The following is a 69,793-nucleotide window of genomic DNA, read 5'->3' on the forward strand; positions in this document are numbered from 1 at the left end:
GCCGGGAATTCTCACCAGCAGCAACCACGGAGGGAAACCGGGATCAGAAACCTCCTTCTCACCCCAGAGCCAGAGCTGATCCAACCCATCTTCCAAAGGACCTTAAACACTCACTGAACTGAACACTAGAGGTGGTCCAACCCCGAGGTCCCCATTTGTGCCACCTGCCACACGTCACTAATTAACTGACACCTGGAATTGTTAATTAATGCTGCAGAATTCCAGGGCCGGAACGTGCCGCTCCCCCAGGCACGGGGGTTTGGGGGTTGGGGGTTGGATCTTGCCCTGCAGAGGCAAAACCACGACTTCAAACTTCTCCCCGAGCTGCCCTCAGATTTCCCAGGAATGGCACAGTGTGCTCAGAGAGCCCGACTCCGGAGCCTGGGATCCGGCACCGCCTCTGGAGCCGGGAACACCCCACTGGGAAACGGGAGCTCGTGGTCATCGGCTCCTCTGAGGTGGGATGAGCTGCACCTGGGCTGGGATGGGCTTCAGTTTGGGCTGTTTTCAAGTTTGGGAGGATCCTGAGCTTGGGATGGTCTCGAATTCGGGATGGTCTCAAGTTTGGGATGGTCCTGAGTTTGGGTTATTCCAGAGTTTGGGTTGTTCTAAAGTTTAGGATGATCTCAAGTTTGGGATGTTCTCGGGTCTGGGATGTTCTCAAGTTTGGGACATTTTCAAGTTTGGGATGGTCTTGAGTGTGGGATGTTGCTGGATTTGGGTGTTTCTCAGGTTTGTTTTTTTCTTGAGTTTGGGATGTTTTTGAGTTTGGGTTATTCCCGTGTTTGGGATGGTCTCAAGTTTGGGATGGTCTCAAGTTCGGGATGTTCTCGAGTTTGGGACCCTTTTTTGCTCAAAACCTGTTTCTTGCCTGGATGGAGAACCCCCCCTGTTGGTACCTTCTGTCCACAACCCCAGACCTGCCGAGACAACACTTACTAACACAGAGCACTAAAAATCCCCGGCACAAAGTCCCTCCCAGCCCATGGACACAGGCTGGAGTCCCCGTTCCCAGCACATGGAGCTCTCACAAGCTGCCCTGGGACAGCAGACACAGGACCCTCCTCGAGCTCCCGTTCTGGAATGCTCTGATCCCAAAGGGAAGAGTTGTGAGGGGTCCATCACACCTGCAAAGCACCACCAACCCAAATCCAGGCTCAGCAAAGGGAATGGATCCACCCGACACCGCCCCGAGGGCAGAGCAGTCCCAAACAAACCCTAAATCCAGGCTTTCCAGGGATACACACCACTGCTCCCAACACCAACACACCCCACAGCCTCCAGGGCCAAAGGCTTCTGAGGAGCCTCCAGCTCTTCCCTGCCCAGGCTGCTCTGGAAAACCAGCCTCAATCCTAAAGCCCAGCACAGGCTGGGGTCCAGGGTGGCACAGGCCTTTTGCCCTGAGGAGGGAAACAACCAAGTCAGGAGGAGAAGAGCGAGGGGGGCAGGACATGTCCTGGAGCCAGGAGCCAGCAGGGATGGGAAGTGCCCTCTGGAAGTGCAGGAGCAGCTCCAGCCCCGGCGTGTGCGGCGGCGACGAGGCCACGGGAATTCTCTGGGGGCACCAACCCAAGGAGCCCCAGCCTAAAGCAGTTCACAGCAAGTCCCCAAGAGACAACATCAGCAAGACGGGTACACCCCCAATACACCCCTGATACACCCCCAATACACCCCTGATACACCCCGGATACACCCTGGATACACCCTGGATACACCCTGGATACACCCTGGCACAGCTCCCCAGCCCCTCAGCTCTTTCCTGTGCATCAGATTTGGGGGTTTTCCTTCCATGGAGCCCCTCACCCTATGAACAGACACTACAAGGTCTCCTCAGAACCAGGGGCATCCCCCCCTTGGCTGGTTGGGTTTGGGGGCCTGTGGTGTCCAAAGCACACAGAGACTCTCCTGTTTGGGTGGGTTTTCCTGGTCTGTGGTGTCCAAAGCACAGAATTCCCAACAGCCACGCTCCCAAATCATGGAGCCACAGCCCCCACATGCCCCCTCAGAGCCTCCCCTTGCCCAGGGCTCTCCCTGGGCACCCAGGGCTGGGAGGGGAGGCAGGAACTGAACTTCCCCTCCGGGAGCAGCAGCTGAGAAGGTTTTATTTTAAAGCTGGGCTTGGCAAAGAGCGTGTGAGGGCTGAGGCTGCCTTGGGAGCACCCAAGGGACTGGGCACCTCTTCCACAGCCCTCTGGGCAGGAACTGGGGCTCTGCCACTCCCCAGAGTTCACCGGGCCAGGGGAACTGAACCACTGAGGAAAGGGGGCTCTTGGATCGGCACAAATCCCACCGGATGAGCACACGGTGGTGAAGTCCCCCAGGAGATGGTTCAGTGCAGAGGTGTCACCTCAGGCAGCCCTGGCAGAGCTCCCACCCCAGGCTGGGCAGGAGGGACAGGAAGGCACCTGGTGGCTGCAGGGACCAAGCCCAGGCTGGAGCACGCCGGAGCCACAGCGCGGTGTAACCGCGGAGTGACCGGCACGGGGCCGTGCTCCGAGGGATGCCACTGAGGAACCAGGGTTGTAACTACAGCTCACTGGCTGATCAGGGGAAAAATGGTTCTGGGATGCCACTGGAGAACAAAAAAGCCACTGGAATTGTATTTCCTTCAGATATGTTCTTTGGGAATGTCCCTTCACCTTCCCCCAGCCGGTGCCCCAAGCCTTGCCCTGGCAATGGGATGTCTGACCCTTCTGGAACAGATGCTGAGGGCAACACTCGCCTTTTTGGGGGATTTTTTGTCATTTTTTTAATCTGTGCACTAGGGGTTTCCATTCTGCTGCCCACCTGCAGCTCTCCAAGGAGATGTCCTTGATGAAACCTTGGGTTTCATCCCAGGGGCAGCAAAGCCTTGGGACAGTCACAAAAGTTCTGTCAGGCTTCGCTGAGGACACAGTATCCAAACAAACACCTGGGATTTTGCCTGCCATGACTGTTACAGCTCAAGAGAAGCAGGAATTCTATTTTCGGGGGGGGAAATGTTGTCAGAAGATGGGTGAAACTCCAGCTTTATCTGCTGTGGGATCACGTCTCCACAGCTCCACTCTCCCCACCCCTCTGCCCACAGGGGTTCCAGCCGTGCTCCCCTTCCCCACCCAACCCCCAGGGGCTGCCCACGGGAGCTGGGACCCCTGGAGAGGCCCCTGCTGTGCCGATGGATGGCAGCTCCCAAGGCTGTTATCCATGGATCCCATCTCCCGTCACCCCAGGAGCCCCTCTGATCCAGGAATGGGCCCAACTGGGGGGCTTTAGGAGCCACTCGTGCCCTCCCCCAGTGAGGTGGCCGTGCTGGTTCCCCGGGGATGGTTTGTGGTGCTCCTGGAGCTGCCCAGGATCCCAGTCTGGCTCGCTGGGCTCCCAGGGGCTCCTTGCCCAGGTTTCTCCCAACACCCCCCTGCGTGTGCACAAATATCCATGGGATAACACAAACACGGACCTACAGACAGGTCAGTCCTGCCAGGACAGACACCCTGTGGACATGGACAGATTCCAAGCTCTGCACAGAGGGAGGAGGGACAGCGCTGAGCAGAACCTGGGCCGAGTCCTCATCGCTTTGGACACGGAGCTGAGCAAGCCCAGGGGCTTAAATGGACAGGTGGAGTCAGGAAATCCATTTTCACAGCCAACAGATCCTGCTCCAGCCCCGGGAGATGGGAAGTTCAGACTCAGAAGGACATTTATTCCTGGTTTACCTATAAAATCAGCGGAGCCAGGTAAGGAACCCCCCGACTCTGGATCTATTCCGAACTGCAAACCCCGACACACCAAGCAGGAGGAATGTTTTGTGGGTCAGGATCACCTCGTGGCTGGTGGGAAGGACATTCCCAGGGAGTGATGAGGTAATTCTGAGCTCCAGTCCCAAAGGAGGAGGGATCATCAGCGGCACCAAAGCCACAGAGCTCGTGCATCTCTACAGCTCTGACCAACCACCGGTGACACCTGAGCACAGACTGGGCACAGGCAATCAAACTAATCCACCAGGAGAACGAGTTCCCAGTACCCAACCTGTGCCTGGAGCTGCTCCCAGGACATGCCCAAGGATATTGTTATTAAAGCTCTCCCTGGTGTTCAGAGACTCGAAGCAAAGCTGAGGAATGCCAAGTTCAGAACCTGCAGCGAAAGGCACAGACAGACACGTCCTCTCGGAGCCATCCCAGGGGTTATTGCTGCCAGCAGCCCTGTGTCCCTGTCAGGGGGAATTGCTGCTCCCAAACCACAGCATCCCGAGCACACCAGGCTGATGGGGACCCCGACTGGTCACTCGGGTGACCCCGACCGGGGCACGACCCAACGCAAAGATCATTTCTCTGACTGAGGAGGGGCATGAAAACAGATCGAGGCCAGAAGGATGAGCAAACTGTGCCTGCTATGGACATTTCCCCCTCAGCTCCTGATCCCAAATGGATCTGCTCATAATCGGTCACGGTGGAACCAACCAGAAGAGGCTGGAGGAGCCCCGTGGCCTCCCCGGGCCCGGAGCCCAGCCGTGGTGTCCCACAGACAAATGATCCCTCAGCTCTCACAGATCAGTTCTGGGGGCTGGAAGAATGCCCGGAGAGACCCTGATTTTCAGCAGAACTCTAGCACCAATCCTTGGAAAATTAAGACTTGAATGTGTCTCTAGCCAGGGACTCAGACCCGCTCAGCACCTGTGCCAGCCCTGGCTCAAAGTGGATCGATCCCCGCACACCAAGCAGCGGAACCAAAGCACAGCGTGAGATTTTCCCCTCCCCAGTGCAACGTAACTCGAAATTATTTCTTTTAAATTACAAGGAGTGAGCGAAGACTTCCAGAAAGACCACGGCAGCACCTGCTTCCCGAGGAACTGCAGCTGGAGAACCCCCTGCCAGCAGCACACGAGTGGCCCACAGCCCCAGCACAGCCCCCGGGAACCTCCAGCACCCCCCATTTCCTGGGATTCCAGCAAGGCAAACCCCCCATTTCCCCCAGAGCAGAGCTGAGCAGCGTTGGGGCACACAGGGATGAGCCAGAGCTGCAGGAACGGCGCCGCCGGACACCGACCAGCCGGACACCCCGACCGGACCTGTGGGAACACCTCGTGCTCCTCACTCCCCTCCACACACGTTACCACAGGGAAGGACGTCCCACGAGCACCACAGACATCACAGCGAAAACAAAGGGGTTCTGAGGAAGCCCCAGGGCTGGAGCCGTGCTCGGAGCCGTGGGAGGAACTTTCATACCCCAGGGCAAAGCCCCTCCCTGTGCTCGGGTGAGAATCTCCTGACAGCAGCTACTCAGCTCCCTCTGTGTCAGGCTCCATGAGCTCACTCCCAAGGGAATGATTTTCCAGGCCCTGGATCGCTAAGGAGGCGGCTCTGGACACTGCCAGGTGGGTTCCACACAGCGGCGGGTCCAGCTCGGGGGCAGAGGAGCCCCCAGGCCCAGGTGACCCCACACCCTCACCTGTGTCACCTGTGTCACCTGTGTCACCCGTGTCCCAGCAGCCCAGCGGTGCCACCAGCACAGCCCTCCCGGGAGCGGGTGCTCCAGGCCGGACAGATCCCGTGTCCCAGCTCCAGGGGCTGCCCCTCACCTGGCCCTGCTCTGCCCCCACGGTGTGACCCCCAAAGCCCTCTCTGGGCAGGGGCACCAGGGGTGCCCACCCGGAGCTGGGAGGGGCCGTGTCCCTCTCCAATGTTGTCACAAGGTACAAAGTGCAAAAGTGTTGCTGTTCCTGCATCCATTAAAAAACTTTAAAAACAGAACAAAACAAACAGAAAAAGGATTTCCATAATCATTTGAAAATACATTAAGTCTCCAAAAAGCCACCAAAGCCCTGGTCACCTCTGTGTGCTCTGGGTCCTGCTGGGCAGCAGAGCCACGGGCAGTGTCCTCTCCCCGGACACACCTGGACCACACCCAGCAGGGACATTGGCCGGGCTCGGACAGGAGAGGCCAGGTGCTGCCCCACCCAAACGCTGCTCTGAACCACCAGTCTCCATGGGAGAGCAGGGAGCCACCCCTGGAATGCAGAGACACCTCACAGCACATCACCCCCTGGCCTCTGGCTCGGGACACCACGGCCTTCCCTCCCACCCCAAACCTGCACCTCCAAGCCCTCCCTGCTCCGTCCCGTGGAAGTGTTTGCATTTCTCCTCCTATGAAATGTTTCTGATAAGGCTTTATTGCTATACAAAAGCGGTGCAAAGGCTGCCCGAGGACAGCTCCATCAGGAACTTTGGTCACACGACTGCGGGACTCTTGTGCACTGTCCCCGTCCCGGCGTTAGACCTGCTACCTTTCCCAAGAGAAGCTGAATACTGTGTGCAATAACACTCGAAAATAGGACTTGAACCCCAAATACAAAACAAAAACGAGGGGGACGGGGAAAGGGGACAACTCAAATCAGGCAGAAGGCTTTGCTTGGGAAGAGCCCGTCATTCCTGTGAGGACTAAACTGCTCAATGCTACATTTGGACAATGCAAAGTGTCTCTCCGGACAGACTGTTGGTGTTGGAACTGCGTGTCTGGTCCTCAATGCCAGCTCGCTCTCATCAATGCAGCATTTATTAAAAAATAAAATTAAAATGGAAAAAAAAAATAATAAGAATTGACAAATTGCATCACCAGGAGCAGCCTGGCCTGGGTCACACACGTCCCGTGGCAGCGGCGGCATCAAGCGGGGCCGTTCAACGTGGCTTCGGCGCAGGGCAAGGCCTCTTCTTTCCTGGGGAGAGACCCAGAGCAGCATTAGGGACAGGGAACTGCTGGGACACGCTGGCTCCTAAGGCTTCCTCCATCCTGGCTGCAAGTTCACCTCTCTGGTGGGGTCCGAGCCACCCTTCCTCTAGTTTTGTTTCTCCTGCCTCCTAAAGTTCACCAGCTTCCAACAGGAACCTTCTCAGAGTCCTTCACAAATGAGGACATTGACAAATCACAGTGGAGCCATGGAATGGTTTGGGTGGGAAGGCACCTTAAACCCACCCAGTTCCACCCCCTGCCAAAGGGATTAGGGGGATAGAGCAGCTCTCCTATGAGGAAAAGGATGGGAGAATTGGGATTGTTCCCCTGGAGAAGAGAAGGCTCCAGGGAGAGCTGAGAGCCCCTGGCAGGGCCTAAAGGGGCTCCAGGAGAGCTGGAGAGGGACTGGGGACAAGGGATGGAGGGACAGGACACAGGGAATGGCTTCCCAGTGCCAGAGGGCAGGGTTAGATGGGATATTGGGAAGGAATTGCTGGCTGGGAGGGTGGGGAGGCCCTGGCCCAGGTTGCCCAGAGAAGCTGTGGCTGCCCCTGGATCCCTGGAAGTGTCCAAGGCCAGTTTGGAGCAACATGGAAGGTGTCCCTGCCCATGGCAGGGGTGGCACTGGATGGGCAGTAAAGGTTTGTCCCCAGCCCTCAGCAGACCCAGCCTGTCCCCCCCGGGCAGGTCTGTCCCCACCCTCACCTGTCTTTCGTGGCCGTTTCCGTGACGGCTGTGACGACAGTGGCCACTTTCTGGTGCCCCTCCGAGTGTGGGGCCACGTTGTTGAGGGCTTTGGGGGCCTTGGGTGACCCCAGGTCGGCGATGGCCATTTTCTCCACCCCCACGGAGTCGGTGTCGCTGTGGGAACAGGGCAGGGCCACGTTAGAATGAGCTCGTGGCAAAGCCAAGGTCACACCAACAGGGGAACGAACGGGGCTTAAACTCCAACGGAGGAAAAAATCCTCCTCCTCCTCCTCCTCCTCTCCTTGCACAGGCCACAAAAACCCCGCAGAGAAATGAGAACTGGGACTGAAACGCAGTGTCCTGGAGGCTCCTCTGGGTCCTAAAATCAACCAGATACCCAAGAAGGTCAGTTCCCCCAGGCAGGCATTCCCATTTCCCGCTGCACAGTCGGCTCTGAGGGTTCCCAGAACTGCCCTTCTGCCTGCCAAGCTCAGCTCTCCCTGAACTGCTGCTTGGGCAAAGCCTGTTCTGCTCTGACACGGGCACTGACACTGCCCTGCTCCACACACTCTTCCCAGGTGGCCCCTGAGGCCTCCATGAGCACCTGAAAAATAGCAAATTTAAGGACAGCACCTAAGATCCTGTGGAAGAAAAGCCCATGGACTGGACATCCATGAGCAGAACGTTCAGAAGCCAAACCCGTGAAATGAACTCGCTCTGGTACCACGGAGATGCCACAAAGCAGGGGCCTACACCAAAACAGGGCCTCAGATCCTGGAAAAGGAGAAACTGTGGGCACAGACCCTCCAAATCTCCTCTGCTGGGACTGAAACCACCCACGTTTCTAACAGGGGAAGGGATTTCTGTGAAATTTTGGCCTCCCAGGCAGAGGAGGAGCTTCCCCATGAACCATCTCCTCCCCAGGTTTCATCACTTCCCTCTCTCTCTTTCAGAGAGCAAACCTTCCCAACAGCAGGAAAGCTCAGGGATGGCTGAGCTGGAATCCTGTTACCAGCTGCCAGGGGAGCTTTAATGGAATAAAAGAATCACAGCCTGGTAACGAGACATGTGATGGAGATTTGAGATCAAGGTTCTATTTCTGCAGCTACTTTTCTTGAAAAAAAACCAACCATAAAAATGAGGAATAAGGAGATCAAAACACTTCCCTTCCTCAAGGGCTCACATGCTCTTCAAAAGGAACGACTGCAAGTACAAAAATACACCTTGGAGAGAGGACAGGGACGGAGACGGCACAGAACTGAGCTGAATTCCCAGGAATGTCATTAGGAAACCACTTCCCACACAAGAAACTGGAGCTCGTGAGATTCCAGTGGCTCAAAGATAAACTTAAAATCAACCACTGAAGTTTCCATGACACGAGGATTCCAGTGTTACCTGACCACTGAGGGGGACAAGGAAATTCCTCCCCCTTCACCAGGCTCCTGGAAAATCACAGCTGGGCACAGAAACCTCCACCAGGGACATGAACAGACAAACCAAGGGGTGGCAAACCCAGAGGGGGAGTTTGTGTGGGGCTGTGGCCCAGGCAGGAGGTTGATCACAAGATTTAATGCCAGTCTAGAACAAACTCTGGTACCTATAAATATCTGGCATCAGTGTCCCAGTCTCAGCTGGTTTTAGCAGCTCCCTGAGTCCATAAAGGCCTGTCTGGGGTGAGCTGACAGAGAGGGGAAACCAACAGTGACAGAAGGGACAGAAGGTGTCACCTGCCCCCTCACCTGAATCCCAGGATCCCTGAGGTTGGAAAAGCCCTCCCAGCCCATGGATCCCCCCTGGGCCCCATCCCCACCTTGGCCCCCAGCCCAGAGCACTGAGTGCCACGGCCAGGCCTTCCTGGGACACCTCCAGGGCTGGGCACTCCAAACCTCCCTGGGCAGCCCCTGCCAAAATGAGATGCTGAGACTAATTAACAATCTGCATCTCCCAGACTAAGGGTCTGTAAGGGATCCTGGCTGTGGTCCCAAATGATCCAAGAGCTGTAGGTACAGGATACAATTCCAACAAACTGCTGCCCAGCTGCTCACAAACCCCAGGATGTGCTCCAGCTTTTCCTGGTATTTTGTGGTTTTTGTCATTTATTGGCTTTGACAGTGAGGGGACAGTGTTAACCCTTCCCCTGCCCAGCTGGACACTGACCCCAGCTCAGCCCTCCTGGGGGGGCTTTGCTCCCCTTTTCCGTGTGACCCCGCCCTGAGCCTGGATCCTCCTGTCTGACACCGGAACCCCCAGAGATCCCCTCCCACCTGGAGATCCCTTCCCACCTGGAGATCCCCTCCCACCTGGAGATCCCTTCCCACCTGGAGATCCCCTCCCACCTGGAGATCCCTTCCCACCTGGAGATCCCCTCCCACCTGGAGATCCCTTCCCACCTGGAGATCCCCTCCCACCTGGAGATCCCCTCCCACCTGGAGATCCCTTCCCACCTGGAGATCCCCTCCCACCTGGAGATCCCCTCCCACCTGGAGATCCCCTCCCACCTGGAGATCGCCGTGTCCTTCCTGGCCTCCCCGGGGCCCTGGCTGCCCTCCTGCCCCGGGGCCGTGCCCGGGGGGGCCGTGCCGGGCTCAGTCTCGTCGTCGCTGTCGGAGCCGCCCGAGGAGCTGCTGTCCGAGGCCACCAGCGGCGCCTTCCGTGTCACACACACGTTCCACACGCAGGGGGAGCCGGGGCTGGCTGCGAGGGGAGGGCCCACGTCAGCCCCGGGCAAGGACGGGGGTGCCAAACACAGCGTTCCCATGGAATCGTGGAATGGTTTGGGTGGGAAGGGACTCTAAAGATCATCCAGTTCCATTGCTGCCTAAAGGGAAGCCCAAAAACTGGAGGGGGGCTTTGGACAAGGGATGGAGGGACAGGACACAGGGAATGGCTTCCCAGTGCCAGGGAGAGATGGGATATTGGGAAGGAATTGCTGGCTGGGAGGGTGGGAGGCCCTGGCCCAGGTTGCCCAGAGAAGCTGTGGCTGCCCCTGGATCCCTGGAAGTGTCCAAGGCCAGGTTGGACGGGGCTTGGAGCAACCTGGGCTGGTGGGAGGTGTCCCTGCCCATGGCAGGGGTGGCACTGGATGGGCTTTGAGGTCCCTTCCCACCCAAACCTTCCTGGGATTCTGCAAGCCAGGCAGGGCTTTATTGAATGGCTCTCCAGCTCCACAGGGAGGGCATCCCAACAACCCCCCGTGGCAGAAGACAGTCCCGTGCCTTCCCCCCCCCCCAGTGTCCCCCACCTTCCCATGGCTGCTACACACACAGGTCTAAGTTACTTCCACCCAAGTCCTTTGTTAAATGGAGTTTTCCTTGCTCAGGAGGGAGGAGGGAAGGGTGTCACATGGACTCCCAATGTCTCAGCACAACCATCAATGGAGGGACTTACCCTGACCCTGGAATTCTGGGCAAGTGACTTTATAATCAAGCATAGTTAAAACAGGACTTTTGACCAGTTTACAGAATCATGGAATGGTTTGGGTGGGAAGGGACCTTAAAGCCCACCCTGTCCCACCCCCTGCCACAGGCAGGGACAGCTTCCACTATCCCAGGTTGCTCCAAGCCCCGTCCAACCTGGCCCTGGACACTTCCAGGATAAATGAAATGTCTCTGTGATGGCAACTCCAACTCACTTCATTCCTTGCTGACAATGTGGTCCCAACAAACCCCCAGGATTTCTGAGTTTACCTGACAGCCTGACCCTGGTGCAAAGGAGCCCTCGGGGTGGGTGACACTGCAGGGACATTCTCCCTACCCCCGTGCAGGATTCCCAAGAGCTCAGTGCCACCCTGTGTCCAGCCATGCTCTCACTCACAGTTCTTGTCCTGGCCCTGCTTCGGGGTCCCGTCGGAGTCGCCGCTTTCCGTGTCCACGGGGGAGCTGCAGCGGGGGCCTGACTCTGAGCTGAGGGGGGAAGAGCCTTGAGAAGGGGAACAGATCCCACTGCTCCCACACAGCCCCAGCAGAGGGAATCATCAGGCCTCGACCTTTCCTCCCATCAATATTTTCAACTTGTATAAACCTTATTAATTTACTGATTTTACTCCCCGGGTGCAGCAGCAGCAATGGCACAGGAGGTACAGTAAGACAGGAATGCCAGCACCAGTCAGGAGCACTGGGAAGCAGTGGGAAGCATGATCCAGGACAGTCAGACAATATTAAACAATAGAAAGGGAAGCAGTGGGAAGGGGAAGGGAAGAAGAAAGGTTTACAGCCAAGGCACCCCATTGAAATGCATTCCAAACACTCCTCCACCCCAAAGCTCCAAGGAAGCTGGGGTGCCGTGGCTCTTACCAGCAGAAGGGCTGGAAGTCTGTGAACTTGGCCCAGCCCTTCTCCTCGGGCGCGGAGCTCTGCGGGGCGGCCGAGTCCCACACGCTGGAGCCCACGTCCATGGCCACGCAGGGCGCGGGGGGCTTGGAGCTCACGGGCTCGAACACCGCCGTCCAGCCGGCCCCTGGGGACAACAACACTCTGCAGCCCGGGGGGCAGGCAGCCAGGCAGCCAGGCAGCCAGGCAGCCAGGGACCCAGGCAGCCAGGCAGCCAGGCAGCCAGGGGTCCAGGCAGCCAGGGACCCAGGCAGCCAGGCATCCAGGGACCCTGGGGCAGGACACGCCAGCCAAGGGCGCTCCTTCCCCACCCGCCTGTCTCACAGAGCCCGGGAATCCTCTGCGGATGAACATCCCTGTGACCACCGGGGAGGCATCGACACGGAGACACGACACTGTGGATGCCTCCAGCCCTGAGCCCTGAGGGATTCCCAGCTGAACTCAGGTCCCTCAGCTCCTTTCAGCCATTCCAGCCCTAACTGAATTCTGGCACACACAGGTAAGGAGTTGATAAATGGATTAAAATGTTCAAGATCCCAGAAGTCACTTGACAGTTTGTTTTTTACAGTCCTGGCCTATTCCTTCTTCTCCAGAACCCACTGCCACCTCTAGTCCTACCCCATGCTTCCAGTCCCACCAATCCCACCTTTTGACATACCGTTTTTCCTTACCTTTTCTGGGGAAAGGGGAAGGATTGCAGAGCTCTGCAAACTGCTCTGCAGCCACAGAATGAGCAGGGGAGACCCCCCCAGGGCTGCACCCCCCAGAAACTGAGCCCAAATTCCAGCTGAGGGCTCTGGAAGGGTGACAGGGCTGTCACACACAACCCACTGGGAGTGCCTGGTTTAATCTGGTTCTTCCCAATAAACTGGAAACAGCTGACACTTCCAGAGGGGTGCAGAGAGCAGGGAACTGGGATGGCTCTGCCCGATGCTCCCAGCTACAACACAAAGGCACCACCCCGAAAAAGAAATGTTTTAAAATTGAAAATGCTTGGAGAAATGAGAAATGGAAGTCTGGGAAAATGTTTTTGACCCCTGGATTTGTTCTGCTGCCAACACCGTGTGTCTTCTGCACTTCCACAGTGTTGTTTACATGGTGAGGTGGGAAAACCTCTGAAGGAGCCAACAAGGAGGATGGAGAGGACTTTGGACAAGGGATGGAGAGACAGGACACCAGGAATGGCTCCCCAGTGCCAGAGGGCAGGGAGAGATGGGATATTGGGAAGGAATTGCTGGCTGTGAGGGTGGGGAGGCCCTGGCCCAGGTTGCCCAGAGAAGCTGTGGCTGCCCCTGGATCCCTGGGAGTGTCCAAGGCCAGGTTGGATGGAGTTTTCAACCTGGGCTGGTGGAAGGTGCCCCTGCCTGTGGCACTGGATGGGCTTTAAGGTCCTTTCCCACCCAAACCACCCCATGATTGCACGAAAATCCTGTCCCTCTGCAGCCTTCCTGCAGGCACTGTAAGGATGGGTTTGCAGGAGGCAAAATAGAGCTGGAAAAGCAGAACAGATCTGGAGTGTGGAGACACTTGGCAAAGATCTGCACAGAACCCTTAGCATGTGATGTGAGGGGTTCATGCCCTAATCCTCCAGTGATGCTTTGATCAGGATTTGCACTAAAACAGTTGGGATTCACAGAGTCACAGAATCATGGAATGCTTTGGTTGGAAAGGACCTTCAAAACCATCTCATTCCAACACCCTGCCACAGGCAGGGACACCTTCCCCTGGGATTATCCTTGTGCCCGTGGCTGCCTGAGCACTGCTGCTGTTCTGAAGGAGCTGGGCAGGACTCCAGATAGCTCAGAGGCAGAAATGGACCCTGAAATTCCCATTTCTCTGTGCACAGGTGGAATGGTGGACTCTCCACAGGAGCCTGGCACTGTGCAAAGTGCTGCTGTGCTGCAGATCTCCCCCCAGCACACATCCTGCTGTGCACCCTTTACCTTCAGAGCTGTCAGAGGAGTCCTTCTGCTCAGAAATGCTGCTCTTGGGGCTGTTTGCTGAGGGGGGAGGTGGCTGCTGCTCGGGCTCCTCCTCCTCCTCCGAGTCCACGCTCCCGTCGTGGTCTCCGTTCTCCAGGTCGCTCTTGGACGAGCCCTCCGAGGTCTGGGACGCTCCAAACCTGCCCCACAGAGCCCAGGTGAGCAGGACTCCAGCCCCCCCAGCCCTCAGCTGCCCTCTCCCTGCTCCAGGGACACAGCCAGGGGCTGCCCAGTGCCTTTGCCAGGGTTATTTCCCCCGGAATGCACAGCCAGGCAGGAATCTGGGAGATCCCTCCAGGGACAGCCCCGAGGGCTCTGCCAGTCCAAACTCATCTGCAGAGGCAGGAATGTGCTGCAGTGACAGCCCCAGGGCTGGAGCCTGGTGGGACCACACAAACCAGTGGCAAAGAGGAGGATACTGGTGTGGAATGGACCCTGGGTGTGAGCAGGACCATCGGGGTGCTGGTGCTTGGCAAGGAAACATTGAGCTCTTGGTGGTTTTTCCCGTCCCCCTTGATCATATTTCCAGATACAGAACTAGAGAAGTGACTTTATTCAATAACTGGCTCCATCAAAGGGATGAAGAAGGATTTGCAGAGCTGGAGATGCCCCTGGGAGGTCCCTTGTTCCCATGAAAAACATCACCTTTTTTTCCTAATATTCTGAAAAAGTTCTGTCTGCTCCCCTCAGTTTTAACTCCTCCTCCTCCCCAAAGATGAAGGAGTAAGTTCTAAGTATTTCACACTAAGGGTGGGGATTTCTTAATATCTTTGATTTTACACCACGACAGACTCACTCCCTGGTTTTTTCCATTGTTATTGAATTCCCTTACACTGATCTCTGTTGCACATCCAAGACAAGCCCCCAGCACACGTGGCACGGGGAGTCCTCAGGGCTGCCAGACCAAAACCTCAGGGCCCCTCAGTAACACAAACACCAACCACCTAAGCACGGCCTGGGCTGAAATGTGCAGCTTCCCAGCATTGAGGGGGAGAAACGAGTGCTTTGTGTTCACCTTACCGTGTTCTTGATTTGACCTGGGTTGCATAGGTGATCTCCTTCTCCTCCCAGATGTCCTCCTCCTCCTCGTTGTCGTCGAACTGCTGGATCCGCTCGTTGCAACAGGCTTCAAACAGGGAGGCATTGGGCTGAGGGACAGGGGGGAGAGACCAAATCCCAGTCATTCCTTGGCAAAGACTGAGGAAACCAAAGTCTGAGAGTTGGCCCAACCAAGCTTTGCTCAGGAGCTGAGTGTGGGATCCCCTGGGGGGAATCACCACTGTCCAGCTGCTGCTTTGCTTTGGGGCAATTCAACAGGAAAGACAGAGAGAGTCTGGCAATATTTAGATCCATAAGAAATCCAGCCCTCTCCATGCTTCCCTAATCTGTGTCTGGAAAGATTATCAAAGGCTGGGAGAACTGGGATTGTTCCCCTGGAGAAGAGAAGGCTCCAGGGAGAGCTGAGAGCCCCTGGCAGGGCCTAAAGGGGCTCCAGGAGAGCTGGAGAGGGACTGGGGACAAGGCAGGGAGGGACAGGACACAGGGAATGGCTTCCCAGTGCCAGAGGGCAGGGTTAGATGGGATATTGGGAAGGAATTGCTGGCTGGGAGGGTGGGCAGGCCCTGGCACAGGTTGCCCAGAGAAGCTGTGGCTGCCCCTGGATCCCTGGAAGTGTCCAAGGCCAGGTTGGACGGGGCTTGGAGCAACCTGGGCTGGTGGAAGGTGTCCCTGCCCATGGCAGGGGTGGCACTGGATGGGCTTTAAGGTCCCTTCCAACCCAAACCATTCCATGATTCTGTGCTTCTAAGGACAACAGACTGACACTGCAGAGAGGGAGAAAAATTCCTTAAATGCCAGGAGTGGAATTTCTGAGGAAATATTTCTGGGGTAGATGCTCCGGGGTATTTGCAGTGCCCCCAGTTCCTTAACTGGACTCAGTGACCAGGTGGACACCTCTGCACTGGCCAAAAACCCCACCAAGTGTCTGTTCTTTCCAAATGAAAGCAGGCCCTTGGCAGGTTAAACCAACCCCAGCCCCACTCACGCTGTCGTCATCGGCGTCGATGTTGAAGTTGATCTCCGCGATCCTGTCGAAGGGAGCGCTGCCCAGGGGAGGGAAAGAGCCTTCAGGGATGGCACAGAGGAACCTGGGCATCCCCAGCACCACCCAGAGCCCCCCAGGTGTCTGCTCCCCGAGCAGCCACTCCTGTACCCGTGCCGTGGTCTCCTCTCCTTGAGATGAAGGGTCAGCTCAGCCCGGAACATTCCCTGTCCATGGCAGGGGGTGGAACTGGAGGGGCTGATCCCTCCCAACCCAACCCACTTCAGGATTCCACGGGTCAGATTTCCCCTCCTGGGGCTGATTCAATCCCCGAGGGAGCAGCCTTTGCCATGAGCTCCCTGCTGGGGGGTTTTGGGCTCTTGGCAGCCCCAGCAGGGCCGGGCTGTTCTGAACTCCTGTGGTGCCTGGGGAACACCACAGCCAGCTCTGCTCTCCCCAGATCCCTCCAGCTGATCCCAATCCCACTGGGAAAATTTAAATAAACTCATCATTAATGAAAAAGAGAAGGAGCTGCAGCCAGCTGCTCTGGAATTCCAGTCCTATGCTCACCCAGGAATTCCATGGGGCTGCATGGGACAGGGCTCAGAGATGGGCACTGGGGAGGCCCCCCTGGAATCCTGGGGCAGTTCTGGCCCCTCAGACAGGAGAGACCTGGAGGGGCTGGAGCGTGTGCAGGGAAGGGAAGGGAGCTGGGAAGGGGCTGGAGCAGCAGGAGGGGCTGAGGGAGCTGGGGGGGCTCATCCTGGAGCAAAGGAGGCTCAGGGGGGACCTTCTGATCTGGGAGGGCTTTTCCAGCCCCAGTGATTCTGGCATTCTGTGACTCTCAGTGTGGGAGTGGCTCACAGCCCTGGTGTGTCACTGCTGCACAAACCCTCAACTGCCCCAGTTTCCTGTGTGGCCCCAGAGGAGCCCGTTGGGAGAACAGCAGAGGGAGCTGCAGCCCAAAAACTCCACGTTCCCAGACAGCTGGGGCCAGGCAGAGTTTATCCACCCTGTTCATGCAGCTCTACCTTTGGACAGTGGCATTTTCTTTAAAGACTGTTCAGTTTAAAATACAATCCTGCAAATCCCCAGGACACTGAAACATTATTAATATTTGTTAACTACTCCAATTCACATCTCCCACAGTGTCCAACTGCTGCCAGGGAGCACCACTCTCACATATTCCGTGTTTTGTAGTACATTCTCCTTTTCCAGCCACAAATAAAGTGATAAAATCCCAGTCACAGACTTTTTTCAGCCTGGTGTTCATTTTACAATGGTCACGAGGCATTTCTGGCAGCTCCTCACGGAGTTTAACTCCTCCCCTCACCTACACACACACACAGGGTCACATTTGCTGCTGACACAAGTGAAAAATCTGTTTATTTTTTTCAGTGTGTAGAACGAAGTAATCTCTGTTCAATTAAACTCTGATTCAGTCTGGAACTTTCTGGTCTTATTAAAGTTCTGACACCTACAAGGCTCAGGAAGAACCTTGGAGGAAGGACAGAGGTGTTGCCACACTTCCTGTCACCTTGGATCCCACAGAATTCCTGTGATGGAGACAAACCCTCCAGCAGCTGAAGCAAAGAGACAAAGCTGAGGAGCAGAACACTGGGATCCCCTGGAGCACTTCTGTGCCCAGAACTAAATGGTTCCAATTTCAGAACCATTATGGTCAAGTGGGATAATCACAGTCCCAGGTACATCTTTAAGGAGAGAAGATGAGCTGCAGTTTTAATGGGATTAAAGTAATTCTATAAAAGCAGCAAATTCTGAGCTCTGAACTCAGCAAGTTGTGTAACATTAAATCCCCCTCTCCTGCCTCCTCTGAGCTGTCCTTGCTCCTCCTTATCTCTGTTCCCTTTCTCAGAAGGGAGAAAATGGCTCATTTTTCCATGGACTCCATCGAACCACGATCCTTCCATTCCTAATTTCAATAAGGATTTAATTCCTTGGACAATATGTGTTTAATTGCCCAGAACTCGCTCTAATGCTTTGCTTTCTCTGCAATTAAACTTCTCCTAGAGCAGGGCTAGTTAATAATTGCCTGTTTTATTTAAAACATTCCTCTCTAAAATGAAGAAATACTTTTCCTCGGTTCTACAATTGCCTTTGGAGATCAGGGCTGATCCGTGTTTTCCCAGCCACTGATCCCTCCCCTGCTCCTTTCCAACCCCAGGAGGGAGGAGGAGGTCCACTTTAAACCCTGAACCAGGAGGAAGGTGAGATGCAAAGAGGCTGAAAGGCTCAGAAGCACAGACTCACTTGATGTTGTCGTCCTGGTCTGCGAACTCCTCGTCGTTGAAGCCGAACTGATCCACGAAGTTGGCCGTCATCTGCTGGATCTGGTACTCGGAGAAGGCCTGGACAGGGACCCACACCAGCATCACCAGGGTGTCCTGAGACACCCCAGGACACTGCCCCGAGCTGGGAAAAACCTGCCCTACCCAAGCATCAGCAGGGACAGAAAGGGACAGACCCTTCCCAAAGCAGGATCACACTGGGAGGCCTGGGCTGACAACTCTCCCTCTGCTCCCAGCTCCTCCCAAAGAGAGGCAGGAATTTCCAGAGGGAACCACTTGTTGGCTTCATTGGGTTGTTTTCCCCCAGTGGTGCAAGGGAAACCCACCACAGACATCCAGAGGGTACTTCTGGCTTCCTCCTAAGGCAAACCAGAGCAGCAAGTTTCCCGGGAATAGGGAAGGGTGTGTTGTCCACTCACCTGCTGGAGAGTAAGTTCATTGGGAAAAGCACTTTCGATGTCCTCATCCTCACTGGAGGAGTGCAGGTGGTGGGTGCTCACCTGGGGGAAGGACCAAGGAATGAGCACAAGGGAAAGCTGAGAAAGCTCCAGTATTTTAGTTCCACCCCCCCAAAGATCAAACTCCTGCCAGGCAGAAACTGGCCCGAGGGATAACATGGATTGGAGTTCACCAACATGGGTCAGCTGCTGCTTGGAGAACTGTTATGGAACACGTTTTCTACACTCTGCCCTCGAAATTCTTCAGAAAAACCAGCACAACGAGAATAAACCCCAGGAATATCCCTTTCCTAGTGAAAGGAGGTGCAGGAGTCCCCGGGCCCGGGCTCTCCGTGCTCACCAAATCCACCGTGTTCCTCCGGTTCGTCTCCGTCAGCGTCTCCTCCACGAAGCTCTCCCACCTCCCCCGGCAGTCCTCGGGCAGCTCTGCAAGGACAAGGCACCCCAAGGATCAGCTCTGAGGGCAACTGGCCCAGGGGCACCCTGGAGCCCAGCAGGGTGTGAGGGCTCTGTGAGGGAGTCACTTCACTCGTGGTTTTCCAACCCCAGCAAGATCTGCCGAGGAAGGCTCAGCTCCCGGGAGGCCAAACCGTCAGATGTGACTGGTGTGAACAACCTGAGCTCCTCTGGAGCTACGGGGGCTAAAGATACACAACTTCTACTCCACCCTTGTGCAAACAGCCAGAAGTGTGGCTGAAGTTCTGCTTTTCAATCCTTGTGTCTCTCTTTCAGGTGTAATAATTCTGTCATGGAATGGTTTGGGTTGGAGGGACTTTAAAGCCCATCCAGTGCCACTCCTGCCATGGGCAGGGACACCTTCCACCAGCCCAGGTTGCTCCAAGCCCCATCCAGCCTGGCCTTGGACACTTCCAGAGATCCAGGGGCAGCCACAGCTCCTCTGGGCAACCTGGGCCAGGGCCTCCCCACCCTCCCAGACAGGAATTCCTTCCCAATATCCCACCTAACCCTGCCCTCTGGCACTGGGAACCCATTCTCCTGTCACTCAGGTCCTCATGGACAAGGAATAAGGAAGCACAGACACCCCCCAGGAACGCTGCACACCAGCACCATAAATCCAGAGGAAAAGCAGCCCTGTGGCCCCAGAGCAGCCCCTCAGTCTCTGGCTGCACAAACAAAGCTCCAACATGTTGAGCCTCACTGTGTGAAAGCAAAGAGCAGCCAGATTCCTCAGCATATCCTGAAGTTCTGGGAGGCTGTGGTGTTCCCCCGGGAACCCTGGGCACTGGGGGTGCAGAGCCCTGGCAGGAGCCCCGGGGTGTTCCCTGAGGAGCAGGGGCTGGGGCCGGAGGTACCTTTGATGAAGTCGCTGATCTGGGCCTGCATGGGGCCCTTCTCCATGTTGTGCACCACGGCGTTGGCGATGCGGGTCAGGTGGCCCATGTTCCCCCTCCTCATCCCTCCTTCTGCCCTGCGGACACACAGCGGGCGCTGGCACCGGGAACGGCCTCACAGCCCCCAGAACTCCAGCAGATCCTGCCCCAGGAACAGCCTCACAGCCCCCAGAACTCCAGCAGATCCTGCCCCAGGAACGGCCTCACAGCCCCCAGAATTCCAGCAGCTCCTGCCCCAGGAACAGCCTCACAGCCCCCAGAACTCCAGCAGATCCTGCCCCAGGAACGGCCTCACAGCCCCCAGAATTCCAGCAGATCCTGCCCCAGGAACGGCCTCACAGCCCCCCAGCATTCCAGGAGCCCCTGCCCCAGGAACAGCCTTCCAGCCCCCCAGCATTCCAGGAGCCCCTGCCCCAGGAACACCCTTCCAGCCCCCCAGCATTCCAGGAGCCCCTGCCCCAGGAACACCCTTCCAGCCCCCCAGCATTCCAGGAGCTCCTGCCCCAGGAACAGCCTCACAGCCCCCCAGAACTCCAGCAGCTCCTGCCCCAGGAACAGCCTCACAGCCCCCCCCGGCATTCCAGGAGCTCCTGCCCCAGGAACAGCCTTCCAGCCCCCTGGCATTCCAGGAGCTCCTGCCCCAGGAACAGCCTTCCAAACCCCAGCATTCCAGGAGCTCCTGCCCCAGGACCCTGCCAGCTCCCTTCTCATGGAATTGGGAAAACTCTTAAGGAACAACCAGGGATATTTTTGGTCCCTACAGAACTGGGCACTGGCCAAGGAAGTTACCAGCAGAATTTGTCATCGAGGCAAGGGGTTGTAGGAGGGAAAAGACCAAAAAACCCCAAAAATCCAACCCAAACCAACAACAACGAAATCAAACCAAACCCCAACCCAGCACTTCTGGCCTAAATCAGCTCCAGCTCCATCCAGAGCTCAAAATAGTGAGGGAAGACCAAAACATTCAACTGGACAAGGAAACTGAAGCCTCCAAAGTATTTTCACTTTAATATGTTCTAGGATTTTTTAATTCTTTAGTTCTTATCACTGGAATCAGCACATATCCAAGGAGTTTATAAAGGTAAAATACCAAATCCAGGGCACAAATGCTTGGCCACCTCAGTTTCCACAGTTTTCCACTGTAGGGAGAATATAATTATGGATTTAAAACAAAAACACAAGAAAGAAAAAAAGTGAATATTCTTTGTGATTTCCTGGGAAAGCAGCAGATTGTGTGTTTGGGATAAGGTGTTAGAGACACCCCAAAAAATAATCAGGCTTTCAAATTCTATGTGTATTTGGGGAATTTGGCTTTTTAACATGCAAACCACCCCAATTCCAAATCCCAACCAAAATCCCAGTGGGTTCAGACACCACTAAGCTGTAAATCCTCCCAGTGGTTCAGTGTGCAGCCCTGGGGCACCAATTCCTTACTGGATTTTGTCATTGGCTTCCCAGGCATCCAGTATCCTCTGCACCAGGCAGCACTTCTGGAACAGCTGGAGGGGAGAAGAGGGAGAGCAGTCAGGATTTTCCAAAGGAACACTCCCAGCTCAGGAGTCTGAACGTGGGTTCTTCAGTTCCTCCCTTCGCTCCCCAAACCCTCAAATTCCAGCACTTCCCTTGCCCAAGAATTCCTTCTTTCCCAATTGTTTCCCCCGAGGATCTCCCCAGGGAGAACAGCAACACCTGTAACATCCCCCCCTCTCCTGGGCTTCCCAGCAGCAGGGATGGAAACACTGCTGGCATTTGGAGCCACAGCACCAAGGTCTCACCAGGAGGGCCCCCAGAGGGAAGCTGAAATGTGCTCAGGGAGGTTTTTTTGTCCAAAATTCATAGGTGTTTTTACTAATAAAACAGAATTGAATAGCAATGGATTCAGGAGCCCGTTAACTGCGGTGATTTTGACGTTTATTTTGTAACAGGATGCTAAAAATAAATGTACAGAAGCACATGGGGAGCCATGAGAGCCAACAACAAACAACAAGGAACTAAGAGGAATGAAACTCCCCGCTCTGGAAGGGCTGATCCACCAGTTCCTGGTTAATGCAGTGCAGAGGGGCCCCAGAGTGGGGGACTCACGTGGGTGACCATGAGGTTCTCGGGGGTGTTGGCCGGAGGCTCCGCGTGCGCCGCGGTCCCGTTGGGAGCCTCCTCTTTGCTCTCCTGCTCACTCGAGGGGGGTTTGCCCTCTTGCACAGAGTGGGACAGAATAGCTGCTATGGACAGTTCCACTTGGAAATGCAAAAAGTTATTCCACGTGTATTTAAAAAATAAGTCCTGCAAGAAAAAGGGAGAGGTAGGAGGATTCAGTCAGGATAAATCTTCCACCTGTAGGGACCTTCCCAACCCCAGCCATCCCGGGATTCTGTGACTTTGTGACATTAAATCACTGCCCAACTTGTTTAATCAGCAATTCCACTAAAACAATTCTCCTTCTCCACCCCAGTAGCCACTGAGGGCTGGCTGGGCTCTGCTGCCCCTGGATTCCCAAGTGCTCAGTTCACTGGGAAATAAATGAACATTTCCTAATAAACTTGGGAATCCTCTCACTCCCAGGCAGGGCTCACAGCACAGACATGCTGAAAAAACCAATCTAACTATTCTGTGGCTGATTTAATGCTAAGAAAAAGAGTAACTAAGAATTTTTAAGTATGGAAATAATTCTCTTAAGGCTGCCCAGGTTATACCAGAACCTTCCAGCCCCGGTCCCCATTCCCAGAGGGACAACCTTTATCCATGGCCTGGGTCAGGGGATTGAGGGCTCCCTCAGTAAGTTCATGGATGACACCAAGTTGGGTGGGATGTGGGTCTGCTGGAGGGCAGAAGCTCTGCAGAGGGAGCTGGACAGGCTGGATCCATGGAATCCATGGGATCCATGGGCCGAGGCCAGTGGGATGCAGGTCAACCAGGCCAAGTGCCAGGTCCTGCCCTTGGGTCCCCCCAAGCCCAGGAAGGCTCCAGGCTGGGGCAGAGGGGCTGGAAAGCTGGAAAAGGCCCTGGGGGTGCTGGTGGCAGGGGCTGGACGTGAGCCCAGCTGTGCCCAGGGGGCAGGAGGGCAATGGCCCCGGGGCTGTGGCAGCCCCAGCGTGGGCACAGGCCCAGGGCAGGGATTGTCCCTGTGCTGGGAACTGGGGAGGCCCCCCTGGAATCCCGGGGGCAGTTCTGGGCCTCAGCCAGGAGAGACCTGGAGGGGCTGGAGCGTGTGCAGGGAAGGGAAGGGAGCTGGGAAGGGTCTGGAGCAGCAGGAGGGGCTGAGGGAGCTGGGGGGGCTCAGCCTGGAGCAAAGGAGGCTCAGGGGGGACCTTCTGGCTCTGCAAGTCCCTGCCAGGAGGGGGGAGCCGGGGGGGGTCGGGCTCTGCTCCAGGGAACAAGGGACAGGCCAAGGGGAAATGGCCTCAGGCTGGGCCAGGGGAGGGTCAGGTTGGGGCTGAGGAGGAATTTGTTGCTGGAAAGGGTGGGGAGGCCTTGGCAGGAGCTGCCCAGGGAGGTTTGGAGTGCCCATCCCTGGAGGTGTCCCAGGAAGGCCTGGCCGTGGCACTCAGTGCTCTGGGCTGGGGGCCAAGGTGGGGATGGGGCCCAGGGGGGATCCATGGGCTGGGAGGGCTTTTCCAGCCTCAGGGATCCTGGGATTCTGTGAGGTAGCCCAGCTCCCAGCACTACAGGAGCTCACACACACCCCACAACCAGACTGTTTCACACACCCTCCACTGCATTAACCAGAAATGTGAAGTGTGAGGCTCAGTTCCAAATGCCACACAGTTGGCTGTGGGTTACAGGGCTGTTCCAGGCCTGGGTGCTCCCGCAGCAGATCAGAGCAGTAATTGGGCTCTGCCCCCCTCGCACAGAGGAGATGAAAGGGAAAGCAAAGCTGCTCCCAGCGGGATGTCCTTCCCCCCTCCCCGCTCCCCTGCTGGGATACTCACAAGTAATAAATCCATGGTACTGAGTCTGCATAGTTCCTGATTAATACTGGGAGTGTTGGTGTGCAGCAGCGCCGCGATGAGCCGGGAGCCGTGGAGCCGCGCGTTGCCCAGCGGCTCCTCCAGCACCCCGATCGTGGTCAGGATTGCCGATTTCTGGGGGAACAGGGCAGGCTCAGCTCAGCCCAGCACCCCTCGGGGCACACACACAGGGGGGTGCTCCCCAGGGGGCCCAGGGACAGGAGCAGGAGCAACAGCCAGAAATTAAACCACAGGTTCCACCTCGACAGCAGGAAGAAGAACTTGCCACGGAGGTGGCAGAGCCTGGAACAGCTGCCCAGGGAGGGGGGGGAGTCTCCCTCTCCAGAGACATTCCAAACCCACCTGGACATGTTCCCGTGTCACCTGCCTGGGCAGGGGGGTTGGACTGAATGGTCTCCAGAGAGCCCTTCCAACCCTGACTATCCTGGGATTCTGGGATTTCACAGAACCAGTTCCTTTCAGGAATGTTCCCTGCAGGGAAACCTAAACCACCCTCCCAGTCCTGTGACCACTGGGAGACTCTGACTTCCAAATCTGAAGATTAAAACCCAAATATCCACTAATTCAAAGTTCCCTCCTCTTCACCACCCTCCCTCAATCCCCCAGTCCCACGTGTCTGTACTTCCTGGATTTCCCTGAACACAACAGCTCTCAGGTCCCTCCTGCCTGATCCCTGAACCCCTGAACTACCACCCTGGAGTGTGGATTTTCCCCCCCAAGCCCTCTGTGTGTGGCAGCCTCCTGCTCCTGGCAGTGCCCAGGAGATCTGTGTGCAAGGACAGGGAACTCCCTGAGCAGGAGCCAGGCCAGGCCTACCTTGGGTGGGCTGAGCAGCAGCTGGTGGAAGTCCTTGAGCCGCGGCTCGATCCCGTGGAGGATGCTGCTGTTGACAGTGTAAGACCTTTCGAATCCCTGAGTGTACGAGTCCATCAGTCCTTCCACCCTGCCAGGGGAAGAGCAGGACAATTCCCTCGGGATAAACCTTCCCGTTTGTAACCACCAGGTGGTATCACATGGCCTTACAGGTCCATTCCAACCCCAGCCATCCCGGGGCTCGGTGACTGTGATAATAAATCACTGCCCAACTTGTTCAGTCAGAACTCCACTAAAACAACTTCCCTTCACACCTCAGTGTCCACTGAGGGGGAGATTTGACAAAACCTTACAAGGGTCTCCAGTCTCGCTGGCCATGTCAGTGATTTTCTCTGAAAAAATAACTGTCAATGTGAAAAATAATAATTTCCAGCCACTGAATATATTTACATAATACATTTACATATGTTATATTAATATATCATTTACAAGATGCTCTTCACATACCAAACCTGATATCAAACTTTGTGTGTCAAACCTGTGCCAGAGGTGACAGAGACACATTCCTGAAGGGCCTCCTGCTCTTTAAAAGTTCCCAAATGACATCAGCAAGTTAACTACAAATATTTGTTAAAAGCTGTAAATCCTCCCCAGGTGTTCAGAAAGATGCACACAAAGACACCAAGGGATGGAAAGCCTGAGGGGCTGGAGCTGTGCTCATCACCCCTCTTCACTGGTAGGGAGTAAATCACAACAGCTCTGCCACCCAACTGCAGTAACACAAACACTCTCACTCCATCAGGGAATGGAATTCCAGACAGTCAGGAAGGAGCTGGGCAGGAATCCCTGAGCCTCCAGCTCACACAGCTCCAGAGGTCCCAGGAGCCAGCCCTAGCACAGTTCCTGGCTCAGTCCCTTCTCAGTTCAGCTCCACTCAAGACCTCCTGACCAACACCTTGTTTCCCCAGTGCCCCCTCCTGACCAACACCTTCTTTCCCCAGTGCCCCCTTCTGACCAACACCTTGTTTCCCCAGTGCCCCCTTCTGACCAACACCTTCTTTCCCCAGTGCCCCCTCCTGACCAACACCTTGTTTCCCCAGTGCCCCCTTCTGACCAACACCTTGTTTCCCCAGTGCCCCCTCCTGTCCTGCTCTCCAGGGCCTCTTCCTGAAGCTCCAGGATCTTCACCCTTCCTGATCCCTCCTTTCTGAACAGGGAGCTGTTCCATGTCTCACTTCCCTCCACAAAACTCTCTTTGCCTTTTCTCTCCTCTTTCTCCATAAGAAGAAATAAAAGGGGACATAACTTCTAAAAACAAAGTTAGAACTATACAGTCACACATAGCGAATCCTGGAGTCCTGGAATGGTTTGGGTGGGAAGGGACCTTAAAGCCCCTCCAGTGCCACCCCTGCCATGGGCAGGGACACCTTCCACTAGCCCAGGTTGCTCCAAGCCCTGTCCAGCCTGGCCTTGGACACTTCCAGGGATCCAGGGGCAGCCACAGCTTCTCTGGGCAGCCTGGGCCAGGGCCTGCCCAGCCTCCCAGCCAGGAATTCCTTCCCAATTTCCCATCTAAATCTCCCCTCTTCAGCTTAAAGTCATTTCTCTTGTCCTGGCACTGCTTGTCCTCGCAGACATTTCTAGGCAGCACTTCATACCAGGTCACAAAACGTCCTTTTTGCCCAAGAGAACTGGACTGGGGTTCCCACTCCCACTGCTCCTGGAGGGAAGGGATCCCGACTCACCCGGAGCGCCGCGTCTCCAGCAGGGTCAGCAGCACCTGCGTGCCATTGACGATGCAGTTCTCCGTCTGCTCCCCATCAAACATGTTCCTCAGGAGCTGCTCCACACATTCCTGCCTGTGGGGGGACACAAAGGGTGAGAATGACACGGACTTGGCAGCTGCTTTCATCACCAAATACCCACCTGGGGGTCTTCTGGGAGGAAAGGGCTGCCCCATTTATTGAATTACTTGGGGAAGCAATAAAGACACTCCCATGTGAAGTCCCAGGACGTGACTGGTTCTGCACCCGCTTCCTGAACCTGGGCACTGATCCCTCAGGCAACACCTGGCTACCAACACCCCCACTCCAAACCAACCTGTCCTTCTCCTTCACCACCTCACAGTTCTAACCTGGAACACAGCCCCAGTGCCAACTCAGTGCAAGTTATTAAAGACAAGGTGAAGCTGCTGCTGACCATCCACAATTATCCACCAGAACCACGGGAGGACAACACAGTGGAAGAGAACCCTTCCTGAGGGGCCTGGGGAGAGCCAGGGCTGGACACTGTCAATAACATCCACATTTCAGTGGGCTCAGCCACGATCCCCTTCCAGAATCCCAGGATCCCTGAGGCTGGAAAAGCCCTCCCAGCCCATGGATCCCCCCTGGGCCCCATCCCCACCTTGTCCCCCAGCCCAGAGCACTGAGTGCCACGGCCAGGCCTTCCTGGGACACCTCCAGGGCTGGGCACTCCAAACCTCCCTGGGCAGCCCCTGCCAAGGCCTCACCACCCTTTCCAGCAACAAATTCCTCCTCAGCCCCAACCTGACCCTCCCCTGGCCCAGCCTGAGGCCGTTTCCCCTTGGCCTGGCCCTTGTTCCCTGGCAGCAGAGCCCGACCCCCCCCGGCTCCCCCCTCCTGGCAGGGACTTGCAGAGCCAGAAGGTCCCCCCTGAGCCTCCTTTGCTCCAGGATGAGCCCCCCCAGCTCCCTCAGCCCCTCCTGCTGCTCCAGACCCTTCCCAGCTCCCTTCCCTTCCCTGCACACGCTCCAGCCCCTCCAGGTCTCTCCTGTCTGAGGCCCAGAACTGCCCCCGGGATTCCAGGGGGGCCTCCCCAGTTCCCAGCACAGGGACAATCCCTGCCCTGGGCCTCTGCCCACGCTGGGGCACAGTGAAATATTTTAACATTTGAATCAATTCCCCTCTCTGAGCCCCTGCCCCAGGAGCAGGTGCCTGCCCAGCCCTGACAGAGCTGGGCAGGGATCACCAAGGAAGGGCTGAGCTCTGGGGTTGGGCCTTTCCAGCCCTGAAATCAGCCTGGAACAGCCTCACAACTGAAGAACAACCAGCACAGAGGTACCACCCCACTGTTCTCCCTGCTCTCTGCCCTGGGAATGAACAGCAGAGGAACAGGAGGTTGAGCCCAGCCCTGCTCCCCAGCAGCTCCTGGTTCCCCACAGAATTCAGGCTCTTCCCATGAGAATCCTGAGGATGCCAACGACAGCTCCCAAACCCCAGCACTCAGCAGGTGCCTTCCCTGCCCTCCTGACTCACAGGTCCTGCTCAAACCAGCATCACTGGAGTTCACAGCTGAATTTGTACTATTTTCTAACATATTCCCGTTGGTATAAATAAAATATGAGATAAAAACGTAAAAATAGATGAATAATGCATGAGAGAGGATTATGTTAATGAGGAGCCTCTAAAAACACCCAGTCAGCAAAGGCAGGAGAGGCAGAGGCAGGAAAAAAAAAGTAAATTTGCTGTAATTAACTCAGTTCACTGTTTTTTCACCCAGCCAGCAGCCACTGAAATCTGGATTTGGGGTTTATTCCATAATCCTGGTCCTGGCTCCTTCATCCTGCCCCAGCTGATCATTAATTCCTGACTCAGAGATGATAAAAGTTATCCAAAATCAAAAAGGTCACCAGTAATGCCGGGGAAAAAAAGTAATGGGATCTGTGACCTTCAGCAGAAAGGGAAGAGAAGCAAAAAAAGCACTTTTGCTCAAAGATCCTTTATTTTGAACAATGAAGTGGCACCAGGAATTTCAGAGATGTTTTTGGAAGTGCAGGGTCCCACAGCCCTCTGCAAAACTACCAAGAAGTTTCCAATGACCAAAAGGGTATGAAAGCCCCACGTTCTCCAGGGCCATCACCCTCCCAGGCAGGAGCTCGGGACCCTCACTACAGGTCCTGGGATTCCCAGGGGGAACCACTGAGCCCTTCCAACCTCATCTCCCAGACTGGAAGGGCTCAGAACTGAGACAGACTGAGGAGAGGCTGAAGGATCCACAGGGATGGGACCTGCAGAGCTGCTCCAGCCCTGGGAACAACAGCAGGAGGACGTGGAGCTGCTGGAGAGAGTCCAGAGGAGGCCCCGGAGCTGCTGCCAGGGCTGGAGCCCCTCTGCTCTGGAGCCAGGCTGGGAGAGCTGGGGGGGTTCCCCTGGAGAAGAGAAGGCTCCAGGGAGAGCTGAGAGCCCCTGGCAGGGCCTAAAGGGGCTCCAGGAGAGCTGGAGAGGGACTGGGGACAAGGCAGGGAGGGACAGGACACAGGGAATGGCTTCCCAGTGCCAGAGGGCAGGGTTAGATGGGATATTGGGAAGGAATTCCTGGTTGGGAGGGTGGGGAGGCCCTGGCCCAGGTTGCCCAGAGAAGCTGTGGCTGCCCCTGGATCCCTGGGAGTGTCCAAGGGCAGGTTGGACGGGGCTTGGAACAACCTGTGCTGGTGGAAGGTGTCCCTGCCCATGGCAGGGAAATGATCTTTAAGGTCCCTGCCCACCCAAACCATCCTGGGACTCCATGAAAATTCAACCCTGTGCTATTTTGCCAGGACAGGATTATGTCCATGGCACAAAGATCTGCCCCATTCCTGCAGGTGCAGCAAAGGAAACGAAGCATTTAAGGAAGAGCAGCAGGTCCTGGCAGAGGCAGAGCTCCATGTCAAGCCCAGAAAGGTCCTGGTGGCTTCCCAGTGCTTGTGTGCAGCAGGATCCACATCCCATTCCCACCCACCCACACTGGCTCCTGTGCCAGGGATGCCCTCCCAGTCCTGTAGGAACTGAGAGCTCTGACTCAGGACAAAACACCAGCCCTGCACAGGGACTGAGGAGCCCTGGGTGGACACAAACACGTCCAGGGGGAGCTGGAAGCCCCAGCTGCAGCTGCTCTGCTGTTCGTTGCACGGCTCCTTTCAGCCCTTTCCTGTCACAATGTCCCCTCCAGGCCTGGAAGAGCCTGGTTTTGGTTTCAATCTCATGGAGAATCTCCAGGAAAATTTTAGGTTTGAAGCAAATACAAGAAGTAGAAAACATGGTACATAAATAATTTAAATGTATGTTACAAAGAGCAAAGAAACAACGCCAAGGGAAGGGAGCGAAGCGGGAAAATCAACGCTTGTGGTACACGGCTCACACTGGATGTTATCTGGGATATCACAGAGTTATGGAATGCTCTGGGTGGGAAGGGACCTCAGAGGCACCCAGTGCCACCCCTGCCATGGGCAGGGACACCTTCCACCAGCCCAGGTTGCTCCAAGCCCTGTCCAGCCTGGCCTTGGACACTCCCAGGGATCCAGGGGCAGCCACAGCTTCTCTGGGCACCCTGTGCCAGGGCCTCCCCACCCTCCCAGCCAGGAATTCCTTCCCAATATCCAACCTAAATTTCCCCTCTTTCAGTTTGAACCCATTCCCCCTTGTCCTGGCATTCCAGTTCCTGATGGAGTCCCTTTCAGACCCTGAAGGTGCTGTGAGGTCTCTCACAACCTGCTGCTCTCCAGGCTGAACACCCCGACTCTCCCAGCCTCCAATCCCTTGGGTTTTGCCTCCCATTGAACCCAGCCAGGAATTCTGGGCTCCCTGACCCCCCTCTCCTGCCTTTAGAGGGAGCCACAAAGCCCCCCACCCCAAGAGGGGTCAGAGCACAGCCCTGGCTGGCCCAGGAGCTGTGCCAAGGCCAGACACCCCCGTGTGCCTGGAGCGATCCCGGAGGGAACAGCGGGGTACTCACGATTCCAGTGCTGTGAGAAGGGGATCCGGCTCTGGGGTGTCCTGGAGCTGCGTGCTCTGGTCCCTGCTCAGCCTGATGATGTCACACAGGGTCTGGGAAGCGTTGGATTGCCTCTGGAACAAGGACACGGAGCAGGGTCAGGGCAAAGGGAACTGAGCTGGGAGTGCAGCAACACGGGTCAGTCCAGCTCTTCCCACCACGCTGAAGGTGACTCATCTGTTAGGTACAGCCTTGATCAGAACATGAACAGACCACAGAACTGGAGAGGAGATTGGCCTGAACTTAACCATTAACTGCAGGTCAGGAGCTGAAATGAAGGTTCTTTTTCATCTCCCTCCTCAACTCCATCGACCTGCACATTCCCAACACGGGCATTCCATTTCTCCTGCTCCCTGCTCAGGGTTCCCGCCCGAAGAAAAAGAAATGCTTTGATAAAACCCTTTACAACTTAATTACTGTGGATTCAGAGGCTTTGCAGGGGTACTTTGAGGGATTAATCCTCTCGTTGTGGCCATCAATGAAAGCCTCCCTGGAGCTGCTGACAGCTCTGCTCCAGCACACACATCCTCCAGGCAGGCCCAGCTCTCCTCCCAGAGGGGTAACTTTGGCTGGGATGAGCTGAGGGAATCAGGGTTGGCACTGCCACTTTTCTGGGCTCAGAGAACTCATCTTGCAGATTTTAGGGCTGAATTCCTGCTTATGGGCTAAAAGAATTGCACAACCTGGTCAATTTGAAAAGATTTTCAGTGAACAGCAGGTTCCCACTGGAAGCCAGTGAAGTTCCCATTGTCTGCAGGTTTGAGATGAACTGATGCAGCAGCAAAATGAACCGAGGAAGTGGGAGTAAAAACCAGATTAAAACCAGATTAAAACCACAACAAAGGGCTTTGGTGCTGAGCAAGCAGAGGACAGGACACCCTGAGGTCGTCCCTCAGCTCCTCCACAGGTCACCAGGACATCTCCAAAGGGACCTGGGAGTCTCCTGGATGGACCCTGCAGGACCCACCACCCCCAGAGCCAGGACCCTGGTCGCACTCACGTCCTCGTCCTGGCTGGAATGGATCAGCTCCACCAGTCTCTGGATAATCTTCGCTTCATTGAGCCACTGGAGGGAAAGAAAATCCTGGTTTGACTTCCCAGAACTCGGAACAAGAGGAGCTTTGAGAAGCTTTTCAGGCTTTTCAGGAAGGGGAAGCCCTTCCTCCTCTCTCCTAATCCCAGCCACAGGCAGGACCCAAATTCCCCAAGTGCAGACAGGGATGGATCCTGATTTCCACCCTGCCATGGAACTAAAACCTAAATAACTCTGGGAAACACGGAATGGACCAGGGACAAACAGTGTCTCCTCTGGGCAGCATCACCACACTGATCAACACATTCTTCTCCCCCCAGTTCCTCCTCTTCCTGCTGTTCCCACTGGGTAATTCCTGACCCTCCAGATGCCACAACGCTGTTGTTGTACCTCGATCTTGCCCTCGGTGCAAACCATCCCTTATCTCCCCTTCCCAGCCCAGGCAAACCAGGAATGCCACCTCAAAACACTCCCTTCCCCCTCTCCTTCCCCAGCCTCCCCTACAAGCTCATCCTCATCCCCACCCAGCTGTTCCAGGCCAACTGCTGGATGTGGCATCCCTCAGAACAACCAACCTAAAGCATTCCCAGCTGCTTCTGGAATAACTCACCTAACACTAAGGAAAAGGAAAAAGACTTTGCAGGTTTCTGCAATGACAGAACCTCAGAACAACGGAATCACAGCATGGTTTGGTTTGGAATGGACTGTAAAGCTCATGGAATCATGGAATTGGTTGGGTTGGGCTGGGAGGGACCTCAAAGCTCATCCAGTGTCACCCCCTATCCACACCTCCCACCAGCCCAGGTTGCTCCAAGCCCTGGCCAACCTGGCCTGGGACACTTCCAAGGATCCAGGGGCAGCCACAGCTTCTCTGGGCAGCCTGTGCCAGGGCCTGCTCTCAGAATCAGCGACCCACAGGACTCTGGTTCCCCCCAGAGCCCCATTCCTGGCTGCAGAGCCCCAGGAGGGCAGTCCCAGCCCCAGAGGCACAGCCCCAAGGGGGCAATCCCAGCCCCAGCCCTGGTGGCACAGCCCAGGAGGGCAGTCCCAGCCCCAGCCCCAGTGGCACAGCCCAGGAGGGCAGTCCCAGCCCATCCCCATCCCCAGTCCCAGTGGCACAGCCCCAGCAGGGCAGCTCTGAAGGCCCGGCCCCAGTGGCACAGCCCAGGAGGGCAGTCCCAACCCATCCCCAGCAGGCAGTGCCAGCCCATGCCCGTGCCCATGTGGCAGTGCAGCCCCGGCTCACGTTGAGCACGTCGTGCCGCAGCGCCGCGGGCTCCACGCAGCTGATGAGCCGCAGCAGCAGGTCCATCATGGCTGATGTGTCGATGTGCTTTAGCACCAGGCTGATGAATTTGTCCTTTTTCCTTAGGAAGGCAATCACCTGGAAGGAAAGGAGCCCCCATCAGCTGCCAGCACCACACACAACTCCCTGGGCTCACCTCCTCGCCCCAACCCTGATCCCAGCGGCGACGAGGTTGGGAACTCTCCAGAGAAGGGGACAACAACGTTCTTATCTCATGGCAGGACTAAATCAAATCTTTTTAGCCAGCTTTTGTCTCCTCTGCACCACAAGGAAGCCCAAGGCCACAGAGTAAGAGCATCAAGTGGAGCTGGAGAATTGTCCTTTTCTCGCAGTCTATGACAGCCTTCATTTTAAAAACCAGTATTTAACTGGGATGTGCACGTTCCCAAACCCCTGCTCAGCCCATGCTTCCAGCACCCTTTTACAGGGATGAGACTGAGGCTCTGATGCCCCAAGGGTGCCTCAATATGCCTTAGTATAAAAATAAACCTTCGGCTGTGGCACGGGAGTACCCCGACCCCAGAGCTCTGGGAAGGTGTCTGCCTAAGCCAGCCCCTCCCTCAAGTGAGGAATTCCAAGAACTTTTGGGAGCCTCCATTCCAACTCCAGCCCCTGAGCCGACTGTGAGACCATCCCAGCCCCGCCAGGAGACCCCTGTGCCCGGCAGCACAGAGCCCAGCACTACCTGCTCCGTTTTGCGGGCAATGAGGTTCCCGATGGTCTTACTGAAGAAACTGGCAAGCAAAGGGTTCAGGGGGGGCTCGTGATCCAGGAAGTTGTAGAGGATGTTGAGCAGAGTCTCGTCCCCGCCCAGCTTGTCGTTGATCTGCTGCACATCCGAGGTGAGCAGCTCGCAGGCCGTGTTGGGGTACCTGCAACACAGAGCACAGACACTGCAGCCCCAGAGGGAGCTCCCCGGGACACCTCCCCTGGGGGCAGCTCTTACTCAAGATGTTCTTCCTGGGAGGGTGGGAGGCCCTGGCACAGGGTGCCCAGAGAAGCTGTGGCTGCCCCTGGATCCCTGGAAGTGTCCAAGGCCAGGTTGGACGGGGCTTGGAGCAACCTGGGCCAGTGGAAGGTGTCCCTGCCCAGGGCAGGGGTGGCACTGGATGGGCTTTAAGGTTCTTCCCACCCAAACCATCCCATGACTGATTCCTCTTGTGAGGATGTACTTTTACCTTCAAAGGGTTATTTGTTTCTAATCAAACCAGGTTTCTACACCAGGGTCTTTTTCAAGCTTTGCAACCCAAGCTCTTCACCCACCATGAGCCACTAAAACATTCCCAGGCCAGCTGGAAGCTTTGTCCCCTTTCCCAGCACCATTCACTTCCCAACCAGGCTCCTTGTATTTATGTAGTGCCAGTCCTAAGAGTTCCAAGACCACCCCGAGCCCCCAGTGATGCTGTTTCTGTGCTCTTTGCTGCTCAGAGGACATTAAAGGTCAGGGCATTATGGTTGCCATACACAGGGATTTACAGCATCACATTTCTCAGAGCCCCCAAGGGGACATGGACACTCATTTCTCCTTCTTCTGGCTCATTGCTCCATGCAAAAGGCATCCACCACTCCTAAAAATCCGTGTGTGGTGCTTCTCTGTGCACAGGGGAGAAATGAAACCTCTCCTTGTTCCAGCACGTTCTGTTCCTGCAGCCTTCACACCCCCAGGTCCTGACCCATCACCTCACCCTTCCCATCCAGGCACCTCGTCCCAGTGCTGCTGCTTTCCAGGCACTCACCTCACCTGACACTCACCCTCTGTCCCCAGAGCACCCTCTGACACCCCTGGGAGTTGTGCTCTCCCCATCCCGTGCTCTCAGTAGGTTCTGGGGACACCCACAACGTCACCAATTCATTCCAAACATCCACGACAGCTCCAAGAGTTCACACTGTCCTTTCTTGCTCCAGGTCTCCCTCCAGGTGCTCAGTTCCACACATTCTGCTTGGATGGGGCTTTACTGTGGAGTTTTCCTCTTTGCAGTTCCCTTCTGAACTTCAGGAACTTCCACCCCAGGCTCCCAAGAAGGGAGGATGTGATGATCCCCTCTCCCCAGCTCACACCACCCTGAGCTGCACGTCCTTCCAGACATATCGAGTCTCTCCCCGTTCCACCTCACAAACTTTCACAACCTTTTCTGAAGAGCCAAAACTGGGATTCCATCTGGATTTAGACAGAGTCCATTCTTACTGCTTGGCCTTTATTTATTCCAAAAGCTTCCCAGCTTCTAACCAGCTCAAACCCTCTCTCCCCTCTCCTGTCCCTCCCCAGGCTCTGGAAACGCTTCCGTGCCTCGTCTGCCCCAGAGACTGAGCTGCTTCCAACAACTGCTCCATCAAGGTCACCACAGTGACCCAGAGCAATCTGATCCTTGAAACCTCTGTCTCTGTCCCCACCTTCCCTGTTTCATGATTATCACGGAATCATGGAATGGTTTGGGTAGGAAGGGACCTAAAAGCCCATCCAGTGCCACCCCTGCCATGGGCAGGGACACCTTCCACCAGCCCAGGTTGTTCCAAGCCCCGTCCAACCTGGCCTTGGACACTTCCAGGGATCCAGGGGCAGCCACAGCTTCTCTGGGCAACGTTTGCCAGGGCCTCCCCACCCTCCCAGCCAGCAATTCCTTCCCAATATCCCACCTAACCCTGCCCTCTGGCAGTGGGAAGCCATTCCCTGTGTCCTGTCCCTCCATCCCTTGTCCCCAGTCCCTCTCCAGCTCTCCTGGAGCCCCTTTAGGCCCTGCCAGGGGCTCTCAGCTCTCCCTGGAGCCTTCTCTTCTCCAGGGGAACCCCCCCAGCTCTCCCAGCCTGGCTCCAGAGCAGAGGGGCTCCAGCCCTGGCAGCAGCTCCGGGGCCTCCTCTGGACTCTCTCCAGCAGCTCCACGTCCTCCTGCTGCTGTTCCCAGGGCTGGAGCAGCTCTGCAGGGGGGTCTCAAATTCACCTTTTACAGCAGGATCCTTGCAAAAGCAGCCATAGCATATTCCAGATTACTACAGAACATATTCCCTGGCATTCCCTCACCTGAGACAGTCACCTAACCACAGCTATCAACTGTCTCACCTGACAATAAACCCAAACATTCCCAGTTCTGTGGGCTCTGAGCAATGGCCAACACTGACCCATTCCCACCAGGAAAAACCTGCCTGGTTTTATTTATTTATAGTCAGAGCAACCCTTTATTTTTATATAAACTTAACAAAGACAAACAAACTTCCCAAGTCCAAACTGTAAATATATACATTCAGCTAAAAGTGGATAAACACAAGTTGCTGTGGGAACCAAACCCGTGTGAGGAGCTCAGCACGCTCTCAGTGCAGTCAGGTCCTCTGGAGCTGTGATCCCTGAAACCAGCAGGGGCTGAATGGCCAGCACATTGAGAATATCACATTTTCCACTCACATCACAGCTCACTTTCTTCTGGGGGTTTGAAAACCCATTGGCTTCAGAGATTTCTCCCTCTTGTGCTACAGTTCCAACAAAACCCTACTCAGGGGGCTTTGGAGATGCTGATTTTGAGTGAACAACAAGAGATGTTTTTGTAAGACAAGCTCCATGTTAAACTACTAAAAATAAAGCAGAAAGGGTCTGAAAATCCCCTACAAGCCCCCAAATGCTGTGACACACCCCCAGTGCTCCCCCACTGAAGAGGTTACACCCCCTGGCACCGCAGGACAGGCCCAGGGGGAAGCCTTGGTTTGCAGCCCCTGTGGGGGGATCTGTGGGGTGGGAGGGCAGGACCCCAATACCTACTTGAATCGGACCTTCTCGTCCATGTCCAGGGGGGGCTCATGGGTGATGAGGGTGACCAGCTGCTCCATGCAGTGCTGCTGGCACAGGAAGTCCAGCAGCCGGCGGTTCTGGGCCTTGCACTCCTGCAGGACGTCATCCTCGTCCATCAGCTCCTCCAGTGTCACATCCTCCTTGTCCAGCAGCTTGTCCACGTGCGACGTCGTGTTCAGATCAAACTTCCAGAACATGGTGGTGGGACACGACTGGCTGGGAGGCACAAAGGGAGCGGTTAATGCTGCTCCTCTGCTGTCCATCAGGGCTGGAAAGACCCCCGAGACCACAGAGTCCAACCACCAAACACAGTCACCACCAACCCACGGGCTCCACTGCCACACCCACACGACTCCCAACACCTCCAGGATGCTGACTCTGCCACTGCCCTGAGCACTTCCCTCCAGGAACATTTACTGCCAGGGGCTCTCCCTTCCAGCCACCAGAGCAGGGCCATGGAAAAGGCTGAACATCCCCCTTTTTCATTAGATTTTAAATACCTGGGTCCTTCACAGAGTAACTTTCACACTGAACCTTCAGCTGAAGGACTCACAGGAACCATGGCATGAACACAGAAAAGAAACTTTTGAGTTCCTTTTACACCTGGAATCCCAGGGGCAGTTCTGGGCCTCAGACAGGAGAGACCTGGAGGGGCTGGAGCGTGTGCAGGGAAGGGAAGGGAGCTGGGAAGGGGCTGGAGCAGCAGGAGGGGCTGAGGGAGCTGGGGGGGCTCAGCCTGGAGCAAAGGGGGCTCAGGGGGGACCTTCTGGCTCTGCAACCCCCTGACAGGAGGGGGGAGCCGGGGGGGGTCGGGCTCTGCTGCCAGGGAACAAGGGCCAGGCCAAGGGGAAACGGCCTCAGGCTGGGCCAGGGGAGGGTCAGGTTGGGGCTGAGGAGGAATTTGTTGCTGGAAAGGGTGGGGAGGCCTTGGCAGGGGCTGCCCAAGGAGGTTTGGAGTGCCCAGCCCTGGAGGTGTCCCAGGAAGGCCTGGCCGTGGCACTCAGTGCTCTGGGCTGGGGGACAAGGTGGGGATGGGGCCCGGGGTGGATCCATGGGCTGGGAGGGCTTTTCCAGCCTCAGGGATCCTGGGATTTCAGAAATCAAATTTTGGGGTTGTGAACAGCCATCTGAGTGTTCAACCTACATGACACTGCAGTGACAGCAATGCTGTTGGGCTCGGTGTGTTCCTTACAAACTGTTCTTCAGATATTTTTAACTATCTCTGCTTGGTTATAAATTCACCAAGGGAAAATCTAGCATAAAAGGCCTTAAATGTAGAAGGTTTGGGTGCACAGTTAACCCAAATACATAAATATTCCCTACATATATGTGGAATCCACACGTAAATCTCACCTTTCAAATTTAAAACCGATATAAACCTGGCAATTCTACAGTTTTCCAAAACTTTTCATACATCTCTAGGAAAAGCTCTCTGATCTTCCCTGGGCTGTCTGAGGCCCTGGCACAGGATCCCAGAGAAGCTGTGGCTGCCCCTGGATCCCTGAAGTGTCCAAGGCCAGGTTGGATGGGGCTTGGAGCAACCTGGGCCGGTGGAAGGTGTCCCTGCCCATGGCAGGGGTGGCACTGGATGGGCTTTAAGGTCCCTTCCCACCCAACCCATTCCATGAGTCCATGATTTTACTACCTGTACTCAGCTCCTCTCCTGTCCCTTTCCCCCTCAGCTCCCCCCACAAACACCTCCCTCCATCTCCTCCCTCCCCACATTTCAGTTCCCTGTCTGTGCAGCCGGACAGGCCCTGAGCTGCCCGAGGTTCTGCAGGGATCAGCAGCTGTGAACAGCCCAAAATAAGCTTTCCAAAAGGGGCATTTTCCTCATGGAGCTGCCATCCCTCAGCTCCAGCCTGGGGCCTGCCTGGGGTCCCAGCCATGGGGATATTCCAAACAACCCCTGGTACACAACTGCTCGAGTTTCACTTTCCCTCCCTAAACAACAGGGAAAAGGAGCTGGAGCAGAGGATGAGAACACGAGGATAAATGTGTCAGGGTCACACATTCCTGCTGCCCAAGATAACTCCGGCTATTTTGCTTCCCAAGCTGTTCCCAGCTCTTATATTTGGGGATAAAAGCACAGTGTGCTCAGTGTGAGAGTTCCAGTGAGCCTTGTCCAGCCTGAAGCTCCCGGCAGCAGGCACAGCCCACCCAGCTCCCCCTGATCCGGGCAGAGCCGGGATCTCCCTGGAGCAGGCACAGCCCACCCAGCTCCCCCTGATCCGGGCAGAGCCGGGATCTCCCGGCAGCAGGCACAGCCCACCCAGCTCCCCCCAGTCCGGGCAGAGCCGGGGTCTCCCGGCAGCAGGAGCCTGGATGGATCCACGGGAGTTCATCCGGACTGCAGGGATCAGCATCCTTGTGGAAACACAGATAGAGAAGGGCAGGGAGCAGCTCCATCTCCCAGCCAGCTGGAGATGCTGCTTGGATGGGACTGGAGGCCTTAATTATGGAATCATGGAATGGCCTGGTGGGAAGGGACCTTAAAGATCATCTCATTCCACTGGAGAGAGACTATTACAAGGGATGGAGGGACAGGACACAGGGAATGGTTTCCCACTGCCAGAGGGCAAGGACAGATGGGATATTAGAAGAAATTCTTCCCTGGGAGGGTGGGAGGCCCTGGCCCAGGTTGCCCAGAGGAGCTGTGGCTGCCCCTGGATCCCTGGAAGTGTCCAAGGCCAGGTTGGAGCAACCTGGGCTGGTGGAATGTGTCCCTGCCCATGGCAGGGGTGGCACTGGAGGGGCTTTAAGGGCCCTTCCCACCCAAACCATTCCATGATTCCATGATATCTGCCACATCTCAGGTCTCAGCACTTCAATCCAGGTCACTTTTGTCACTAGTCAATCAGAAATCTCTTTCCTTTTTCCAAGTGGACTCTCAAAGCCCTTCCAAGCTGCTCCTTTATCCCTGGAGTATCCAACGAAAGGAAAACCACGACGGCTCCAGGAAAGCAGTTTGCTCCAAGGACCTGCTGCCAGGGCTGGAGCTGAGCTGCTGCACAGCAGCACCTCCCAGCCTGATCCCTGGAAATCAAACTGTGCCTCCAGCCCCCGCTGCCTCCAACAGCAGGGAGCTGAACGTTGGAGGGAGCACAGAGGCTTCGCTCAAGGAGAACACACGGGGCCATCCCTGACTCTGTGCTTTGGGGCAGAGGGTTAACAATGGAAAACTGGAAACACTCCTCCAGGTGTGCTTCGAAAGACCATGGAATTCTGGAATGGGTTGGTTGGAAAGGACCTTAAAGCCCATCCAGTGCCACCCCTGCCATGGGCAGGGACACCTTCCACCAGCCCAGGTTGCTCCAAGCCCCAGCCAGCCTGGCCTTGGACACTTCCAGGGATCCAGGGGCAGCCACAGCTTCTCTGGGCAACCTGGGCCAGGGCCTCCCACCCTCCCAGGGAGGAATTCCTTCCCAATATCCCATCTAACCCTGCCCTCCTTCAGTTCAAGCCCATCAGGGGACAGGAGGTTGTTGGAGGTGTGTCTGGGCCTCACCTGGACCAACCTCTCCGTGTCCTGGTGCAGCAGGACAAGTTTCTAACCCACACAGTTAATTCCTATTAATAACAGAATGGCAAGGTTGGGGTATTTAACTCGTCTGGGACAAGTAGGAAATATTTAATCTCCCTGTTCCGACCCAGAATTCCAAGACTAACAGACTCTGCCTCCTCGGGGTTGGGTTTATTGCAATTCTTGCCAACAAAACACAAGCTGAGTTTACAAAATGTTCCAACAATTAAATTCACTTGCTGTTCAAAAACACCAACCAAGGGACCCCTTTTGCCACCTCTGCTCTGGGCAATTCTTTCTCCATCTGCTCAGGAGCCTGTTTTTCTATTTTATTTGTCAAATATTGTTGTTTTTAATCCCACCTAGAGCCAGGCTGGTCCCTCCTCCCCGTGCCTGGAAAGCTCCTCATCAGCAGAAAGGAAAAATATCCCCCTTTTACAGAGGATGTTCTGAGCCCAACGTGCTCCTTCTGGGCACTGCAAGAGGAGATTTGTCCTCCCATTGTTTATTTTTACTGCCTGAACTCTCAGCTTCCTGCTGAGCAGCCCCAGGGAATGGCCTGTTCCTGGCTCCCTGGGGTGAGGGAGCACACCCCGCTCTCCAGATCCTTTCCAGAGCCCTGGAACTGCCAGTGGGGACAGAGGGAAAGGAGATCAGGGCACTTGTTGCTCTGGGCTGGGTGACAAGGGGGGAATGGGCACAGGTTGGGCTCAGTGCTCTGGGAGGCCTCTCCAGCCTCAGTGATTCTGGGATTCTGGGATTATCCAAGCTCTGTCCCAGTGTCATTTCTCCCAGGGTTATTCCCACAGGCAGTTTTGTGCCTCACTGGACACAAACACCCACAGCATTCCCAACCTCCCCAGTGCTCTCCAGGACCAAGAGCAGTGAGCACTGAGGGCCAGGGATCCCCCCAGGAACTCCTCCTGGAACCTGGGAGGGAATCACCACCATGGACTGATCTTTTATTTCGGCCTAGTCAAGCCCATTCCTGATAAAATCAAACATTTCATGTTTCCCACTTAGTTACTAAGTGGAAACACATGGAAATGCTGAGGGAAGGATGTTATCCTGCTTGTTCCCAAAAGGAGTTTCTGAATCCTTCTGACATTCCAGTGACATCCTTCCTGGTCTAAAAGCCCCCAGAGAGCCCCAGCTCCAGCAGCTCTGGCCCAGCTGAACACCCTGCCCAGCTCCCATCCCATCCAGCCTGGCCTTCAGCCCCCACAGACACACATTCCTGGGGGGAATTTTAAGGTTACTGCTTTTTTTGGCCAGGTTTTAATACAAAATCTCCTCTGTTTCCTCTCTAAGAATAAGTAAGTTTAAGCTTTGCTACCCCAAGCAACAAAAGGACCCCAAAATGTGGAGAATTCTCCCCAGTTCCAGCGTGGGAGGAAGTTCTGAGCACGTCAGGTGGGGCCAGAGCCCCAGGAACACAGGGCTTTATCCAAGAGCTTCCACCTCTAAACCCAGTTATCCAATAACCAACTGCAGGGAATAAAGTCTCACTTGATTGAACCTGCTGAACCTGAGCCCCAGAGGAGCTTTTTCAGCAAACTGTTCCACAGCTGGAAAACCCCCCAGGCAAGCACAGGTGGACAAGGCCAGGCCAGTCCCTGGCTCAGCTGAATTCCCACCCAAGGGAATGGGATTCTCCAAACAGCTTTACAGCAACACTCACGAGCTTTTGTGACTCAGCAGCTGGTTAAAACACAGGAAACAAACCCAAAGTGAGCTCAAAAATGTACCAAGGCACAGGTTAGTCCCAAACCAAGGCTGTTCCATGGATTTACAAGTGATCCCAGAGGGAAGATGAACAGCAGGGAGGCAACACTTGCTTGGGACAGAAAACTTATTAGACTGAGCCTTCCAAAGCTGTCCCAAGGACTGCAGGACAATCCCATGTTCAGAAGCAGCCAAAAGGATCAGAGAATAAAATCATGGAATGGTTTGGGTGGGAAGGGGCCTTAAAGCCCATCCAGTGCCACCCCTGCCATGGGCAGGGACACCTTCCACCAGCCCAGGTTGCTCCAAGCCCCGTCCAACCTGGCCTTGGACACTTCCAGGGATCCAGGGGCAGCCACAGCTTCTCTGTGTCAGGGCCTCCCCACCCTCCCAGCCAGGAATTCCTTCCCTATATCCCATCTAACCAATCCAATCTATGAATCTTTAATTCATAACCTATTCCCCTGGGAGAACCTGCTTTATGTAAAACTCTTCCCTTCGGAGCACCAGGAAAGCTTTCCCCAGCTCAGTTACCCCAGGAAGATGCCCGAGCCAAGCAGCCCCACTGCTGGCACTGGGAAGGATCCCGGTGCTCCCAGGGGCAGCCAGGACTCCTCCAGAGAATCCTGAGTCCCCAAAGGAATTCCACACTGCAGGAAAGGGCAGTCCCTCTGCTGTGCCTTCCACTGCTCCCTGGGTGATCCCAGCTCCTCCCCTCGGGAACACCTGTGGGTGATCCCAGCTCACTGTCCTGCCTGGGGACAGCTGTGTCCCTTCCACATGGCATTCCTGGAACAGCTTGGGGCAGTGCAGGAGGAGGAACTTCCACCCTCTTCCCATCAGTTCTGTACAGCGAATCAGAGCTCAGCTTTTGAGAGGCACTTCCCAGTCAAGTGAGGTTTTAGAGTAACCAGCCCAACATGCCATGAATCCCAGGATCCCTGAGGTTGGAAAAGCCCTCCCAGCCCATGGATCCCCCCTGGGCCCCATCCCCACCTTGTCCCCCAGCCCAGAGCACTGAGTGCCATGGCCAGGCCTTCCTGGGACACCTCCAGGGCTGGGCACTCCAAACCTCCCTGGGCAGCCCCTGCCAAGGCCTCACCACCCTTTCCAGGAGGATGAACTCCACTGCACAAAACCAGCTCAGAGTCTCCTCAGCAGGACCATCCCTGGGACAGCACAGCTCCCTCTCCAATGACTCCAGGTATTAAATATCCAGAGCAATCCCACGGGGAGCCACCAGAGCACATCCCACAGATCCCAGGGCACGTTGTTGTTACTGAGATTAAAAATGGCCATTAATGGGAAGCTCCACACGGCCCGTCCGTGTGTGCTGGGACCCCAAACCCTGCCCTGGGCTGATCCCACAGCAGGGCAGGGGGGGATTCTGCCCCTCTCCCCCCTCAGCAGAGACCCCCCTGTAGAGCTGCTCCAGCCCTGGGAACAACAGCAGGAGGACGTGGAGCTGCTGGAGAGAGTCCAGAGGAGGCCCCGGAGCTGCTGCCAGGGCTGGAGCCCCTCTGCTCTGGAGCCAGGCTGGGAGAGCTGGGGGGGTTCCCCTGGAGAAGAGAAGGCTCCAGGGAGAGCTGAGAGCCCCTGGCAGGGCCTAAAGGGGCTCCAGGAGAGCTGGAGAGGGACTGGGGACAAGGGATGGAGGGACAGGACACAGGGAATGGCTTCCCAGTGCCAGAGGGCAGGTTTAGAGGGGATATTGGGAAGAAATTCCTGGCTGGGAGGGTGGGAGGCCCTGGCCCAGGTTGCCCAGAGAAGCTGTGGCTGCCCCTGGATCCCTGGAAGTGTCCAAGGGCAGGTTGGATGGGGCTTGGAGCAACCTGTGCTGGTGGAAGGTGTCCCTGCCCATGGCAGGGGTGGCACTGGACAGGTCCCTTCCCACCCAACCCATTCCATGACAGAAGCAAAGGCAGATGTTCATACCTTCAGTAGAGGTTATTTCAAACGTCAGATCTTCTCCACGGACAGAGACACATTTGGGTCACAGTTCCTGGAAGATGCCCAGCTTCAGAAAATGGTTTCCATCCAGTGCAAATTCCTTCTCAAGCTTCCAATCCTGGAAAATATTTTTAAAAGTTGCCATTAACCAAAGGCACCTGAGGGCCAAGGATTTTTATTTGTCTCCCCTACGAAAACTTCCGCAGAACCTTTTAGCCCAAAGAAAAATCAGAGCAAGACACACGACCCTCCCCGTTATCCCAGGGACTCCCTCCTGCAGCCCCGGGAAACTGCCCAGCCCTGCCAGTGTCCAAGGCCAGGCTGGATGGGCTTGGAGCACCCTGGGAGGGTGGAAGGTGATTCCCAAGAGAACTAAGCTCGGCTCAGCACACTGAGCTCCCCCAGCACTGCAGAGCTGGGTTTAACCACGAATCCAGGAATTCCTGCTGAGCTGTGGGGATACAACCCAACAGAAGAAGCCCAGCAGCCAGCCCCTACATGGGAGAGAAGTAAAATACACTGTAAATAGAAATGTCTTGCCCCAGCCTCTAATCAGTGATTGCTTAACTGCAGGTACAACATGCACCGAAACTGAGCTCACCCACCTGCACACTCTTGATGGTTTTATTGCATTTAAAGTCTTTTGATGCCTTTTCCCCCACCATTTGTACCATAGTGTTTCCTCACAGAATCCCAGGATCTCAGAGGTTGGAAAAGCCCTCCCAGCCCATGGATCCCCCCCGGGCCCCATCCCCACCTTGTCCCCCAGCCCAGAGCACTGAGTGCCACGGCCAGGCCTTCCTGGGACACCTCCAGGGCTGGGCACTCCAAACCTCCCTGGGCAGCCCCTGCCAAGGCCTCCCCACCCTTTCCAGCAACAAATTCCCCCTCAGCCCCAACCTGACCCTCCCCTGGCCCAGCCTGAGGCCGTTTCCCCTTGGCCTGTCCCTGTTCCCAGGAGCAGAGCCCGACCCCTTTGGAGGTCACTGACTCCAAACCCCCGCCCTGAGCAGGGACACCTTCCCCAAGGAGCTCATCCACCACTCCCTGCTGAGCCCCCAACGCTGGGAGAGCAGGAAAATCCTACAGATCCCTGGCTTCAGTGGACACTGAACATTGGGAGAGCAGGAAAATCCTACAGGTCCCTGGCTTCAGTGGACACTGAAGGTTGGGAGAGCAGGAAAATCCTACAGATCCCTGGCTTCAGTGGACACTGAACATTGGGAGAGCAGTAAAATCCTACAGGTCCCTGGCTTCAGTGGACACTGAAGGTTGGGAGAGCAGGAAAATCCTACAGATCCCTGGCTTCAGTGGACACTGAACACTGGGAGAGCTCAAGGCTGCAGCTGGAAGGGCTGAGGGAGAACACACAGAAATCCTCAGCCTGGACAGAACAATCTGCTGAGGGCAGAGGGAGGAATGGGGGGGTTGGAAGGGAGAGCTTCCCTTGTTCTTCCAAGTCAGCTTTGCATCCCACAATCATGGAATCATGGAATGGTTTGGGGGAAGGGACCTTAAAGCCCATCCAGCTCCACTGTCCCAGGGTGCTCCAAGCCCCGTCCAACCTGGCCTGGGACACTTCAGGGATCCAGGGGCAGGAGTTCACAGGGATATAGTTCAGTTCTAAGCCATGATGAAACCAAAGTGTGTTGCAGATTTTCCACACATTTCTGTTCCAACCCCCCGTGAGCAGAGCCCACCTTCCCCACCACAGCCCTTAGGACAGCATCATTCCAAGGTATTCCACAGCCTTTGCATGGAATCCACTCAGGCAACAAGGAGAGCTCCTCAACCAGCAGCCTAAACCCCACTGTAAACCCCCCAGTGCCTTTGGAAGAGCACAGCAGATCTGCACAAGAGATCCCTTCCAACCCCCAAAGATCCTCTCTGGGCACAGCAAGGGAGGAACAGGACTCCTGCCTTCCCTCTACATTCCAGTGGCACCTCCCAGCAGGGAGCAGTGGGATGGAAGTGTATGGAAAAGGACACACACGGATGAAAAGGAGCTATTTTTAATGAAATTTAAAGTCTTCCCACTGCCTTAGTTACTTTAACAGGGTTGATCAGAAATACCAAACCAGATGAACTAAATTCAACCTTTTATATAAGTTATAATGTCCCTCAAGATTTTACTAATAAAGGAAGAATTTCAGTTCTTTGAATTAAGGGAAAAAAGCCTTTCCCAGGGTACCTCCACTGCAACCAAAGAGTCTGACACAGGACCAGGAGCAAGCAGCAATGATTCTCTGAGCAGTCTGACCTCCACTTGGAGATATTCTGGGATACATTCAGTCTCTTCCCACCTGCTTTAAGAGTGACCACAACAAAAATTACAGAATCCCAGGATCCCTGGGGTTGGAAAAGCCCTCCCAGCCCATGGATCCCCCCCGGGCCCCACCCCCACCTTGTCCCCAGCCCAGAGCACTGAGTGCCACGGCCAGGCCTTCCTGGGACACCTCCAGGGCTGGGCACTCCAAACCTCCCTGGGCAGCCCCTGCCACTGCTATTTAAAGGGAAAAATCCCATCCCAGTCTAGAGCAGCCAAGCTTCCCAGCTTCTCCTCTCCAGCACCAGTGAGAGGTGCCAGGAACGTGGAAGACAACCCAGAAATTCTCCCATTTTCGGGGTTTACACCATCAACACTCACATGGAGTTTCTGAAGTTGTGTTTTTCTGAGATCACCAACTCTTTCCTAACCCTGCTTCTCCCTGCCAGGAATTCAGGGGTAAGTGGGAGGAATGGCTGTAAAATGACCGAGGCACTGCACAACCCTCAGCCAGAACTGCCAACTTACACAGACATCAAACGACCCAGAGGGTCACTGCAGACACTGCAGACCCACTCCAGTCCCCAAAACCCTGCACCCTGCTCCTTCCCCCACACAGCCCCAGGACCACTGGGATATGTTTGGTCCTTTCCCCCTCCTCATTTCCAGGAAATAAATGAAGAAAGAAACAAAGAAAGATCCTTCCACCAACTTTCTGACACACGTAAGTTAAATATTCCCGCAGTCCCCGGGTCTGACAGCAAACACACAGCAACCCAAACAAACTGCTGGAGCAGGGCCAGAGAACACGGAACGATCAGAGGGATTGGCATCTCTGCTCTGGGAGAGCTGGGGGGTTCCCTGGAGAAGAGAAGGCTCCAGGGAGAGCTGAGAGCCCCTGGCAGGGCCTAAAGGGGCTCCAGGAGAGCTGGAGAGGGACTGGGGACAAGGGATGGAGGGACAGGCCAAGGGAGTGCCCAAGGGCAGGGACACCTTCCACCAGCCCAGGTTGCTCCAAGCCCCGTCCAACCTGCCCTTGGACACTTCCAGGGATCCAGGGGCAACCTGGGCCAGGGCCTGCCCACCCTCCCAGCCAGCAATTCCTTCCCAATGTCCCATCTAGCCCTGCCCTCTGGCAGTTTTTTGGAATCCCTGTTCCATCCCAGTGGAGGAGCAGCTCCCTGTCCCTCTCTCCCTGGTGCTGGTGGCTGTTCCCAGTGCCTGTGGCTCACCCCTCACACCCCTCAGCCACAGTCCTCGTGGCAAACACTGGGTTCAACACATCTTTATCAGCTCAGGTTCACAGTGACAGCAAATTTCTTCTCCTCCCCATGTGGACATTTGCAAAATGAGATGCAAATCATGAGGTCCCTGGACTGATCCTGGTAACTGAAGAGGTAACCGAGACAGGCACTATTTTAAACTCTTGGCCAAGCTCTGGGAATGTCTTTCACAGGAGCTGACCAGGCACAGAACCAGCACGTGGTGGTGACAGAGCTTGATCCAAACCCTTTCCAATGTGCATGGAGCTGTGCCAGGGCAGGGTCAGGTGGGATCTCAGGACAAGGTTGTTCCCCCAGAGGGTGGCTGGGCACTGACCAGGCTCCCCAGGGCAGTGGGCACAGCTCCAGAGCTCAAGGAGTGTTTGGACAACACTCTCAGGGCCAGGGTGGGATTGTTGGGGTGTCTGTGCAGGGCCAGGAGCTGGATCAATAATCCCTGTGGGTCCCTTCCAGCCCAGGACATTCCATGATCCCAAGTACAACCCAGGATGAATGTGAAGCTGCCGTGGATCTTTGACTGGACAATGAAGGTCCATCCCAAGGTCAGGCACCCCTGGACAAGGCAAGGCAGCTGAGGACTCTCCAGTGCTGTTATTCATGGCCATGAACCACCCAGACCTGCAAGGACAGGGCTTTAGTGCCAAATGGGCTGGTGGGAAGGAAGCTGGAGTCTGCAGGAGATCACTGGCAGGGGTGGAAGGTCCCAGGTGTCCCGGTGAGGGCCGGTGACTGCCAGGGCAGGGGCCAGTGCCACCCCACACTGCCTGCAGCCCGTGCCAGCGCAGCCCAGGGCTGTGCCCGCTCCCAGCCCTCCTGGAAGGCAGCCCTCAGCCGTTCTCAGACCTGTCAAGCCACTCAAACGAAACAAGGCGAGGAGCGCTGCCAGGCTCGTACATCACACCACGCTCCAAACCCCAGCAGCTTACAGCTCCTGTATTTTTATCCCTGAGCTCTTCCCAAGAAATTGGATCATTTGGGTTATCAAGATTTTTCGACTGCACCATTTCGGTTACCTAAAAAGGGCCCAACTTTCCAGGAGAGAGAAGTAAACACCCTCCAAAATTCAGAGCACGCTATAAATGCCTCAAGTCGTCCCTGACAAGAGTCTGCAGGCACATCTCAAAGTCTTCCTGTTGGAGAAGGGAGACAGAGATTCACCATCCTGGAGAAATTCAGGAGGAATTTGTTGCTGGAGAAAATCAGGAGGAATTTGTTGCTGGAAAGGGTGGGGAGGCCTTGGCAGGGGCTGCCCAGGGAGGTTTGGAGTGCCCAGCCCTGGAGGTGTCCCAGGAAGGCCTGGCCGTGGCACTCAGTGCTCTGGGCTGGGGGACAAGGTGGGGATGGGGCCCAGGGGGGATCCATGGGCTGGGAGGGCTTTTCCAGCCTCAGGGATCCTGGGATTCTGGGATTCAGTCTGTCAGGGGAAGGGGATCAAGAGCTATGGAATTATTTTAGAGCTCACTCTCAGCCCCCTCAGGCTCCTGCCTCGGACTCCCCAGGAACACACTCTCAGTTGCTGCTTCCAAGATGAAACAACACCGAGAGAGAATGTCCTCATTCACCTTCTAACACTGCCAGCATTAAATCCAAGATCTGCATGGATTCCTCCTCCATTCACACGAGGCTTGAAGGACCCAGAAGGGGGAAGGACACCCTTCCTACATAAATAAATACTGGAGCTCAGGGCCAGGCTGGATGGGGCTTGGAGTAACCCAGGATAGTGGAAGGTGTCCCTGCCCGTGGCACTGCATCAGCTTTAATGTCCTTCCCAACCCCAGCCAGCCTGTGATTCCATGATTCCAGGAAAGCAGCCCCAGCCTGTGATCCCATGATTCCAGGAAAGCAGCCCCTCTGTTCCCAAACCAACACCACGCCATGAGCCCCCTTGCTGGGAACAGCCACGGGACACTCCGAGGGCCAGGGGTGTTCCAGGGGTTCTCCACCCCAATGCAGCCCCAGGACACCCTCAGAACTCACAGCACAGACATGAAGCAACTCTTCTAACCCCAGAATTTTCCATAGCTCCACTGTCACTCCTCACTGCGCTCTCTGTCCCCTGCCCTCACCCCTTTGCTCGTTCCCTTCTGAAATCCCTGCCCCAAAGGCAGAGCAGGACACGCTGAGGCCTCGCAGGCAGCCACGGCCCCAGCAGATGTTCACAGCCCCAGGTAGGATCTGCAGCCCACTGGACACCAAACTCTCGTGATCTCAGCTATTTCTGCCAAGCACATCAAAGCCTCAGGAACATCAAACCCAGCAATGAATGAGAGCCTTTATTCCCTCCCACAGCCCAGTGTATAAAATTATCAATTGCCTCTGTTGTACACAGTGAGCTTTGGAGTTAGTTATTAAATTAGGTCTGGGATAATTTAAATACCCAAACCCCTAAACTTTGCATTTGATACCAGGTTTCAGTCTTAGTAAAAAAAATGGACTTAGTACATCATTATTATATCACTTTATCTTCCTTCCACAGCCTCAAAGCCCTGGAACCTTCAGGGGTGAATGGTGAAAGGGTCACAGGTTTGTTTGTGCAGGTGAAAGATGTAACTCTGGGCAGGACAAACCAAAACTGAGCATTCTTTGCCTGCCAGCCACTGGCAGAGCAGGAGGTCCCCAAAGCCTTGCTGAAGGGCAGAATGGCTTCCCAAGGGCTTCTGCAGTGGAAAGAGCTCCCTCGAGGGGCAGCTCTGATCCCTGCTCTGGGCAGCAGGGCAGCACCCAGGGAAGGGCTGGAGCTGTGCCAGGGCAGGGGCAGGCTGGATCCCAGGGAAAGGTCCTTCCCCCAGAGGGGGGTCAGGCACTGCCCAGGGAAGAGGTCACAGCACCAGAGCTCAGGGGGCGTTTGGACAGCTCAGGGCCAGGGTGGGACTGTTGGGGTGTCTGTGCAGGGCCAGCGGTTGGATGGATGATCCTGGGGGTCCCTTCCCACTCAGGACATCCCATGGTGAGGGCAGCCCTGCACTCCAGCACAGACCATTCCAGGGGTGAGGACATTCCAGGGGTGAGGGCAGCAACAAATTCCTCCTCAGCCCCAACCTGACCCTCCCCTGGCCCAGCCTGAGGCCGTTTCCCCCTGGCCTGGCCCTTGTTCCCTGGCAGCAGAGCCCGACCCCCCCCCGGCTCCCCCCTCCTGGCAGGGACTTGCAGAGCCAGAAGGTCCCCCCTGAGCCTCCTTTGCTCCAGGATGAGCCCCCCCAGCTCCCTCAGCCCCTCCTGCTGCTCCAGACCCTTCCCAGCTCCCTTCCCCTCCCTGTACACGCTCCAGCCCCTCCAGGTCTCTCCTGTCTGAGGCCCAGAACTGCCCCCGGGATTCCAGGGGCGCCTCCCCAGTTCCCAGCACAGGGACAATCCCTGCCCTGGGCCTGTGCCCACGCTGGGGCTGCCACAGCCCCGGGGCCATTGCCCTCCTGCCCCCTGGGCACAGCTGGGCTCACCTCCAGCCCCTGCCACCAGCACCCCCAGGGCCTTTTCCAGCTTTCCAGCCCCTCTGCCCCAGCCTGGAGCCTTCCTGGGCTTGGGGGGACCCAAGGGCAGGACCCGGCACTTGGCCTGGTTGACCTGCATCCCACTGGCCTCGGCCCATGGATCCCATGGATCCCATGGATTCCATGGATCCAGCCTGTCCAGCTCCCTCTGCAGAGCTTCTGCCCTCCAGCAGACCCACATCCCCCCAGTGTGGTGCCATCCTGCACTCCCTGCACAGAGCAGGACCTGTGGTGCAGGAAAGGGGCTCCTTTGGCTTTTCTTTCCCTGAAAATCTGCCGTGGCAAACCCACTCTGAAGGCCTGTGAGCTGTAGGAATGTGCACCCGAAATGAAGAGCTACTTCTGATTCTTCTCGGCTTCTGAGGCTCCCTAATAAAGAGATGGTATCAAGAAGTGCTTTGTTTTGATGATCAGCCTTATCCTCACCCAGTATCTCGTTAAACAGCCTCCTAATTGCTGCCCTACCCCATGCTAAGGACAGAATTTGCAAAGCTTCTTGATTTAAATGTGACTTTTTTAATTAACTGCAACACACCCAGACACTGGAGAAACCACAGTGCTTCAGAAGATGCAGGAAAAAGCTGCAGGAAAAGATCCCAAATATCCTGGGAATGGAATGGCAGAAAAAGGCCTTTTTTACCCAGTCAGTCAGGAGCACATGGAGCTGAACTCCTCCCAAAAGTTCAGCTCCACAGCCTGCCAGGCTCAGCCAGGGCAGAGCGACCCCCCAGTTCCTGACGTGTATTTCCCAGTAATGTGACAAGGTGAGCTCTTCCAGCTGCTCCCCCACAGCTCCCCACGGAAGGGAAGCCCAGCAGCAGCTCCAGGGAAGCCCGGGGGGTTTCTGTGCCTCACATTAAACATTAACCTCCGAGGGCAGCATTTGCAACTCCATCTGAATATTAAACAAGCAAAACAAAGTCCCGGGTGCTCTGAGCGCTGATTTACAGCCCTTGCAGGACCCGAGGCTCCTCCTCCCCTTCCCTGCCAGGACCAGCAGCACTTTGATGCCACTCAGGGCTGTTTACTACGTGTTGTTTCAGCAACAAGTTTCGTTTCTTTCCTGGATCAGCGCAGCTGAACCCTTCAGAAATGATTATTCCCAGCCAGGTGGGATCCCCAGCCCGGGGTTGGGCTCACTGGGATTCACCAGCGTTCCTCCAAAGCCCCAGTCTGACAAGTCGCTCTCCACGCCGAGCTACTGACCTTGCACATTTTAATTTTTGCTGCCCACACGGAATAAGGCAGAATTCCAAAAGCAGCATCTTTCTGCTCAGAATAATGGGCAGCGAAGCAGCAGCATTTGCAAACTGAGATTTCCTGCTGCGCCCCAGTGAAGATCAAGAGCTGCACCTTCCAGATGCACCTTTTTTATCAGCACCACGGCCCCAAAGGAGCAAGAAAAACAACTGTTTGTGGTCCTTTCATGGTCCTTTGTTCAAGTTCAAAGCTTCCCGAGTGCTTTTGTGTCTCAGCCTGCACTAGAACAGCCCGACCTGTCGTACACTGCAGTTTGAACCAGAATATTCCAAAGCTGCCCTGTTCTCCCACCCAGCCAACACACAAACGAGGCCCTGGTGAACCAGGGCCTTAAACCTGAGATAAAACAGAGGGCAGGAACCTTCCAGGACACTGCAGACACAGGCCACACAACGCTGTGGGAGTCCCACAGTTAAAACAGACATTAGGACACTCCAGAAGCATCCCAGAATCCCAGGATCCCTGAGGTTGGAAAAGCCCTCCCAGCCCATGGATCCCCCCTGGGCCCCATCCCCACCTTGGCCCCAGCCCAGAGCACTGAGTGCCACGGCCAGGCCTTCCTGGGACACCTCCAGGGATGGGCACTCCAAACCTCCAGTGCCTGACAACCCCTTCCATGAAGAGGTTCCTCCTCCTTGAGCCAATCCCTCGGCACTGGGTGGAACACCTTCTCCATGACAAGGGACCACCAGCCTGCTTTCCCTGCATGGCACCACCTAAACTGTATTTATGGACAAGCTCCATCCATAAAACACCCTGAAAGGAAAACAGTCCTTGGGAAACCTCAGACCCACCCTCAGGAGTTCCGTGGGTTTTACCTGGACAAAGAAACATCAAAGCCCAGGTTGCTCTTGGAAAAAACCAGCACGACGTGCTCCTGATTTCAGGCCACGTTTTGCTGTGTATTTGAACCTGCACTGCTGGAAAAAAATGGGTTTTCCTTTTCCAGGCAGTATTAGCAGGGAAAAAAAATCAATCAGCTGGATCATTCCCCCAGAGTGGTTCCCAACATCGTTGCCCACACGCTCGTGCCAACAAGGAGGGAGGGCAGGGAAGTGCCAAAGGAAGAGCAGGAAGGGGACAACATTCCAGCAGCAGATCCAGCTGAAATGTCCATCCAACCACGGCCTGGAGCACTGGTTCCAAGAACTCATTCCCACTGTGACTGAATTCCCTTAATCTTACCCAAAACCCCTCCCAAAGACCATGGAATCCGTACGGTGAGGACTTCAAATCACCCAGGAGGAGGACATTTATCTGTCCAAGCTTAACAGGGAATTCCAGGGATTGTATTAACTTTGGGAAAATAAATTAACATCAACCTTGCACAAAAGATCATCCACAGTTGTCTTGACATTGGAATTATGGAATGATTTGGGTGGAGCTTGGAGCAGCCTGGGCCAGTGGAAGGTGTCCCTGCCCGTGGCAGGGGTGGCGCTGGATGGGCTTTGGGTCCCTTCCCACCCAAACCATCCCAGGACTCTCTGACTGCCCACCAGGAGTTCAAAGCAGCCAACACAGGAACTGTGGGGATCCCCTCCAGAACAACTGCCTCTCAGGTATTAAAACCTGAACCCCTCAGTCAGCAGAACACTGTTCCTTTTATCCAGGGCCTTGAGATCCTCCTGTTGCTCCAAACACTGGCTCTGCTGGTTGGTTGGTGGTGATTCCACCTGCTTTTCCCAAAATAACATATTCCTGACCAGGGCACAGTCCAGCAGCTCTAAACAACCCAGGATTACACAACGAGACCTTCCCCACGTGGCAAAAGTCTCCCGTGACCACCAGTGAGTCCCTTTCACTTCCCTGCTCCTCGTGAAGGCTCCAGCACTGATCCAACCCCAGGATACACAAAACATCTTTACCTGCTGTTCCCTCCTGAAACTAAAAATAACTGAACAGTTTGGTTCTTGGGAACTGCACCACTTCAGTCCAACATTTGCTTCCAGGTATTTGAGCAAACAGCACGTAGAAGTTCGAAGAATCCCAGGATCCCTGAGGCTGGAAAAGCCCTCCCAGCCCATGGATCCACCCCGGGCCCCATCCCCACCTTGTCCCCCAGCCCAGAGCACTGAGTGCCACGGCCAGGCCTTCCTGGGACACCTCCAGGGCTGGGCACTCCAAACCTCCCTGGGCAGCCCCTGCCAAGGCCTCACCACCCTTTCCAGCAACAAATTCCTCCTGACATCCAAAATCCACCAAGGAAAAATGAAGTTGAAGTGGTGATTTTTTTTTTTCCTGCAAGACACAACATTCCTCAGCAGAGGAAATGAAAACGGAGAACCAGGAGAGGGGAGGCCACGGACCCACTGGGAAGCAGCACCCCCATCCCCACTGCTGCCCTGTAACAGTTAATGTCTGAGGTAGCTCCGGCCCGGGCTGACAGAAGCCACAGGAAAACAGCAGCAGTGAAACGAGCTGCCTGTTTTGCAAGAGGAAGCCGCGGGTTCGGTGGCACATCCCCGCCGTGGCACACACAGTCCCTCCTGGCACCCATCCCAAACACCCAGCAACACTGGGCATCCCCAGGCCCCGTCCCAGCTGGGTGAACTCCTCTGCTGCCTCCCCCTGAGCCTGCCCAGCCCTCAGCCCCACGCAGCAGCCTGGGCCGGCCACCAAGGCCAAGGAAACAACTGCCTGCACCAGTGAGAAACCTGCTCGGCCTCGGGGCCCCTCCAGGACAAACCCCCTGTGCTGCCCCAGCGAGCTGCCAGAGCAGCCATCACCAGCCTGCATGGGCCCAGCACAGCTCCTCCTCGGGCTCACACCGCTTCCCAGGACCATGGAATCATGGAATGGGTTGGGATGGGAGGGACCTTACAGCCCATCCAGTGCCACCCCTGCCATGGGCAGGACACCTTCCACTGGCCCAGGTTGCTCCAACCTGGCCTTGGACACTTCCAGGGATCCAGGGGCAGCCACAGCTTCTCTGGGCAACCTGGGCCAGGGCCTGCCCACCCTCCCAGCCAGCAATTCCTTCCCAATATCCCATCTCTCCCTGCCCTCTGGCACTGGGAAGCCATTCCCTGTGTCCTGTCCCTCCCTGCCTTGTCCCCAGTCCCTCTCCAGCTCTCCTGGAGCCCCTTTAGGCCCTGCCAGGGGCTCTCAGCTCTCCCTGGAGCCTTCTCTTCTCCAGAGGAACCCCCCCAGCTCTCCCAGCCTGGCTCCAGAGGGAAGATGCTCCTGTCCCCTTATCAGCTTGGTGGCCTCCTCTGGACCTGCTCCCACAGCTCCACGTCCTTCTGAAGTTGGAAGCACCAGAGCTGTGCCCAGTAACCCCCCAAACATTTCTGGGAAACCAACTGTGCTGGTCACATGTAGGACAACAACTCCAGTCTGCTTTAATGCCTTGGTCTTACAGAGGTGCCTGCACAATCCCAAATCCTTCACAGCCCTGCTTCCAGCTCCAAACTTATCCAGCAGAGCCCAGGGCCCATGGCAAAGCACAGCCAGTGTCCCAGAGGCTGGAGAGCCCAAGCTGCTGCCTCGTGCCCCCGGCCCAGGTGAGCAGGTCCTGTCACAGCCCTGCCCTGAGCGTGGCTCCTGCTCCCAGAGCCTTCTCTCCTAATGGGGAGATATTTATACTGTGGATGACTAATCCCAATTAGTCACCCAGACTCCCTTTGCAGGAGGGGAGAAACGAGTGCTTCTCCAGCAAAACTCAGCTTTATTTTAGACTTCTGTACGGAAAGGGAATAAGCATCTGGTTCTCTGCACCGACTAAAAACGGATCCCTAAATGTTACCTCAGGAGTGGGGATTCACATCACAGAGCTGTGAACTCTGGGGACAGGTTCCAGCCCCTTGAACGTGGAGGCAGAGTCTGAGACACAGTGTCGGGGGGGAAAGGACTCAGAAAGTCATGGAAGAAAATAAAAAATACTTAAAGAAATGTAGTGTATACCACGGACAGGGCAACCTTAAAAAGGGAAATCACGGAATGGTTCAGGTGGGAAGAGACTTTAAAGACAATCTCATTCCAACCACAGGCAGGGGAACCAAGGACTAGGAGTGAAAAACAACTGAGCACCAAGAAAAACAATCTTCCAATTAAAAAAATGAAAAGGAAACACACAACAGAACTAAGCTGAAAACTCATCATTCAGTGTTTTCTAACGTGTTAAACAACGTGCTGACCGAGCAGCTGGGGCAGGGCTGAGGGCTCTCGGGATGACCGGGATGTTCCATCCCCAAGGCTCAGCTTGACTGACTCTGCCATGGAGTCCCAGCTGATGTTGTCAGCACTGCAGCCCCACTGCAGCCCCACTGCAGCCCCACTGCAGCCCCACTGCAGCCCCACTGCAGCCCCCGGCACATCCCACGGCCCGGGAACATCCCAGCACTGGGTTCGTGCTCAGGGAAACAGAGGCAGAGAATCATGGACTGGGATGGGTGGGAAGGGACCTCAAAGCCCATCCGTCAGGGCAGGGACACCTTCCACTAGACCCTGGCCTGGGACACTTCCAGGGATCCAGGGGCAGCCACAGATGCTCTGGGCAACCTGGGCCAGGGCCTCCCCACCCTCCCAACCAGCAATTCCTTCCCAATATCCCATCTGACCCTGCCCTCTGGCACTGGGAAGCCATTCCCTGTGTCCTGTCCCTCCAGGCCTTGTCCCCAGTCCCTCTCCAGCTCTCCTGGAGCCCCTTTAGGCCCTGTCAGGGGCTCTCAGCTCTCCCTGGAGCCTTCTCTTCTCCAGGGGAACCCCCCCAGCTCTCCCAGCCTGGCTCCAGGGCAGAGGGGCTCCAGCCCTGGCAGCAGCTCCGGGGCCTCCTCTGGACTCCTCCAGCAGCTCCACGTCCTTCCAATGGTGGGAGCCCCAGAGCTCTGAAAGGAACCCTGAGAAGCTCCCAGGAGAGGGGAGGTGTCCCCTGCCAGACCTGCTCCCCGCAGGCCCGGGGCCGGCACAGACACAGCAGGAACACGTTGCACCACAAGCTGAGATCCAACCACGCCCTGTTTAAATCCCCGCAGAGCCCTGGCTCTGTCACTGCTCCTTCCCGGGTCACCTGTCCCTGCCCCCTCCCTTGGGGCAGCGCTGGCTGGCAGCTCCACCCGAGCCCAGGAGCCCTGGGCACACAGGGCAGGGTTGGCAGCGGGCCATGGGCTCTCCAGGTCTCATCCCACAGGGATCCCAGAGCCAGCACAGGCCAGCCTGGCCCCAGGCCCGCGCTGTGGAACTGTGCCCTTCGTCCTCTGGCTCGGGGACACGGGGTACAGCTTTCACCCTGTCAGCTCAGAGCCTCAATTATCCTCCGAAAAGGAAAGAAATCCATCTTAACATAAAAGAATTCAATTAAACGGCCTCCCGGGGATCTGCCGAGGGAGGAAAACACAAATAAACAGCTCAAGAAACACAACGTTTCTCATCCCACCCCGCTGCACAGACAGGCGAGGAGCTGGAACCATCTGCAGGCTTTGCAAGGCCAGGAGGACGGACAGAAAGGAAGGAATTGCCACACGGAAGAGAACCCAAACTGCCGAGGCAGCCCCATCCCACCTCCTCTGAGCTCACAGCATTCAGTCACCGCAGCAAACCAAAGGCAAAACCGAAACTGAGGTAGCTGGTGTGCTGTTTGCTCCTTCCTTCCTGGAGCTGCAGCAAGACAGGCCATCTCCTCTCCTGCAGCCTCAGCAGTTCTGTCTCCCCCAGTGCCAGGCTCTGCTCTGCTGCCATCGCTCCGAAAGCTGCCCAGCAGAATCACAATCAAAGTGCTCCAGAGTTATCGGTGTCACTCCAGGCCACAGAGCTCTGAACAGCAGCAAACTGCAGCACTGAGATCAAATCTAACCCCCAGCCCCAGCACAGGCACGCTGGAAGAGCAGCAGGGCCACTGCCAGCTCCACACGAGCCCTGCACTGAGCAATCCTCATGTTTGGGAAGCCTTCTTTGCAAACCCACCAAACCAGAGTTCCACAGGGCTCCATCTTTGGCCCAGGGCTCTTCAACAGCTCCAGGAAGGACCTGGACACAGCTCCCAGGGACAAGGGGTGAGTCTGCAGATGATACAGAACTGGGAGGAGCTGCTGACTCCCCCAAAGGCAGAGAGGCCCTGCAAGGAGACCTGCACAAATGCAAGGGCTGGGAACCACCGTGTGTGGAGTTCAACACAGACAAGGGCAGCTCCCATCTCTGCTCCCATCTCTGCTCCCTGTGGCAGGGACAGCACCCAGGGAAGGGCTGGAGCTGTGCCAGGGCAGGCTCAGGGTGGATCTCAGGAAAAGGTCCTTCTCCCAGAGGGTGGTTGGCACTGCCCAGGCTCCCCAGGGCAGTGGGCACAGCCCCAAGGCTGCCAGAGCTCCAGGAGGGTTTGGACAGCTCTCTCAGGGCCAGAGTGGGATTGTTGGAGTGTCCTGGGCAGGGCCAGGAGCCGGACTTTGATCCATGTGGCTCCTTCCAGCTCAGGACACTCTATATTCTGTGGAAAGCCGAGACAGTGAAGCTCCTGGGCCTGCCGTGGTCAGGAAGAGCTGTGAGCTCTCCCTGCCTCCAGTGACTCCCTGACCTTTGCCATTTCACAGGAGGTTGTTTTCTCACGCCTTCCGGCCTCCCCTCCTGCCCAGATAAGCCTGTGTCCTCAGGCACCCGGCGCTGACTGGGGAAGGAAGGGGCTGTTTGTGGGGCTGGGACACCGGGCACGGCCACCCCCGCTCCCGGGGAACAGGTGGGCACAGGGAGAGGGAGAGGGAGAGGAGGAGCATCCCAGCTGCACAGCTGCCAGCTCAGCCCGAGATCCGAACTGCCCTCTGACATCACCCTCAGCCTCACTTTGCTGACACCCCCGGGCAAGGCCCAGGCTTTGGTTTGAAGGGGCCCTGCCAAAAATGACAGTCTTTCTCAGGCTGCAGGCCCTGCCGTGCAGACATGTATCATCTCAACTCTTCACAGCTTCATCTGGGGCTGCACGGCCCCAGCAAACCCAGGGATGGAACGTCAAACTTCCCCCTTGCAGCCCTGATCCCACACCAACGTGTGTGGCATTCAGATTCCACCCAAATCCGAGCCCCTTTCGTCAGAGATTTTTCAGCTTGGCTGTGAAAGCGTCATTTCCTGAGCTAACTGATATTTATTTGCCCAGGTTTCCCTCCAAAGCAGAGGTAGCACATAGGCAAGAACAGCCGATGATAATGTCAATATTGGTCACTGCAGTGCTGGCAGATCAAAACGAGGAGCAGGGGAGACCATCCTGGAGGAGGGGGAGGATGGTGGCAGGAACAGAGACCCAGAGAGGGAAAGGGAAAAGCACAAGTAGAGAAACACAGCAGCGGCCAGAAAAGACAACACACTCCTGCTTCCAATAATATTGAATCAAAGGAGACACTTAAGACCCTTTGTTGCTGCTCCTGGTCACACAGAGGCCACATTCCTTCCCTGAGCCTTCCATAAACCCCCGACATCTGCGGATTTTCCGTGCAAAGGAGGTAACACACACTCCAGCCCATAAATGTAATTAGGAGCAGGACTGTGCTCCCTGTGACCAGACCAGGAGTGAGCGCTGCTGCTCAGGGGCCGCTCATGTCCAGCGGCTCAGCCCGGCGCTGCCGTCACTCATTAACACACTCTATTAACTCCCCAATTAGTCTGTCGGTCCTTCTGCAGCCAGCAAAACAAGACCTCCCACAAATCTTCCTCCTTGCAAAGTTCTCTCAAGTCCTGTCAGCCTGGACGGGGCTCCCTGGGCAGTGGTCACGGCCCCAGAGCTCCAGGAGCGTTTGGACTGGGGGGATTCTGGGGGTCCTGGGCAGGGCCAGGAGTTGGACTGTGATCCCTGTGGGTCCCTTCCAGCTCAGGATATTCCATGATTCCATGACTGCACCACCCCACCTCTGCTTTGCTCTCGACTCACCGACCTCACCCGCCTTTCCCGCGCCATTTACACCCAAATTTCCCAGTTCTTCTTGTTGCTCTACTCTTGTTCCAAAAACATTTACTCCAGCAAGAGACTCTCCTCTTTCTTGGCATTCCAGTTTGCCCATTTTTATGGCTGAGCTTATTCCAGTGCTGCAGCTACTGCCCTTCAGGCACTGCACTCTGACTCCCAGCCCCTGTTAGAATCCATCCTGCTGGGTGACACCCGTGGAGTCACGATCCCAAACACGACCCCAAACACGACCCCAAACACGACCCCAAACACGACCCCAAACACGACCCCAAACACGACCCCAAACACCATCCCAAACACTATCCCAAACACTATCCCAAACACGAACCCAAATACGACCCCAAACACGACCCCAAACACGATCCCAAACATGATCCCAAACACGACCCCAAACACGACCCCAAACACGATCCCAAACACGACCCCAAACACGATCCCAAACACGATCCCAAACATGTCATCCACGGCTTTTCCCCTCACACACACCTGACTGGCAGCAAGGCAGAGCAGGAAGCTCAGCCCCTGTTCCCAGCCCTGAGCCCTCCCCAAACCCTGGTGACCAGGACAGCACCCAGGGAAGGGCTGGAGCTGTGCTAGGGCAGGCTCAGGGTGGATCTCAGGACAGGGTCCTTCCCCCAGAGGGTGGTTGGCACTGACCAGGCTCCCCAGGGCAGTGGGCACGGCCCCAAGGCTGCCAGAGCTCCAGGAGGGTTTGGACAACACTCTCAGGGCCAGGGTGGGATTGTTGGGGTGTCTGTGCAGGGCCAGGAGTTGGGTCAATGATCCCTGTGGGTCCTTTCCAGCTCAGGACATCCCAGGATTCTGTGATGCTGGAATTCCTCTGTACCACTGCTGGGCTCAGGGAAGAACAGTTTTGGGTTTCCTTTGCCACCACAAAGCTCCAGGGAGAACTCCAACGAAGCACAGAGCATGGAAAACACCACGGGAAAACGCCTTGGATATCTCCCTACCAAAGAGGAGCAGAAGCTCAACAAACAGATTCCTCCTTCACTCAGGATCCCACTGTGTGGGGACAGCAGGGATGTAATTCCCTCCAGCTGGCTCCCAGTCCAACCAGTAAACTGTGCTCAGGACTGGGGATCCCAGCTGGAGCAGAGCCAGGCCCCACCAGCCCCCCCTTTCCCCAGGGAAGCTCTGCAATCCAGGCTGTGCCACTCCCAGCAGAGGCCTGGAGCTTCCCAAAAATCCCTTAAGCCCACAGACTGCTTTTTCCCTGGTAAAAAGCCCCAAACATCAGCTCTCAGAGAGAGCTGCCTCTTCGTTATTATTTTTGACAGTCTCCAAGTCCTGAAGTCAGAAATCCCTCCCACAGCACAGGCAGAGCTCATGGAACACCAGGTGGAGCAGGAGGATGCTCCAGAGCTCCTGCATCCCACAGAAACCTTCTCCCCCACCCCGAGGCTCTGCAGGAACTCATCCCCACCCGGCTCTGCCCAGCACCTGCTGCAGCACCACTGCCAGCCAGGCCCCTGTCCCACACCCCTGAGCTGCAACCTTAACCCAGAGCACAGAACCCACCAGAAATATCCGTGTACACACGGAAAACGAGCCTTAATTCCAGCCCAGCTTGTTCCTGTCCAACCCCTATCACCCTCTCCCGAGCAAGTGTCACTCAGACCAGCCCAGACCATGATGTGCTCCCACTGCACAGCCCAAAATTTAACTTTGCTTCCCATGAGATCACCATGGGTTGCCATGGAAATCCCTATACTACCATCCACCAGGGTTTTTTTTTTACCACTGAAGTATTTTGGCAGCACATTCACTTTTAAGTGTCAGAGCAATAAGAGAAAACATCAATGTTTCTTCTCTCATCAGTCTTAAAAACAGAGCTTTATAACCCAAATCTGCTCCCAAGAGCTTGGCTCAAACCTGTGGGGCTGGGCAGGGCCGGAATCACAACCTGGTCCTTTCTGAGAGAGAAAACGAAATGACGAAAACAAGCCTCAAGTTTTTAAATTATCGATTTTCAAGTGGGGGATGGAGGGAGGAAAAACCCCTCAGGTCCCTCCGAGTTCTCTCAGTTTCTCTTTTTCACTTCCTAGTTTGGTTTTTTTTTTTTTTTAGCTGGTGCAAAACAAGGCCCTCAGATCCAGCAGGGCCCTCCCAGGAGCTGTTTCTCTGTCAGATCAGGTCCTGTGGTGATTCCTTCGGTGGCCTCGGCTCCCACCCCGGTTTATGGTCCTTAATAAAACCACCCCAGGGACATTTCTGGCCAAATTCTGCACCCCGAGGTTGGTGGGTCCCCGGCAGGGTGACACCCCTGGGAGGGGGACACCCCACCTCTGACCCCCGGGGGTGACCTGACCCCCAGGAAAGGGAGATCACCAAGCGCTGACCCCCAGAGGAGGAACCCGACCCCCGGAAGGGTGACCTGAGCCCGGGGGGGAACTGACCTTCGGGAAGGGGAGCAGACCCCAGGAGGAGGACCTGACTCCCAGAGGAGCAATCAGACCCCCGGGGGGATGAACCTCAGGAGGGGAACTTGACCCCAAAGGGAGGGTCCTGACCCCCGGGAGGGGGGGGCAGAACCCCCAGAATGGGACCAGCTGCTCGGGAGGGCGACCTGACCCCTGAGAGGGGGATCTGACTCCCAAGAACGGGACGAGACCCTCGGGAGGGGGACATGACCCTCGGGAGAGGGACCAGACCCTCGGGAGGGGGACACGACCCTCGGGAGGGAGACAAGACCCTCGGGAGGGAGACAAGACCCTCGGGAGGGGGACATGACCCTCGGGAGGGGGACACGACCCTCGGGAGGGGGACACGACCCTCGGAAGGATGAGCCCCAGGAGGGTGCCCTGGCCCTCGGGAGAGGGGCCCTGACCGCTGACCCCCAAGCTCTGACCCCCGGAGGGCTGTGACCCCCGGGAGGTGAGCAGACCCTCGGGAGGGGGATCTGACCCCCGAGAGTGACCTGCCCCCCGCCCTGACCTTGTCACCACCGTTCCCAACAGCCCCAGCCCTTGCCCGCGGGCCGGGCGCGATCCAGGTGCGATCCAGGTGCGATCCCGGCGCCCCCGGCCCCCGCAGTCCCCCCCGGCCCGCCCCGCTCGCACCAAAACACGGGAAAAGGAAACTGTCAGGCGCAGACCGGGCGGATTTAACCCAGATCCGCACGAACCGGGGCGGCGGGGGCCCGGCCCGGGGCTCGGCGGCGGAGGTTGTTAACCCCCCAAACGGTGCCGAACACCCGGAGCGCGGGGGAGGCTCCCGGAGGCCGGAGCGGAGGCGGGGGGGCGGCGGGGCCAGGCCCGCGGCGCCGGGCCCGGCCCGACCCCGGCCCCGCGCGGGAGGGCGGCGGTGCCAGGCGGGTCTCACCTGCGGTGCCGGGCTGGCCGCGGGCGCTGCCGGGCCGGGCGGGGGCCGGGCCCGGGGCTGGGCCGGCCGGGGCTGCGGGGCAGCGGCGGCGGAGCGGCGGCGGCGGCGGCTCCAAAATGGCGGCGGCGCCGCGGCTCCCTCAGGGCGGGGGGAGGGGGCGGGGCCAGCGGGAGGGGCGGGGCGGGGGTTGGGGAGGGGGCGGGGCTACGGCCGGAGGGGCGGGGCTACGGCGGGGGGCGGCACCGCGAGGGGCGGGAACGGGGACACCGGGATGGGAACATGGATGGGGATGAGGGGATGGGGACATGGATGGGGACATGGATGGGGACATGGATGGGGACATGGATGGGGATGAGGGGATGGGGACATGGATGGGGACACCGGGATGGGGACATGGATGGGGACATGGATGGGACATGGATGGGACATGGATGGGGATGAGGGGATGGGGACACCGGGATGGGAACACCGGGATGGGACATGGATGGGGACATGGATGGGGACACCGGGATGGGGACATGGATAGGGACATGGATGGGGACATGGATGGGGACACCGGGATGGGGACACCGGGATGGGGACATGGATGGGGACACCGGGATGGGGACATGGATGGGGACACCGGGATGGGGACATGGATGGGGACACCAGGATGGGGACATGGATGGGGACATGGATGGGGACACCGGGATGGGGACATGGATGGGGACATGGATGGGGACATGGATGGGGACACCGGGATGGGGACATGGATGGGGACATGGATGGGGACATGGATGGGGACACCAGGATGGGGACATGGATGGGGACATGGATGGGGACACCAGGATGGGGACATGGATGGGGACACCGGGATGGGGACACCGGGATGGGGACACTGGGATGGGGACATGGATGGGGATGCGGGGATGGGGACACTGGGATGAGGACATAGATGGGGACATAGATAGGGACATGGGCATGGGGACACGAGGATGTGGATACAGGGATGGGGACACCGTGATGGGGACAGTGATGGGGACACTGGAATGGGGACAGGGGGATGGGGACATAGATGAGGATGGGGACACCAGGATGGGGATACGGGAATGGGGACATGGGGATGGGGACGAGGGAACAGGGACGGGGACACGGGGATGGAGTAGGGAAAAGGGAAGGGGGCACTGACAGAGGGACAGGGATGGGGATGGGGACAGGGACAACAGAGTCAGGGACACGGGGCCGGGGATGGTGGCAGAGCTGGGGACATGGGGACGGGAACCGTGGGACGAGGACTGAAGCACGGGGACGAGGGTAGGGCTGAAGATGGGGGGCCGGGATGGGGCTGGGGACAGGGACAGACAGTGGGACGGGGCGGGGCGATGGGGACACGGAGGCGGGGACAGTGACAGGGGACGGGGTCCTGGGGACGGGGAACGGGGACGGTGGGGCGGCCTCAGCCCCGAGGACGGAGTTGGGGGAGAGGGGACGGGTCACGGCCCGCGACAGCCCCCGGGCCCTCGGGGGTGGATCGCGGCCTCGGGGGGAGCAGGAGGAGCGGGAGGACCCCGGGGCCGGCGAGGGGACACGGGGACAGCGGGAGCCTTCCCGAGGCACTGCCCTCGGGCGGGAGGGGGAAGATCCCCCCTTTCCACCTTCCCACCCGTGGGGATGGCCCCGGAGAGCCGCCCTGTCCGGGGTCTGCGGCGTTAAACGGGGGCGACAGCGTCCCCCGTGCTCGGAGAGGCGGGATGAGCGTGGAGCAGGGAGGGGAAAGAGGAGGAGGAGGGAAAAGGGCCACCAGGGCCGGGGGAAGGACATCCCTGAGTCCTGCTGGCAGCCCGGGCTCCCTGGAGTCGCTGTCACCGTGCCCGGATCTGCCTTCACTCGGGGACAAACTGCTTTCCAAGTGCCAGCACCCTCCAGGAACCCGGCAGGAACCCATCCAACCCCTACTTCCACAGGGAATTCCTGCCACGAGATTTACCACTCATCTGCCCTTCGAGGCCTTGACCCTGCAAATATTCCTGCACGGGGTTAAAATTTACAGGGAAATCGGGGGCTTTGCCATGCAAAAAACCCACACTTTTGTACTGCCATGCTTACAGGGCTCATGGAACCATGGAATCATGGAATGGTGTGGGTTGGAAGGGACCTTAAAGCTCATCTTGTTGCACACACCCCCCCAGGGGCAGTGTTTTTGCCTCAGAAATGCCACCAAAAATGTCCCCCGTGACTAAATGGGTAAAATTCCTCGTTCATGGCTGGTTTGTCACTGTGAGGGCTGGAAGGGAAAGACTCCAAGAATTTATCCTGCCCCCAGTGTGGTAATTAGCACTTTGGGGGCCATTAATAAGGGAAAAAATAGCCCAGCCTCAGGAGTTTCACTTCTCTGTTTTGTCTGTTGGGGGGAAATGAGCATATAAAGCATTTTCTGTGGCTTATTGTGGCTTCTGGGGACAGGATGACACCCATCTGAGCAGCTCCCAAATCTTCCAGCCCGCCCAGAGTGTTTTCCCGTCCCCAGGCAGCGCAGGAGGGATGGGACTGTACACCCTGTCTCCTCCAGCTGATTTCTAGAGTTCCAGTCTTGGAACAGCTTCCTTGTTTTCTGCTCCAGCCCTCTGGAACACACTAAAATACAGCTGAACTCTGTGCTTGGCAGCAGCAGGGGCAGGAGCTGCCAGCTCAGCTCACCTCTCCTGGCCAGCACAGGGACAGCACAGGGACAGGACAGGGGCAGGGACAGGGGCAGGACAGGGACAGGACAGGGGCAGGGGCAGGGACAGGGACAGGGACAGGGACTGCCACCCCAGCCCGTGGGGCCGAGCCCTGGCTGTGTCCCAGGGCCACTGGATCCCACTGGGAACCAACAGCTGGACTCTTCTCCAGCACCCACAGGCAGGAGCTGAGCACAGGACAGGGCCTGAAGCAACCTGGGACAGTGGGAGGTGTCCCTGCCCATGGCAGGGGTGGCACTGGATGGGCTTTAAGGCCCCTCCCAACCCAAAGCATTCCATGATTCCATGTCTTCCCTGTATCTGCAGACCCTCAGCACAAGGAGCATTTCGGCTGCAGACCCTGAGCTCCCCAGTTCTGGAAGTGGAGGAGGGAAGGTGAGCCTGAGCAGGATTCCCACCGGGAATGGGATCAGGCACACGCTTGGTAGGAGGCTGCACCACCAGAAACAGGCTGTGGATGATGAAGAACTCTGGGATCTATTCTCGGCTCAGAACTGAAGCGTGATCTGGTGCCTACAACAGACATTAAACAGGATCTCCCAGCTACAGTTTGACATTAATCTGAGAAACCCTGAGGGGAGGAGGGGAAGAGCCTGCCTTCCTTCTCCTGCAGCCACAGACTCTTTCCTAAACACACTCCCTTTGTGCGTTAGGCTTTCCAGACCCCAAGATTTATATTTGGCTGCCTTTGGGGGCGAGCGACAAGGCCTCGTTCAAATAACAAAGCTCTGAACGCCCCGAGTATAAACAGCACGGAGCGGCATTCCTTGGCGAGCGGCTCCTCGCGCGTTCCTCGGGGCTGCAGGGAATGTTCCCCCTCCCGCCGGGGGAACACTATCCCGGCCGGCGGCGCGGGAGCGGGGCAGGCGGAGGGGAGCGGGACGCGGAGGATCCTGCGGGATCCGGTGGCTCCTGAGAGCCGCGGTGCAGGAGATAATTATAGCGGAGGCGCGGGGGCTGCGGCCGGGGTTGAGCAATGTTGTGTTTGCCGGCGTTGCCGGGGAGATGTGGAGCGGCCCCAGCGCTGCCCCGGAGCCCCGAGCCGGGAGCGGGACCGGGATCGGGGCTGCAGGGCTGGATCTGCGCAGCCAGCAGTGCCCAAATATGGTCCAGCAGCACCGAGGCGCTGCCAGGGCTCGCGCTGGGGTCTGGGATCAGCTGCCTGTGGGACCGGGAGCTCAGTGGCTCCCCCGGAGGGGATGGGACTCTTTTCTTGGAGCAAACCCCACCGTGCAGTGGGATGAGACACCTCCTCTGCACCCTCTGCCCTGTCAGAGCCCGACACCCACCCGGGCTCAAACCTGCCCCGGGCTGTGCCAAGAGGAGCCGAGAAAATGAAGTATAAGGTCTCTGGTGTTCAGACAACATGAAACCAAAAATGCCTCGGGGCAGGGCCTCAGCTCATGTGAACCTTCCCTTGGAGCCAGGCTGGGAGAGCTGGGGGGGTTCCCCTGGAGAAGAGAAGGCTCCAGGGAGAGCTGAGAGCCCCTGGCAGGGCCTAAAGGGGCTCCAGGAGAGCTGGAGAGGGACTGGGGACAAGGGAGGGAGGGACAGGACACAGGGAATGGCTTCCCAGTGCCAGAGGGCAGGGTCAGATGGGATATTGGGAAGGAATTGCTGGCTGGGAGGGTGGTGAGGCCCTGGCCCAGGTTGCCCAGAGCAGCTGTGGCTGCCCCTGGATCCCTGGAAGTGTCCAAGGGCAGGTTGGACGGGGCTTGGACCAACCTGGGCTAGTGGGAGGTGTCCCTGCCTGTGGCAGGGCTGGAACATCAGGAGATGATCTTTAAGGTCCCTTCCCACCCAAACCATTCCATGATTCTGTGATTCCAACACTTGCCTGTCCTGCCACACAACTCCAGGAAATTCTCTGTGAAGGGAGAAATGGGGACCTTGGATCTGACTCTCTGCCTATGACAGTTCCCTGCTCAGAGTAAAGCTGTGTTTCCATATTAAATTAAAGCCTTCAGCCCCCATTTTTATACTTCTCAGGCTGTTCTCAGCACTTTCATCACTCTTTTTATTCACAGTAAATTTCTGTGAAATTCTGCTTGTCAAGCTGGTCATGTATGTGTGGCTGCAGTGAAACCTAAGTGAGACCCTTGGAATAAGACTAAAAGTGATTTTAATTATGGGACAAAAGATTATGGGGCAATAAATTGTCCAATATTTTTTTATCCAGGTTATTTTTCTGACCTTTTCATCCTGTCCCTTCCCTGGCAAGAATCAGCCCTAGGTCTGGCAACGCTTTTTTCACTTATTTTCTCTGACAACTGTCCTGCATGTAAGAAAAATGGGCAGGGACACCTTCCACTGTCCCAGGTTGCTCCAAGCCCCATCCAACCTGGCCTTGGACACTCCCAGGGTGGAAATGTTCTTCTTACACTTTCTCTTTCCAGTGATCCCACTCCTTCCCTGCTCCAGGGCTGACACTGGCTGAGCAGCAGACTGGCAATAAATAAAACCCCCAAAGCCCCTGGGTTTCACCAGAGCCTCAAATCTGCCACAAAACTCATTTATCCCCGATATTTCCCATTTCCCAGGTGCCACTGTCCTCCCACTCCGAGCACTGAAGGAGTCCCCTCGGGAAGCAACTCGTGCCACAGGCTTCACGTGCCTGAAATCCCACAAAAACCACCACGTGGGATGATCCCGGTCCAGCCTTTGCCCTTTGCTTTGGCAAACACCCACCCGTGCCCGGCTCTGCCAACGCGCCCCGGGGGCAGCGCTCCGGGTGTCCCCAGGATGAACTAACTACCTGTCCCCAGGATGAGTTACCTGGATCTCCTCAACTTTCCTAAACGTGATGACGCCGCCAGGCAACTCCTGCAAAAGGAATTGGTGCCACTTTCTCACCTTTCGAAAACGTAACTCTGTCGTCAGGTAACTTCTACGGCAGAAGCTGCTTGATAAAGAAAAGAAATCCGAGTTTCAAGCATCGCGTAAAATTCCGTCCCGAAATGAATACGCATTAGGCGGGCGGGGAATATACATGAGACAGGCGGGGTCATGTAAATTTGGCTGCTCTAAAAGCTGGAACTTTTTAGCCCTTACTGTGCTTGGTTTGTGAAAGCTCCCCCGCGCAGAATAAACAGCGTCTGCTTTTCAAATGTGTCTGCGTTTAGAGAGCTCCTAAAATCGGCCCCGCTCCCGGCCGGGTGGGCACCGGGCCTGGGGGCTGCGAACGGGGAGGTCGGGTGGCCCGCACCGGGGACACGGCGGGGCAAGCCACGCACAGCCGGGGGACCAGGGGATAAGCGGTGACGCCGCGGTGGGTTCAGCGGCCCGCAGACCCCCCTCAGACCCCCGCGGCCGCCCCCGAGCCCCGCGGAGCCGCCGCTCCCCTCACACCGCCGCCCCCGGCCGCCATGACACCCGCCCCGCGCCGCTCTGCGCGCCGCGACCCGTCTCGATAGTGCGGGAGGTGCTCTCGGGACCTCCGGGCCGGCAGGGGGCGCGGCGGAGCGCGACGGGGCGGGGCGGGCGCGGGACCTCCGGGCCGGCAGGGGGCGCGGCGGAGCGCGGCGGGCGGCGCGCGGGCCGGCGCCGCCATGGACGCGCTGAGCCGGGCAGGGCCCCGGGCCCGCCGCCCCGCCGCCGCCCCCGGGCCCGGCCCGTCCCCGCTGCCCTGGGGCCGCTTCGCCGCCTGGATCGACTGCGTGTGTGTGGTCACCTTCGACCTGGAGCTCGGGCAGGCCATGGAGGTGCGCGGGCACCGGGGCGCGGAGGGGCAGCGGTGGGGGCGTGAGAAAGGGGTCAGGGATGGGGAGAGGGGGGGTCGGGGATGGGGGTGCGGGGACATCGGGGATAGGTGTGGGGACATCGGGGATAGGT

The 69,793-nt window shown here is 56.7% G+C and overlaps 2 protein-coding genes across 4 annotated transcripts in view; one reads left to right on the forward strand and one right to left on the reverse strand.

Moving 5' to 3' along the window:
• Positions 1-6,510: 6,510 nt before the first annotated feature.
• PPP6R2 (protein phosphatase 6 regulatory subunit 2) lies at positions 6,511-43,839 on the reverse strand. The gene is made up of 23 exons (XM_064656820.1): positions 43,707-43,839; positions 36,494-36,739; positions 33,434-33,620; positions 32,689-32,826; positions 31,410-31,475; positions 30,371-30,483; positions 26,383-26,496; positions 24,641-24,767; positions 23,786-23,938; positions 21,942-22,139; positions 21,294-21,358; positions 19,821-19,936; positions 18,848-18,933; positions 18,469-18,549; positions 18,012-18,109; positions 15,744-15,801; positions 14,720-14,847; positions 13,661-13,839; positions 11,682-11,844; positions 11,203-11,291; positions 9,888-10,083; positions 7,408-7,563; positions 6,511-6,688 (listed from the first exon to the last, which is right to left on the reverse strand). Exons 2-23 carry the CDS (start codon positions 36,718-36,720, stop codon positions 6,637-6,639), a joined length of 2,790 nt encoding a protein of 929 aa, XP_064512890.1. The 5' UTR covers positions 36,721-36,739; positions 43,707-43,839; the 3' UTR covers positions 6,511-6,636.
• Positions 43,840-69,501: 25,662 nt separating this feature from the next.
• The window catches only part of DENND6B (DENN domain containing 6B), a 17,281-nt gene continuing 16,989 nt past the window's right edge, over positions 69,502-69,793 (forward strand). For all 3 annotated transcript variants that reach the window (XR_010430994.1, XM_064656842.1, XM_064656843.1), the window contains exon 1: positions 69,502-69,663. Coding sequence is in view for 2 of the 3 variants with exons in the window: in XM_064656842.1 (XP_064512912.1) it covers positions 69,511-69,663 (153 nt within the window). In the remaining variant the exon portion in view is untranslated. The remainder of the gene's footprint in view (positions 69,664-69,793) is intronic.

This window comes from Pseudopipra pipra, chromosome 5 (genome assembly GCF_036250125.1).
Source record: "Pseudopipra pipra isolate bDixPip1 chromosome 5, bDixPip1.hap1, whole genome shotgun sequence".
In the NCBI taxonomy this organism is placed as follows: domain Eukaryota; kingdom Metazoa; phylum Chordata; class Aves; order Passeriformes; family Pipridae; genus Pseudopipra; species Pseudopipra pipra.

Excerpts from the sequence above, each read along its gene's own strand:
- PPP6R2 (XM_064656820.1), bottom strand. The coding sequence starts at position 36,720 with ATGTTCTGGAAGTTTGATCTGAACACGACGTCGCACGTGGACAAGCTG. Across the intron at positions 30,484-31,409 it reads ATTCCAGCCAGGACGAGGAC|AGGCAATCCAACGCTTCCCA; the intron begins GTGAGTGCGACC and ends TCCTTGTTCCAG. Across the intron at positions 7,564-9,887 it reads AAGGACACGGCGATCTCCAG|CGACACCGACTCCGTGGGGG; the intron begins GTGGGAGGGGAT and ends CTGTTCCCACAG.